Genomic DNA, 72089 nt, shown 5'->3' with positions numbered 1-72089 from the left:
TTTAAAATGAGCTAATTAGTTKTACTAAATACATTTGAGATCTGCTGTGAAATCCCAAGGCTTAGTCTGTTCACAGTATAATCACCTTAGCTGACATCTCTCGATGGAAAAGTCTAAGCTTTATGGGGCACTGGGAAAGACGATCTCATATATTATTGCAACATTTACAAATCCCTAAGGCAACTAGTTCCATTTTTAGCAAAAAAGCACACATATTKTATGACTTGTGGTTCATTATTTGCATTGAAGAAATTAATTGTATGTTTGCAAAAGAAGAAAGCAAGAAGCAAGAAAACCATTTGCCACAAAAATCACTTTTTTAAAAATAAGTTTTTTAAAAAGAAATATTTTGGGTAGACTGGCTCTAGATTTTTTTTTTCTATCAGCATTCAGAATTAAACAACAGAAAATATGTACAATTTCCTCTCAGTCATATCCTTGAACCAGATTCTGTTTTGATTTTAATTTTAAAAAAGACATCTTGGGAAATTGCTGGAATCAACACCTACTTTCAAATCAGAAACAGTAGTCAAGTGCTTTGATTCCAGACCAACAAAAGTGTAACAGTACATACAAAACCAGACAAACACTATGAGGCAGCAGACGATAGGGTATATTTCCTGCAGAATGAAGAAGGATCAGGTATTTTTCCAAGGACTAGTTGTTTTTTAAAATGCTCTGTGCTACAGTAACACCTTAGAATTCATTCCTAGACCTGTCTGATTTAAATTATATGCTAACCCTCCTCTAGAAAAATGAAACCTAAATTCAGAAAAAAACATTTAGCTTCATATACCCTGTTAAAATGTGCAGTTCTGACAAGCTTAAACATATTTTCAAACCTTAATTTTTCAATCAAATTTAAAACAACCGGCAATAGCTTGATATAGATAGACAAGACAGTATAGATACGAGGTATGGATAGTCAGTGACACCTCACATCTGTTTAGTTTTCCATAKGCAGCAGGTAAAATGAAGATGTGCACATGGCTGTGAGGAATGGGGATGTGGATGGATCACACTGTGCTGCTCACAGAAGGGGAGATCTTGGAGTGTYTGTCTGAAAGCCCAACACAGGGGGAACGGAAGGTGGAGCCGATCCTTTTTACTGAACAATGAAGGCAGGATGAAGACTATGTTYRGAAAGRTTTTATGAGAGAAAGGAGCYTATTTTTGAAATGAAAAAGAGGGAYCSGGCAAAGATTACAGAGAGAASTGTCACAGTCAAAGCAGMAAGGCTGAAGGATGACCCATGCAGCAGAGAGCTCGATGGCAGCAAAGAGCCAGGCTGTCCTCCCTTGACAGAGTGTGCAGAGATCAAGACAGGAGCTGGGGAAAGCTCCAGGGTGAGCTTCAGCAGTGCTGTTAGATACGAAGGGCCATGTCTTAGAGAGGCTAGGCTTCTTCAGCCCTTCTTTCTCTCAAAAACCTCAGTCCTCTTTGCAGGAGTGAAAACTTGGGAAGATGTGGGGAGGTGATGTGTAGGACGGGTGACAGCCGTGAGGTGCTGCTGTCTGCAGGAGCGGTGATGGAGGGGATTCTCTGAGCCTGGCAGACTGCTTCACGGTGTGAAGGGGACAAAACAGCTGCACAGAGTCTCAATGAACAGAATCACGTTACAACCAGAGGACAATATTTTATCCCAAATGCACATTCATCTGTTGCTATTTTATTGCATGCAGTGTGCCAGAGTGTTTTCTGACTTGGCACAGCACAGCTCATGCCAATGCAGCTGTACCCTGCCCCTCTCTCCTCCAAGAGAGYCCTCTCATCTCTTCTGGCTTTTGGARCAATTCCTCAGCTGCYCTGYTCCCCAGACTGTKKGGGATGCCCTTTCCATGGACATTCTTCCATGGAGAAATGATGTCTGTCACAGCCCAGGTCAGGCTAGAATGTGTGCTGCCAGTTTCACAGTGTGCCTGCACAGCAGTGCCGTGTCTTGTTTAGGTTGCCAGGAATTGCTCAGACTAATTAAATTTACCAGACTAGTGTTACTTTGCTAGAGCCAACCTGAAAGCAGCCCAGTTGCTGGGGAGAGTGGAGAGGGTGGAAGAAAACAAGTAGAGGGGGGACTCTGCAAAAGAAACCTCCTGAACAAATCMCAAGCTTAACTAACTCACACAATCTCAAGAAAAGCTTCCCCCATGGCATATCCACTCCTGGCTGSGAAAATTCTACCAGGGCCAAGTTTCTGCATTGAGCTGTGGGCCTGGCTCTMCACCCACTTCAGGCTGTGGGGTTGAGAAGATCCTTTTAGCCTGCCCTATAACACTTCACACACATTAATCGAACACCTTAGCACTAGGGAGAGATGTGCAAGCCCATCATCCATTTTACTGGACCAAGTGGGGCCAGTTTGTTGCACAAARCTGTGTTCTCATTGCACAGGTCCCACCTTCAAGCTCTCCTGGTGATTAGTGTTTATTATCTGCACCACAGTGCAGCCTTTGCACCCTGAGCCTCAGTGGATGAGGTGCTATATCCAAAATCACAACCCAAAGATGTTCCCATGCTCCAATGAGCTTATTCCGACCTGGCTGCTTAGCRATATTGAAATGTTTTGTTGAATATTAAGATTGAATAAGCAGACAAGGTATGTGGCATGTACTCAAATATTTTTTAATGAAAATTTCTGACCCAGATGACCTTTGAAAGGTAGAAGCTGTCATTCCAAGAAATACATAGGGGCAGGCGTCATCTTTTACAGTGCAGAATCTGACACGCTTTCAAAACCCTGGCACCAMAAGGGAGACTCGGGGACAACTTTTGGCATAAACATTAAGAAAAAGTGCCTAAACACTGGAAGAAACAGAAAAGCTTACACCTTTTTGAGAATTTACACTAATCTGTGGTGCTTCAGGGTATTTTCTTTTTAGAATAAGTATTTTGTCTTCTGTGGTGCTATAYAGTACGTACAGCAGGGAATTTTGCTTTTGAGAAGCAAAATAAGCCTCATGACACAAACCCTGCTCACTGCACTTAAGCAAACATTCTTCATATCGAATCCAACAGGACAACTTATGAAAAGTAGAGGAGAGAATTTGGTCCATTATGTGGCTATCAGATTTAAATTACACCAATAACTGAGACTCATGAGGTATCAGTGACAGGAATACTGGACCCAGAGTGTATGATTACTCAATTACTTCAATGTCTGTTGGATGCTTAAAGGCTAAAACAATTTTGGGTTCCTTCCAGTCAGTGCATATCACTGTCAGCTCTTCAGACAGTTTACCTTTCCCAAGAAGCTTTTGCTTACCTTATCACCTTCCCAGATCTGCTGCCTGCATTCTCCAATTACTGCACTTAACTGCAAGCCACGTTACATATACTTTACACTTCATCTTTATCTGTTCCATTTCGGTGATGTGATATTAGGCAAACATCTTAAACTTACAGCACTGGGCTTTAAGTCACTGACATCTTAGATTTATTTTTCCCAAAGCTTTCAGTTTTAGCAGGAGCTCAAATGGAGCACTGGGAAAGTGGAGCAGGGAGCTGTAGCYACAAATGTGAAGGCAGTTTGGGAAATTAATGTATTCTTAAAGTGCAAGACAAAAAGGGGCAAAAATCTTCAGTACTCTAGTTCTGACTCATGAAGGAGACCACAAAATTTAAAGCTGAAACATAAGATAACCTGAATCAAAAAGGAGAACCATGTGAAGTGAGGGGTCTAATTGATGTAGGTTATAAGAAATCTATAAAAGATAATATATTAGCTGGAAATGTTTCTTATTACTGCTGTTATTTCTGTTCAAAAATCTTAAAGGAAAGCAGGTATTTACAGAGTGAGACAGAAATATCTACTTCCTTTGTTAAACACTTTTATCTGATTTAGCTTTACCCTGCAGTACCGCTACTTGAAATGTAATGCCTCATTCAGGGAAATAACAGCCAAGACATAGATTCCTTATAGAAGGAATATGCTCAATACTTAATACCAAAATCATATGTGTTTTTTTCATTATAATTTGTCACATGGRTCTTGCTTGTGTGTGCTGATAAAATTAATTCATAACCAAGTGGCTGCTGTTTCCATSAATCACACATTTTGGGCATCAGTCATCACTTTTTTACAAATTCTCAGGAATATTTTCCTTGGTTTGTTGTTTCTCTCAACTCTTTTCTGATCCAAAACGAAAGGAACAGTTGTGTAAAGCAAATAAAAAAATTCAGCAAAAACAAATGAGATAAATTTATCACAGTCAATATATGCAGAAAATTCATACCAATAAAGGGAAATGCTAAGACAATCGGCAATTACTACAAAATAACTGAACTATTATTAAACTGCTTTTCTATTTTTATATTAGAATATGGCTGTAATATGAGCTAATAATCAATGCATTGAAAATGCTGTCTAAAGAACTGGGGGTCTCCACATAATTTCAGAATATTTCTAATGCTTCCAGGGCAAGGGCTGAGRCTTACAAAGCACCCAAATCCCACAAAGGAGGGGTAGAAACCTAAATACCTCTTCAGAGTCAGGCTACAGTCAGAGCCAGGGCTGTGAGAGAAAATTTAGTGGCACTGAAGGCCCTGATTTAAAACCATCCTTGGGTTACTGATATCTTCAGGGAAGCACTTCAGCATTCATTTGATTATAAGCAAATGCTTAAACAGGAATGACTCAAAAAACTTTTGAGAGGGTATCATCAGCACTGCCAGCTGCTTAGCAGCTCTGTATATTATATTTTTTTAAATATCAAGCCGAAGTCATACATACATGCCCCACCCTTCCATACATAAAAAAAATCCCATAAATTCACAGACTGCCTTTCTCAATAAGGCCATATAAACACACTCCATTATTCATAACTTAAGGGAAAAAGCCTCTCTAGGTAATTATAATAATCACTGATTTGAACTTTGCATAATTCAGAGCTTGTAACCCAAAACCTGTCMCAAATTAGGAAAAAAAAGGATATGGTAGTAGTTAATGTTAAGGTGGAATTCTCCTGATTGAACTGTATATCTGGTAGTGTTTCAGATAATTAAACTGAGCTCTAAGTAATRTGAAAGGGTACAGTTATGGTCAGTGTTTTATCTTCTAGCACTGCAGGGCTGTTAGGACTTGAAAAYTATATGCAGGCAGGTTTGGAGTGGGTCCAAGGTAGACCACACTGGACTAAGAAACATCTGGTGTGTACAGCTTAGGTTTTTCCAAAGTGTGTCTGGACAGCTGTAAAATAGAAATGACATCCGTCTCTGACTAAAGGCTGTGAGCAAAGCTGGCACAGGGTGAACTCTGTGATACTTGGAAAAGACTGCTCTCTTCTCAAAGCTGGGTACAACCACCCTGGAACACGTGCAAACACATTCCAGTTATGCTGTAAAGAATTTATTTTACATCAAGTGAATGAGAAATACCCGCAAAACCTTCATCTTTAGCTAACATTTCTCCTACCTCTCTTTCATGGTTGAAAGTAAAACAAAAACAAGACACTTTTAGGAGCCTGTTCCAGTCTCAGGACATCACCAACACAGACAATATAGAGATGACTTCAGAAACTGTTCCTGTGGTACAAAGAGCTCCTCAGAGCACCTGAGCCATCCACTGCCTCGGGTGTTACTGCAGTGAAAGAGCATCTGACCTGGCATAAGCCTGGAAATGCTTCTCCTTTTAAAAAGAGGTGGAGGGAACCAAAGAGATGCTTCTGAGAAATTAAAGAATTAACATGCTTGAGTACAAGTCAAGAGTTTTGGGTTTTTTTTAAAGAAACAGCTAAATGGCAGTTCATGATCTTAACAAAAACACCAAAAACATTTTTCTATCATTTGACATGCAAATTTTTGTTGGAAAAAAAAAAAAAAAGATTTTGGCAGAAAAAAATAGCAATTGATCTTTGGTGAAACAAGTAAAAGGCAGAAAAGCAATYATATAACTAAAACCATAGGCTGTCTTTAAAATAAGTTACATATTGGGTTCATTTTTACCATTCCCCAAGGAGAGTTGGTTGTTCCTGGGAGTGACTGCAAACATACAAGGCTGTAAGGGATAACCTAAACCTCAGCTTCCCAAGGTGACTTCCACCTCACAGCTCAATGTGCTGAAACCTCTGACCTCACGACCATGTCTAGGTTGTGTTTGTTAGATTTGCCTTGTCTGTGCCAGGATGGGGATCCTGGCTGCTTTGGAGTGACAGCAAGAGTGATGCTGAGGAGCTGGAGGAGCTGGAACAGCTCTCACCCTTCGATGGAGGAGCTCTCACTCCACCAAATTCATGTTTGAGCCGTTTTCTGCTGCAACTGAGGGTGTGAGCACAGCGTGGGATTGGGCCCTTGAGGAGGGGGTAGTTGGGCAGTGCAGTTCATTGTGGAGGGCTCTGCTTCTTCATTTGTAAGGAAAGGAGAAGACAGGAATTTCCCCCTAGGATCACCATGAAAAAATACGCTTTTTATTTATAATTAATCTCATAGCTMACCCAAATGCATGCGTCATACAGTAAGAATAATATATTGTTATATATAAATAAATAAAAAATGTGCGAGGTGGTGATGGCCATGGGGAACTCCTGCTGACAGCAAACCTCTCCCACTGCCCAGCTAAATTCCAGTTGTGGTAAATAAGTCCAGTCAATACTTCAGTTAAGAATGGGCCACATATGTGCAACATGCCAAGCCAGTATTAGTCCTTGAGATTATAAATCTGAATCCTTTTCTYTCTCTTTGTGTGCAATAAACACAATTTTTCCAAAGGGATGTCTGAGTGCTGTCCTCTGCTGCAGCCAACCCCCAGAATGGTGAAATGCTGGGCTGGATAGGTTGGTCACACTCCACCAGCAATCACAGCTSTCACTCCTGGTTGGCTGGAAGCCACTTTAGGAAGGTTTGTGACCTGTTGCTGTCACAAAGAGYCATACTGTAAGACTCCAAGAGACACCTCAGGACTAAGCACCTGCAAAATTCACTTACTCCAGAAATATTTTTCATTTAACAGCATCTGAAACCATTAAGTCAGAAAATAATAGTGTTCCTGAAAGCAAAAAAAAATTAAGCTAAGCCATTTTCCTTCCAAAGTCTGAAACATAATTCCTAGGCTATGAGTATTGCCAATTTTTGTGCCTCAATTACATTTTCGCTCGTTTTAAATCTAAATCTAATGCAAACTGCAACTGAGATTTTACAGCATATCACCTCCATATTTAAAATTCTGTTGCTAATTCCAAGATGTCAGATTTCATACAGCAGGAAAAATGGACCTTTAAAAGTAATGGTTTATACCAAAATTGGCTTAAAGGGCTAAGGAGCTTTTTATGATAGGAATAATCATTGCAAAGGTAAAGCGGAGAGAAGTTAAAGTGCAAGAGCTAGAAATAATATGATTTTGTCTTCAGAGCAGGAGGTTGCCTATGAAAATGCTACTGCCCAGCAAAACATCTCAAGGGACCAAGGYAAAGGATGAGCAAAATTTTACTATCAAAAATGAGACCTGGTTACAGGTCCTGTGGATGCTGAAATGACAGCTGGGAAGAGCCCCCTTAGAAGCACWGTTTGTCTGAGAGATGAAGAAATGTGAGAGGTGAAGGACTGAAAATGTGAAAGCCTGGGCACACCAAACTGTCAGTGAAACGGCATCACTTCAAGCTTTCTTCTCAAAACTCTGCCTTGCTTGAAGCAATGCCTCCACTTTATAAACTGCTTTGCAGCCCTTTCAGTGTGGGAGATGTTAACACCACAGCCACAGAGCAGTGTGTACTGACGASCTGAGCTGCAATTATTTGCTGTTATTTCTCTCCTGCTTCACCTTCTTGCACTGTGTACTTATGCTGTATACTCCAAATTCAGTCTCAAATYGAAGTCTTTAAGCAGAGATAAGAAYATCCACYRTGCCTCTGAGGTGCTCACCTGCCTGTTTCTGCAGTGCCAGTGCCATAAAATACATCTCTCCAAGCTTCCTTAGCAATAGGCACTAATCTGAGGGGGAAAATTAATCTCCTCTTCATGCTCTCCATATACACCATGTAAAAGAAGTCATGCTTTACAATTCTAACGGCTTGTTTTTCCTCTACTTTTTCACTTCTACATGGAAAATACTGTTACTTGCAAAGCTTTTCTTCTGCATCTGAAAATACTCTTTCTGATTTGAAATACAGGGAACACAGAAGATGTCCAAACTGAAATTCAGACAYGCTTCTCAGTAACATCATGGCCAGGGGTGGCTTCACACTGACCTGCAATTCAATAAGAGTTTAATAATTTTCATAAGGCCCAAATACCTATAAGGTGAAGAAAATGGCAWTTTTTTTTTTTTTATAATAAATTTTGGAAGTTTCCATACACCCACATTCCTGAGCGATCTGTAAGTGGATTCGTTCAGGAGCTCTGTGCTGCATCTGTGGACTACTAGASGGAAAACCAGCAGCATATGTCCAAAGCTGCCTGAACCCACTCATTGACCTGAGCTTGTCTCACATCTGTGCTGGGTGGACACAAGCTAGGAGACAACATATCATTTTGTGACTGAATGGCAGGAGCAAAACTCTGGGTACCATGGGTGAAAGTGCGCACCAGCACGTACCCACCACACAGGGAAACAGCAGCAGACAGGCACTGTCCCACCCTTCCAGGATCCCTTCATTTGCTGCCCATGGTAAGGCATGCTTTACATCATATCTCTAACCAGCTTGCATGGAGTAAATATTTCTGTATCTTGGTGTTTTTCTAGGGTCCCTCCTTGCAGTGACTGTTCCAGTGCCGCTGTTGTTCCTCCTGACCCCACCTTGGCTCCTCTCCTCATCCCACAAAAGAGAAGGCCAAACACGTTCCTCCTTTCTGCTCACCTGGCCAGAGCAGTACAGGGCAGAGTCCCCATCATTGCAAATTTACTCCCTCCCAAAATACGGGAATGGCTGTTGTTACTTTGTACAAGAAGGATTCACGTGTAGAAAGTTACACAAGTCACAGCTACTGCTCCAGCATGTACCACCAGCCACAGTGTGTGCTTAACCAAAACTCATTCCAAGTCAACATAAACTGAACTGAAATCCATGCWATAGTTTACTCAATGTAATTAGAGCAGATCAGGTTTAATTTCCCATTCAGCTTAGCATGGTGAGTGCTCAGCACCACCAATGCAGCCCCCTCCACTCGTGAACGAAGCACTTTGCTGGCGATTCTTTCCCCAGCGCAGCTCTCTGTGTGTGCAGCTGTGGCTGCTGATTTCCTTTCTGACCTGGCTGCTACGTGAACAATCTGACCAGATCATCAGGGTAGTTAATGTCCTTGTTTCATCTCTCTCAACATCTGTACTGACAGTGGTGAATAAAAACATTTAAATAGAAGCCTTGCATGTGAGTTTTCTAAAACCTTTTCCTCTCTGCAAACCTGAATATCATGTTTTCAAACTAGGCACAYGGAAAAATCGTGTGGCAGGTGTCAGAATGAGTACAATTTCTGACTGACTTTTGTAGAAATACTCTCCTTAGAATTGAAGCTTGCTTTTCAATTCCTGCTAAAGCAATATTCCCATTAAAAAAGCACAGGAAAGGAGGAAGGTAATACAACAYCAGAAATAATGCATTGTAGAAGCTTATGGTTGCAGCAATATCTACACAATATTCTTAAAGATTTGGTRAAGCTTAGCCCCATTTCAGCCTAGAAAGCATCAGGCCTGTGCTGCACTCCTGTTGAAGCCCCGTGACTCTGAGATAGCACAGAGAAACATCCCCAGCTCAGTGTGCCATGGACAGGCCAGCACAAGTTCCATGTGCTCTGATGGGACCCGTGGGGCTCATTCCCTTTGGGTTTGAATGGAACAGAAGGCTGACAGTCAAAAGCACCCTGGGTTTCTGCACTTCACATACATATGGGATTTGTCCCCCAGACAAAAATCTTCTGTACAGCCTGGCCCTGGGGAGGGCTCTCACAATGAACAAGCACAGCGAGTTTGGATATGCTTTACCTCATCAGGTAGAAGGTTTACCAGGACTTAAGCCTGACTCTACCTCGTAAACATGTCCTTTCAAAGAGYCACTCGTAAACTGGAAACAACACATCCTGCAGAGGAGAAAGTGCGGCTTACAGTTAACTTATTTATTCCTATCTAACATACTACAGACATCCTGATTTTTACAGCTTTACATGTTTTGAACCTTCTCAGCAAAGTGGAGGTTTCTCATTTCAGCCTAACTGCTGTTAATCTGTTCCAAATGTTAACATTGCAAATAAGGTCTGGTTACCATCTCTGCCCCAAGCCGATAATAGGAGCAGAGCTGATCAGCATCTGGTTTAGTTCAGAGTACAACTTGCTGCCTAATGCTGCAGAATTTGGGTTGGAACATTGTTGCATTTCATGAACACCACAAAAAAAATTAACTAACAACACTCACATACAGTCMTGTGTCATTATTTATTGCTCTATAGGCTTGCTAAAGATGGAATATCGCGTTACCAATTTTGGCAAATTTCAGCACACATAAACAGGCCAAAACCTCTTAAAATAAATTATACCAGAGCTGCCTAATGACAATTAAAGAAAAAATCAGTCACTTGSTTTCCAGATTTGTGATGGAAAAATAGTTTAAAAATAAAAGAAAATTTTTGATCAGTTTCTTATTTTATCATGTACTTTAAACACTTGCCTTGTCAGGTGTCCCATTCACTACAAGATATTTGGCAATGCAGCACCTTCAATTTAGAGAAAGCTATGATTATAAATTAAAATTGTCTRAAACTATTTACAAAATATAAATTAGTATTTTAATGAAATATAATATTTGACCTAAAACTCACAACATCAAGTTCATTTTCAGATCTAAATAAAATCTCCTGCTGAGTTAAATCAGAGCTGATCAAACTATTAGTATACAAAATAATTAATCTCAGGCTTTGCTGTGACCCCACTAACATTCAGAACCATTTCTTGTTTTTTTGTTTCAAGCCCTTTTCATGCTTTATTCCATATCTCTTTACTGTGATCTACYACTTTTCAGTTGACCATATAAAAATTCTGCATACAACATATTTCACATATATTTCTCTTGTTAAGCTAAACAGCAGATTATCTTTCATGTAGTCRATGAAGACTACAGGATGAAAAGCTCTTGACAAATATAGAAAATAAACCATGGATAAATAATAAAAATTTTAGGTTAGCAAGACCTAATTTATATCCATGAGCTATTCATATTGAAGTTCAGCTTGAGCAGAAAACCTAACAACCACTTCAACTATTAAAAGAACATTTTTTAAAATGAGTGCGYAGAATGCCTAAAACATCTGGAGCCGGTATAAAATGTACATGAATTCTGCCAAATTTACTCTACACTTTCCTGTCACTCAATGTACTGACTGGAATGACCCACATGATATAAATTTCTTGTTACCTGTGAAAAATTACTTCTTTCCCCAGACAGATTTAGTGCATTGATCAGCCAGCTAGTAATATTATATTTATGAAGTTAAGCAGGATAAAACTGATAAGCCCTGTATTAATTTCACAGCAACACTTATGAGCAGTGATTTTTGGGRGCACAACAGATTTCATTGATTGTATTTTACATTTGAGAAATCTGAGGGAGAAAAATCCCAAATTACTKGATTGAACCATGTTGCAGCACCAARTCAGTAACAAAACTCAGGAARTGGGAGGCTGCTTCATGCTGATTACARAACTATACCATTACCCACAAGATTTTTGTCATTAAAAAAGATTGAGTAACTCCCAGTGCACAAGGGAAATATAACTAATCAAAGATAATTTCCAACATAGTTACCTATTTTCCTGCATACAGATTTTATCAGAGATATTTTAAACTACTTAGGGTGGGGAAAAAGGAATAAGACTGAACAACTTGAGAGGTAAGACATTACTAATGAAACAGAAAACAGTAGTTACAGGCGTCTTTTATAGAAAGAGCAGCATAATAAGGAAATTTATCTACTTAACCCTGCTGAAATAATATAAAAAATGAAAACCCACCAACCTTCAGCAGGTACAAAAAAATGAATTTATGTTTTAAGATCTGTCTTTGCAATGGCATGCACTTTCCTTGGCAGGACCAGTTATGTCACTTGATGTCTGAGCCAAGCAATATGCTAAGTTAATCTTAAAGATTTGAAGATGCATCTGTATGTCTGAMAGACAATTCACTTTATTCAAGCTCAGTTAACAGTTCAATAGTTTGCTGACATAGGAAATTCACCATGAAAAAAAAGGCAAAGCTTCTAAGCAAGATTTCTTGTCTTCGAGCTTCCACAAGAAGCTCCCTTGTATTGAGTTTTCCCTTTTCTCCAATCATCTCTGGGCCAGAGATGTGACTTCACAATATGATGGATAGGTCTCTTGCTGGGAACACAAGAAACACAAGTTCAAAGTCTCTCTTGTAATCAGGTAGACAACATAAACCCTCACCTCCTACCACACAGGGAAATGACTCAGTCATTAGGTTMCTGGTAATCCAGTGTGGAGTAGTTTGTGGGTATGGCTTTTTCAGCAGTGTAAAGGTTTCTGTTGGCTTTTGCATTTTTTCTGTTATGGAACAAAAACAGGAGTCAAACCTCAATTTCATTGTAAAATGAAATTCTTGCATTCTAGCCAGTCCTCAGTACTATTGCTTCCCATCTAATTCGCCTTCTTCATTCAGGGTGCCTGTGCTCCCCTGTGTCCCACTCCCACGGTGGCACTGAAACACTGGTCCCACAGATTTCTTCCGATCACTGGGGCTGTAACAGCAGACAGACATCCTCCTGGCACTTTTGATTTCTCTGGCTTGTTTACCTGAAGTGACCACAGTAAGTGAATGCAGCCAATATTGGGCAGTCTTCTGATATTTCTTGTTCASTGCCAAAGAACACATTCTCAGGTCTCACCCACCACTGAAAAGGAAACRGGACAAAACAACAGAAAAACCACCAGGCAGACGTCATCCCTCCATCCTCAGTCTGTGTCACAGTTGGCCACAGTGCATGGACAGGAGCCTGTCCCATAGAGCCACCACAAAAGATAGAACTGGTGGGAAGCATCAGGCAGGAGACTGTGGGAATGGACATGGAGACACAAAGAAAAAAGACCACAGGGCTTCTCCAGAGCCCAGCAGTTCACAGGCTTTGTTACACCTTCCATATTTCAAGCAGACATCTAACCTCACTAACTCCTACTATTTCCAGTGTCTGTAGCCTTTTTTGCATTAATTTCACTGAAAATGTTGATCTTACTGCAGTAGTCAGCAACCGCTTTCATTGCTTTCCTTCTCTGCTTTAGGTGCAGATGGATGTCTGAAAAGCCACTCTTAATTGCTTAAAAACACAGAGCCAGGACGATTCAGAYAACTATCTGTTCTGCTTCCACTTAGGAGTCTGGCAAATGAAGGACACAAAATAAAATTTTTTAAAAAAATTGGTGCCTAAATTTAAGAATAAAATCCATGTCTAAGCACTTAAGCACTTAAATATGCGGTCTGATTTTCAAAAAAAATTGGAATCAAAAAARTGCCAGCAAGGCCAACTGGGAGCTGATGACTTGGAGAATTCCATCCCTAATTTTGTTGTCTAAAYAGGAATCCAGGAATAGGGCCCAGGTTCTCATTTTGAACAAAATATTTGTATRTATGCTGCCTAGAGCTGGAAGGAATAAATTGGACCATTGATCTCCTCTGAACTGGGAAATCACTGGAATTTTTTTAAAAGCCCTGTTCATGTTATACAGGCATTCAGAAGATTGAATACGACAGTTGGGCTCTGCAAATACACGAGAAAGGCTGTCCTCATCCCAAAGTTAGAGCAGGGTACCAGGTCCTATTGCCTTGGCACAGAAGGCCCAGATGTTATCAGCCTGGAACCTGTGTAAGACACTGCTTTGCACACTGACCCCACCTACCCACCAGCTTGTCATCCTCATACCCCCCAAAATTCACTTTCTGTTATGTAGTTAGAAAGCTGAAACACCAAACTTTCTTCACAGAGGGCTTTTTCTTCAACAAACTTCACATTTTAGAAAAGGGTCTAAAGAAAGACAGATCTAAGTCTCTTGCTACGCCTCTCCATCCAATTCCAATGATGATATCATGTATTGATTTGCTCTCAAAGATGTTCCCAAATGACCACATCTACACCTCTGCTTTACTGAGAAGATGGTTTATGTGTGGAAAGRCCTTGATGTTCTTTGAAACTACTCTAATAGTTGTAGCTGTTTCTTTCATATGGCTATGAGGCTCAGAATTACCTGCATATGGGAGCTTCCCAAGAGGAACAAATTATCTGTATTAGCAAAGGCTCCTTTCTAAGTCTGGGTGGTGCCTACACTTAACTAAATCAAATTTTACTTAAAAGCTTATTAGATCTTTTGGCTCCATAKAGACATCACATTTCTGGGAAGTTTTGATCAAAAAGCTTGGCATGACTACAATTACAATATTGTTACAAGTCACTAAACGTTACTGATATGTTTAAAACAGAAATTCTGTGTTCATTTTATATACAATTTATCTCAATTGCATAAATACTAGAATATTTATAGATTTCTCAGAGTTTTCATCCTCTTTGAATCTTTCAAGCACTTTTCCAGCTTACAATAAAGCCTGCTAATAATGGCCAAACAGCCCATAAAAAATAATTTAATTAAAAAAGGAATAACAGCACTGATTCCAGAATTAAACAGACACAGCAGCTATTGCCTTTTAATAGATCTATTAATAATTTTTTATGGTTTTCACTCTTGATTCTAACTTAAACAGAATAAACAGTAACAGCTGTTCAGGGAAAGAGATACAGTGCTGCTGGGTAGTTTTCTTACACTGCTGTCCACCTCATGATCTATCTACATTTACACGGTTTTCAAAGTCTAAACTGAAACAAATACTCTCAGATGGGCAATGACAGCTTTGAGTGTCGTATCTGTATTTAATGGAACAAAAAMCATAAACCAACTTGTCAGACACACYACTATGTCAAGCTCAATTACCTAAATAAACAGAGGCAATGGTTAATTTTACTTGCTGCTCACTTTTTTGAAACTGCTTCAGTGTTGATTTTTGCAGGCTCTTCCTGGGAGGATTATATCTGCCTGGTTTAAAGTTTCACTTCCAAACATTAYGTCCAAAACCTAAAAGCATGATACAGAAAAACTGTATAAATTTGGAAAAAGAGCCTTCATTCTCTGGGGAAAATTAGCCTTGATCCTAAGAGGAATCTTATTTAAGCAAGCCCCATCTAGGACACAAGCAGTGCTTCTATTGCCAGTGCAAACAGGTGGTGGCCTGCCATGATGGAAGCCCACCAGAAACTTCCCATGTGAGCAGTCACTGTAAATGTGTCTTTCTCCACGGCCCAGAGGTAGATGCCTACGTGCCACACAAATGTCACGAGGAACCCTGACTTCMACACTGAAAGCAGTTAAAATACACAAGGATGAAGGATGTCACCTTCTACTAATACTGCTGCCTTACTCAAGCAAAAAAGGTGTCTCATCCTCCCTCCAGCCATCCCTTTGACCTTGGATAAAGTGGCCTCCCATCTGGAACCGTTTTCCTGAAGTGATTCCCCCATGCTGTTTCACACACACATACAAAAAGGCCCAGTGACTGTGAGACCCAAACTGCAGTCACCACGTCACCGTAAAAGATMTTTACATACACTTATGGGACACTCAGCACGGATCACATCCAACCTCGGACATTCTTTGTCAAGCACCCACAAAGGATTTGAGCAGATTCAGTSCAAGGCAAAGCCTTACATGCTGACCTTTAGGTGTGCACTGGTCACTCGGTGCACTGAAGCCAATAATGTGCAAAACCTTCAGAGCCAGGATCACTCCAGCAAACTGATCCATCTGTACCCTCCCCTCTGTACCAGCAAGCAAAATCCTCACCTCCCAAAGCAAAATTGGATCTTCTGCAAGATTCCAGCTGTGGAGATGGCAAGGGGATAAAAGTAAAGCAGAGGGCAGGACAGTCCTTAGCAGCAGCCATGAGCGAGGAGACTCATGGCAATGAGCAGCCCTAGCTGAGCAGAGCTCAGGTGCTGTGCTGGGTCTCTGAGCGCATGGACCTGAGCACCAACTCCACCTGGCTGTCCAGGCCAGTCTTATTTAGCACTTTTCACCCTGACTGCTCACTTCTGGGATCCTGAGAGCAAATGGACAGGATGTTCCTTGCAGCTTGCCAGTGGAAACCCTACTACAGGATTGGGTTGAGCAGCTGTGTGCTCCTGTCCAGCATTCCTTCCTGACAGGCACTGAAAGGATTGYACTGCTTTGTACTTCATCACAGGGCAAAATAAATTAACCTATGAAGTGCACTGATTAAGGTTTTCCATTCCATATCCAGTAGCTGAAAAAAACTAACTTTCCCAGGTGATTTTGGTGGGGTTGATTTCTTTTTTTCATTTTGGTTTTTTTGGGGGGAGCTTTTTTGCTTGGGTTTTTTTGTTGTTGTTTTGGTGGGGTGGGTCTGCTTGTTTGTTTTTTTGTTTTTTTTTTCTATTGGGTTTTGTTGTTGTTGGGGGTCTCTTATTTAAGAGGGAGGTAGATTAATGACCCATTTATTCCTGATAACTAGTTTCTGGGGAGACTCAAGTAATCTASTGTTCTACTGTAGAGAGTAGTACAGTAGACTAGTTGCTGTAGTTGACCAATAGTCCTAAAATTCTATTCATACACTGAGCAGCACAGGTACTAAGCAATATTTGGAGAAACATTAAGCAATACTAACATTCTAGACAAAACCAGTCAAAAACTGTACTGATGTTCCTCTAATCTGACACCAACTTGAAGGAGGGTGGGAGTAGTCCTTTGCTGCATATGGGGGTATGTGCACACCACACAGCAGTGTTTCACTGGAATCTCTACAGTTTAAATTTTAATGGAGTTCTAAGTTTAGAGTTGAATATATAGAAGCTCTTAAATTACAAGAATTATTATTGCAAACCTGACTGAAGCTACAGTTGGTGTTCTTGGAAGATGAGAGTGCAAGTAACAAGAAGCTAACAAATTCATGCCAGTAAGTCAAGTTTAATTTGCTTTCCTTTTCCCCTCCCTTCTAAAGCTGGCTGAAATACAAGTTCCACTGTAAATGCAGTGACTAGCAAACATGGATGCCATTACAAATACAGCACTGCCAAGAGGAAGTCCTCCGTTGACTAATAACAGAGTTTCCAATAGCAACTGCAAGATATTCTGGGCGCTGAACTGAAGAGATTTAGGGATATATTCTAAACAAGATGTGCTTTTTGCCGCTACATAATATGAATTGTATAACATTTGGACAAAAAGTTTTAGAAGTCACCAGTAGCTTGTATCAGGCAGAACTGGAGGTTTTGGTGGCTCTTCCATGACCTTTACCTCCTCAGGTAAACCTGAGCTCTCCCTGTCAAGCCTGTTACCAAAGTCTGTTTAAGAAAATAAAGACAGTCATCGCTACACAATCTGGCATTGCAAAGGTCTCAAGATTTTGCTGTCAACTGAAACAATATGAAAATATAGCCTTTTATGTTGGAAAGAGGAGACTGAATGCTTGATAATATTTTTGTGTAGCATTTGTCACTGTCAGAGCACAATACAGAACATAATGAAGTTCATTTGTTAATTAAGTCACCCATTCTTTGAAAACCTATTCTTTAATGCAACACAGCATCCGTAACATTACAAAATCATTTACTAGAACTGGAAAATTACTTTTACAAAGATCATACTTTGTGACAGCTTCYCTTCTCAGCAAGCTCTTTGTTGCTTAGAGTGCAGGGCATTTCATGCAGTTACTTCTCCTGCAGGCAGAGGATTTTTAAACTTCATTTTAAAATTTGAATGTGGAAAATACTCTCGATTTCCACTGCTGCAATTCAATAGTTCTGTTGGAGTTTGCCCATGCATTTTCATAGGAGTAATTTATTTAACCTTGAAGGAATCACAAATTTGTCAGAAATATTTGCAAGGTTAACTTGCAAGCTCTAATATGTGGAAATTTTGCCAAAATGCAAGCACAAATCAGAGCRTTAAATACTAATTTCAAGGAGATGCTAAGTAGCACTAAAAAGAAGGTGCCAAGTAGCCAAATGACATGAAAATTGTCATCAAATAACTGAAAACAAGAAACGGAACAGATTTCCTTACAGAGAAACTGATATACTAAATACCCAAATCTGACATTTTTATATTAAAAGCTGCCTCTGAACAAAGCTTTATATACCACACATTTCAGCAGCAGATGCCTGCTGCACTGCTGGTTTTTAATACTTTGGAAGAAAAATGTTATGCAYTAAGTAATTTTAACTTTCAGTACTGCTTCCCATCATTTTTAATTTTAGAATGCGACCAAGTTATATGAGATGTAGGTACAACACAAAAAAAAATACTAATGAGGGCTTAAAACTCTAGATGGCACACTCATACTATCAAAGACTACAACAGAAATGCACAGGTTCAACTACTGTAATTTCTTGGTTTTCCACCCAAAGCATATATAATCTAGCCACAAGTACTGTTCTGAGKCCAGTTTGTGAATTATTATCATAAAAGGATGTGCGCTATTTCCCCAAGTTAGAATTGGATGATTTAATATAATGCTATGCAGTATTTGCAGTTTTGTATTTCAACAGCTATGAATTAAGCTATTTTATGATTTCACATACAATTAACTCTCGTGACATGGTACCATTCTGTCAAACTATTGAACTCCAACGTATTTCATGGATAACAGGAGGGAGACCTCACATGCTTTTTTAAAGTCCCAGTCTCATACAAAAAAACAGCTCAGTTGTATGAATTTTCAAGCTTTAAAGGAAGTTTTTATTGCTGCTTTGTTTATAAGAAGGAACTCAGCTGTGTTTTATTACATCAAGTCCAGGTTCATAGTAGGGACATTTTAATATGAAGCCTTTGACCTACTCATCTATATAGATTAGGCAGCATAAAATCTGAAAGTCTAATCATCTTGAATGGTGGCAACAGACACKAAAACAACATTGCAATGTTGTTATTACAATTTGCCAAGGGTATCTTGCTGCTGTTACACAATCTTACTGAAGCTGTAGCAAATGAAATTATAGCTGTGCAACTGAATTGCCACAGTACACATCTGAACAGCATCCAGAATGATCAGAAGTGCAAAATGCTTGAACTAGGCTGTTAGACTAATTATCTGTTTATTTAAAACAAGTGCCTAAAAAATAGAATACAGTTTTACAGTGTGCTAGACGCTTCATGCTGATGGTGTGACAAACGCTGTCCCCCAGTAAGTGCCAGGCAGCTGAACAAGCTGTCTCATGTCACCCCTGCTTGCTGTGGAGAAGCCAAAGCACCACAGCAAAGGGGTGCCCATATCAGGGGCACAGAACCAGTAGAGACCAGCATAGAGCTGAAATTCATCTTGTGAAACACATGTACAACAAAGGACGTGGAGGAGGGAAAAAAAAAAAAAGAGAATGTGCAGATACTGATTGGAGAATTATAGAGACATGGAAACATTTGCCCACAAAGCCACAGAGTGGAATGTCTTTGGCTTTAAGCCAGTACAACAGTACCTCTGAAGCAAAGCGAATGAGTTGTCTCCTTTTCTAAAGTACAAGATATCATCTCATTAAGAAAACCCTTAACAAACCTTCTTCTCTAATAAAATCCACTCATAATCACTTGAAAGAAGAGTGTACCTCTGCAGCATGCTTTTACTTTTAAATATGCAAATAAGAAAAATGTTTAATATACTTTATTGATCTACATATATAAATTTGTGATTTCCATTTGCAAGTTCAGTAAGTCACTGTATGCTTTTTTAATCATTTAACAAGTTTATTTCTACAAATTATGGCTTAGAAGCAGGTACTGTACATAGAAAAATCTGAGGAGATTGATATGCGGCATGTCATTTCTTTAGGATTTTATGTGGATAAGTTATTCATTTCAGTGGGTATTCATCACATTTCTTATAGCAGCAATAAATAGGCATTTTACTTTTCATAAAATGGTATTTTATATAGCACATTAATCAATACAAAATTAACAGCACTAGAGTAACATAACCCACAGGTCAGTACAGGTTCAGTGTGGTATAGGAAAATTTCATATTCAATCTCTGTGACAAACTAAGATTGAGTGATTTGCAGGGTCTCCAACATGTCTTCCACTGCCTTCAAAGAGTATTTAGTTTCTTTCTTACTGCGACCTGCAAACTAAACAGGAAAGAAAGGATTGTTATTTGTTATATATCAAAAATTCTACGTATGTCTAAATCCTGTGAAAATAAGTTCTAAGCACCAATAATTAACTCTATTTACTACAAACTTCAAAGCATCAAACTAAAACTCAGAATTGTTACCAGAATACAAGCTGTATCACTCTTCTTCTATGAAGCATGGTAAAATTATTTTTTGTTAAAGCAAGACAAGAAAGAGTTCTGTTTATCAAAATTTATGATGAAATAATCAAGACAACATATATTTTATGGTTCAAAGTAGTCATGAGTGATGACATTGTACTTGATTATAGACYACTATTAAAATAGCAATTTCAGAGAAGATTTGAAATACAGTCTGTCTTCATAAGAAAGAAAGATACAGCTTAATAAATACTACTAATGGCTTTAATAAGGAAGGGGCAGAAGGATAGGAAATGTTGACCACCCCATGTTGAACTCAGAAGGGTTTTTCTAATGATACTGACAATTCCCATCACATCAGCCATATCTAACACAGGGGATTCACTGACCAGATKGTCTTTAGTCAAATAAAACTCCTAACCATTTTTAATACACCTGCACTAACAAGTTTTTAATTTCAGGTTAGGAGGGTGGTAAAGAAATTACAGAAACAGTAACTAAAACTTGCTTCTAGTAAAACAGCCTATTCTCTACTTAAATGTTAACATCTAAACACTCAGTAAATTTTCAATTTGAAGTTTTTTATTTCAAATACCACTGGTGTCTCGCATAGTTAGTCCTTGATTTATAATGTGTCCCTTCTCTCTTGTAATTAACTTAATTTAGCAAACTCTTCATGACCTGTTAAGAAAGATTTAGTCATCAAACTCAGGTAATATCACACCAGCAACAAGCTGCAGGACCTGTTAACCTGCCTTTGACCCCCAGGCTACAATCTAGTGTTCCGATTCCCAATCAGCACTGAGTTTTTTAAAAAATAGTTTTGGCACAGTAAATAGTAAGATATTTTAAATTAAACAGTTAGGAGAAATTTTGTTACTGTGACAATGCTTTACAGCTTAGAGGTGTACTGAAAACACCATATTTTCATGTTTTATATTTCCAGGTGACTAACTGATGTGCCAKCTTTTGATTCTGGCAGTATGTATAAACCCATTCTTCATGTTGTGCAGGTTCCATAGTGACATGCAATAGTCAACTTCAGAGGAAAATCCAAGATTTCTTAACACACTCCAAGGTGAAAGCAGCAACTTTTGCCTATTTCTGACTGAATAAAATATCCTATCTTTGTTCACATTAAACAAACACTTGGTAATTCCAAATCCTTTCACAAAAAGAATCAAGTTAAAAAACAGAAGTCAAAAGTTTCAAGTGGAAAAACTCTTTCAAACTCTAAGTATTAAGAAATTTTAATAAAAAGCACAGAAGCCTAAAAATACTGAAATATTTTTATACAGAAAGAAATACAGAAAGCATGCAGAGAAAAATTTCAAAAAAAGAAAGCTTTTACTTATTCTCATCATGGACACTGGAAGCAAAATTGACATATGACATTAGTTTAAAAAAATGCTACTTGCTAATTTCAAGAACAGTTGCCTTCAYGATACTGACATGTAGTTTAAGCTGAACAAATAAAACCAAACTCTGCGTCATAASAACCAGAAGTACACTTGGAAATGCAATCACTTCAAATTTGCCCTGACGAACAATTATTTTGTCTATTCAGCCATTACACAGCAATTTGACTGATTGAGCTGGAATCCATTTCTTAAATCATGATTTAATTTTCTGTTTCCCAAATGGTTAGTAACAAAATCACCTTTCTCCAGCCATAAATAACACGTAGATTGCTAACACAGAATAGTTTAGCAATGTATCCAAGAAGCATGTATCTGGAAAATTACTATGAGTAGGATCACATTAAAGATTTTTGTGAGCATTAATCAAACTKGCCTGCTTCTGCTGAAATGTTTCTACCAGAGGACATGCTAAACCAATTATCTAATTGAAGAGCACCAGGTAGCCTTATTCTGTTTCGGTGTTAAAGGAACTGTGACTCATGTCCTCAGAACAGACAGAAGTTCTTTTCTGGGTCTGCACAGATGGAATGAACCAGTTTCCCAGTCATAAGGCAAAACTGAGCTTATAATAATAATAAACTTACAACTAATTCTTTGAATAATGACTACTTCACTAGCTTCTGAAATAAAATATTAAAATTAAATTTTATTTGGGTTTTTTTTCCACCCAGTCAATTAAATTTAAGAAGCCTGGAGAATAATTAACTTTTTTTTTTTTTTTTTTTTTTTTTCAAAGGATGTGTTAGCAGCCAGGAATTTCAGCTCCCTACAGCAGCCCTAGCTACAAAACCTTTCTCTCTTCCTGAAGAAGTTTACGTGTCTCCTAGATTAGACAAAGATGAGAAGTACTAATCAGCACAGGTTATATATTTAACATCAAAATAAGTGTATTAACTAGAAAAGGGTCAAGTATCTGTGCTTTTCAGAAAATTCTTTTAACTATTCTTTATCACCATGTTTTTCTGTAAAGATAGTGCTGCATAGTCTAACCAACACTGTTGAAATAAGGTTTTCTTTCTATTCTCACACACTGCTTTCTTTAAATGACAATAAACCAAGAAGTTTCTCTGATTTCATAAAGGATGCATAGGAAAGGCAAAAAACAAGTGCCCAAACGCACTGCCGGAACGACAGAATAAATTCAAAGTGAACCAGCAAAAATATTTCAAGTAAATTGCACATAAAAGAAATAAAAAATAATTAAACAATTTTAAAAGCAACTATAGCCAGTCATTTGAAAAAAATTAAGGCAGTTTTCCAAAACTATTGAGGAAACTGCTGGTAATTCAAGTTCAARTCCAAACTGGAAATGAGGAAAGATCTCACTGCAAGACAATTGCTCCAAAGTAACTTTTTGCATTATTAACTTGGAATTTAAAGTCACAAATTCATAACATTTATCTAGACATCCAAAAAGGATTCCAAATGCATCTTGCTCTCTTGAACATGACCACCAGAAAAATTTCATTCAGCAGTATGAAAAGGTCCAACCAATAAAACTAATCAATGTCAAACCCAACAAGCTTTTAAAGCTCTTACCACACTTTACAGGTGGATAATGCATGGAAAGTGGGGAGGATTTATGGAGATCATATAAATATCCAGCTTAAAAACTGTCTAGACAGACCCTTCACTAAGGCAGGAGCACTGTAAGGGCTTCCTCTGCCACAGGTGACCACRGTTTCATCCTCAGGTCCACATGATGACAATTTCCAACTGCTCACCTCACCGAGGAAGGAACAAATCAACCCTGACTTGTAGGGGRAACTGCAACTTACTGCATCACCCAACACCACTGTCTGTAGCTGCTGGATGTTCTGAGTCTCTGACAGAAACTGGAGTAGTCAAACACTTTTGCAGCCGTGTAACAAGGTCAGGGGGGTTGGGTTGGGGCCATCCTGCCCAGCTGTACTCACTAGAACTTCTTGTGGTTCTTCTAGGAAGAGGAAGGCGGAATTGCCCTACTGACCCCTTTTTACCCCATTTACTTGCCAGATYCTGGCTTGAGCTTGAGAACTTTTATTTTCTCAAGAGCTGAATTTCCCCTAAGATTCTAATCACACACAATGTTCTTCATTTTATATCCCAAACACCTAACAAGAGCTGCTAAAGCATGCAATGTATCACAAAAGTATGAAGTCACAAAGAAGTTATGACACGTGGTTTTATACAGATGTTAGTTGTGTTAACATGGCCTGTTCTGGCAAGCATCAACAAAAAATGCTTAATGTAGGATCCAAAAGAACTCCACAGAAACCATAATTAAAAAAAAATTCAAACTAAAAGAAAAAAAAAMCACCAAAACRAAGCCCTTAAAAACTTCAATACCCCACACACCCCAAAATGCACCTAGCAACATACCACTTCCAATAAAATTTTTGTTTTATTAGAGACATTATGATGCTAACAGAGCCCCATGTGGAAAGAAAAAAAAGGAAAAAAAAMCCCAGGTATACTTATCTGGATGTGAATCAAGTAACTAGAAACTTTCATAATTAAACATCCATTATATTTAGAACCAGGACATGCCTATTTCCAGGTCTTCTAGGCAATTCCACAGCCAACACTGGTTTTAAATTTCCACCCTGATGCTGTGAAATGGGCCGTTTCCCAGAAGTGCTACCAAGTCTTTACTGGTACTTGGAACTGCAGTCAAAATATTTACTTAAAACATGTGCAAATCCACTCCAATCTAAGCAGTTCATTTCACTAATATATGAAATATGGAACACTAAAAATTTGCACATCTTTTAAAACATTTTTTTTTGTCAATGATTAATCCACAGTGTATTCCATTCTTAGAGGTTTTTTTGTGAGTGTTTGGTTGTTTTGGTAGGGCTTGTTTGTGTTGGGGTTTTTTAGGAYTTTTTTTTTKGTTTTTGGCTTTTTTGGGGTTTTGTGTGTTTATTTGTTTTTGTTTTTAATTCTGCAATACTTGAGTTTTCCATCAGTATTTAGAGGAATGTCAGGCAACCTCAAGTCAAAAGAAGCCCTGGTTATTTATGAAACTTCAGACMAAGTAGTTAATTCATACACACTTTACCATCATGAATAGGAAAATGGTTTATTAATGAAAATCAGAGACACTTAAAGAGAAGAAGAGAAATAATAAGTATAAAATGCTTCATTATGTCCCCAGGGATACAATATTCTTCACCGTGCTACAGAAGCTACATGGCCCATCAGGAGAAAAGGAAAATATCTCTGAGTTGGAATATATCAAAAACACGTCAGYCACAAGAAGCTGCACTCTTGGCCAGGAACTGGCATGCAGTATGTATTAAGAAAATTGCATTGGCTGTAAAAGGAAAATCTAATTTAATTCCGTAATAGATGGTGCTTGTAAAAAGGCCATTTGGTAGTATTAACTGTGAAACAGTAGCAACAAGAAAAAAGTTAAATACTGCATTCCTATACTGAAATATTGCAGAAGGAAAGAAGTGTTACAAAGTCTTTGCATTTAATATCAATACTTTTGCTCAAAAAAAGAAGTTGTGGGGAGAACTGGACACTATGAAGTCGATGTTCAGGATTACTTATATATAACTTTGACTGCAGATCATTAAGAATAGGTGTAAGGGAACCAAATAAGCATACTATATTTGGGATGCACAGACAGCAGAGCCYAGGAGMTAAAACATGCTTTCATYCAYAGTTASAGAAAGAAACAGARGCTTATAATACTATAGAAAATATARAAGTTTRCACATAATTTTTCAAAAAGTTGAAGACTCCTACTGACTTCAGCAAGCTTTGACTGTGGCCTACAAAGTCTACATTTTCACAACTCAATGAGCATTTTTTCTACAAAACTACGTAAAACCAACTTCAGTCACAAATACTAAGGCATTTAAATATGACTTTGGAAGGTCAGTGTAAACTCAAGAAAAATAAAAATTCTAGAATTTTCATTTGTTTTCTAATAAAATAGAAGTGGATAATAAAGTCACTCTAAGAATTAAAACATACCGAGTTTTACTAAAATAGCTGTTGAACCAAGTCTTGCAGGTCAGTATTACACTAAYGTAACATAATTACATAATTATGTAATTATGCAGTTAATGTTATTAGGAAAAAAAACTGTTTAAAACTATTAAATAAATAATACTAATTAATACATGCAAAATATTAACCTTATATTAATTAAGACTTCCAGAAAATCAAACAGAAGCAGAACACAAAAAATCCAAGCAGATTATGCTGCTTTACATGTCACATTTAACCTCTTGAATAGCAGCTGATAAAGGTGCAGAAAAGCATATCAAGARTATCATAAAGAAATGAAGTACTAACCTGGTATGCTCTGTTTATTTGGTTTGCTGCCCAGCTGGCATATTTCATATTATCTTTTTTCATTTTTGCACTTGCTTTTGGATTGGAAGCAATATGGCTGGCAGACTAGGAATACAATAAAATAAAAACAAAAACCAGTGTAACYATAAAATTTATGTGCATGAAATAAGCTGAGAACATTCAGCATCTTTGCAGTCCAAGCCCCATGCACAGTGAAAATGATAAAGAAAAAATAATTTAAAGTTACTGGCAAACAGCATCCAGATAAGCATTAGTGAGACTTTTTAAACAATTGTTYGTTCTACTTAAAGCTACAGTAGACTTCAGTTCAATTGTGTATTGAGTAAAGAACTAAACCTGGATATGATCAGCTAATTCAATTTGTTTTTCCTAAAGTGAGAATTATGAATTAGTTTTCCACATCCGGTTTGTTAACCAGAGACAACATGAAATACATCACTTGTATGTCCAAACTGCCATTAAAAATATTAATTTCCCTTGAATATTAGAAAAAGACATTTTGAAAGCAGGAAGGGCTCTACATAAACTATGCCCACCTTCACCTGAAAGAATAAAATATATTACTTAAGAACCAAAGAGAGTTTTTTACTTATATAAATAAATCCACTATRCAAGGAATCACTGCTCCTGTGCTGCTATTCTTCAGCAGTTTATCATCCTCTAGAGATGAGCACATCTTTAAATCCTTTTTCAAGAACTTACCTTAATGTGCCAATAATTACAATTCTTTTGAAAATAGGGGAAGACGTAAWGGTTAAGAGCACTTCAAGTAAGGAGTACTGACTAGCACAAAATTGTCCATCCTCCAAATATATATAAAATCCATATTTTAAATAACTGTTAATAATCTGACCTATTAAGCTAAAACAACAGGAGGAAAAAAACAAAACAGCAAATGGGAAAGGACAATATACATGCATTAAAATATTCAAAATTATAAAATGGAAAATATATAATCATGCTTACCATGTAAAGTCCAAATAGAGCTCTCATATTTCTGTTGTTAAGCTTCAATGCTTGTGCAAAATACTTTCTTGATAGCTCAAGGTTTTCAAGCCCCCCCTGAGTGTATTTAACCTGTAAAAACGATAAGCCCCTGAAACTTGCATGTCATTCATACCTCAGGCATTCACTCTGAAGCAATGATATTACAAAAATTCACTCCAAGTTTGTTTCACATGGTATTTCAAATCAGGCAAGTCCTATTAGAAGCCAAATACCGGCCTGGGAGAAATCCAAGTTCTTCCCAATTATATGTTTTGAAATATTTAAATATGGAAGAAAAAGCCCTACCACCAATTTAATTAATGTATCGCTACAACAGTAAAAAGTGGGTTTTTTTCACCTATAAATACTTAAAACCTTGGGATAACCTCCTATGAAAAGTAGCACAAACTTTAAATTCTCACTAGAAATTCATGACACTATGTTCCCTCAGCATGCATGAAACCAAGTACACAAAACARCACAATGACTTTCATTACGTATTCAACTGCAAAATAGCACACAAAGTTTAGAGGATTACTCCATTGTTTTTCTATATATTTTTTCCAGATATTACATCAAGAAAAAGAGGGATAAATACTAGATTATGTGCTTCGAAGTCTTTCTATGAGAAAGCTACTTAGGCTTTCAAGATTTAATCTCAACGCAATTTTATCCACATTAACTAAACAATTTTAACCCATTCTAAGCAGTTAACAGTACAGTTTAGGAACAAATAATATAATCTGAAAAAAAAAAGAAAAAGAAGAATTCAGATGGCTAAAACCTTGAGCTAAAACTTCTAAATTTACCTCTAATTTTTACCTCTCTTTTGCCAGTGCTCCTTCAGGCAGAATTTGGTATGTGGATTCCAAGATCTGAGTCCATAGTAACAGGCAATATATCATAACCTCCTAGGCAGCATTGTTATAGAAAAGTTTAACTTCTCATGCACTTAATTTGGAAAGTGCATAAACACTTCAACAAGAAGAGTTAATTTAAAATAAGTTTTAATCTTCAATAATTCCTGCCCTAACTCTTCTATTTAGCTTAGTCACACTGAGTAAGAAAAGGGTTTTCAGAACATATTCAGTTCTGTGAGATGCTAATATACTCTGTATACTCTTTTAAATCTCCTAGGGAAAAAATTAAAGAAACCATTTTCACCACTTCTGTAACATAAAAACAGAAAATGTAATCAAACATAATTGACTTTTCTGAAATACTTACTTCAGCATATTGCTGACAATATAAGTGGTTGTGTGGATTAGTCATCATAAGCTCTTCTAAGCAGAAGGCTGCCTTTGCATAGCTGAGGAATACAAAAAACAGTGACAAAATGAAACAATAGTGTATAGTCCTTTGCATCAGTTTTTTTACAGCACAATACAAGTTTTACTTTTCCCCCCATAAAATCATATAATTCACAAATACTAAAGAAKTTTCCTTTTAAAATGATGTTTCGAATGAAATTACTATTTTTATATTATGGWCAGGGAAAAAATACACAAAATCTAACGGTCTAGGTATATATAGAAYAGTTCATGAAAAGTATTTAACTAGGAAGTGTCATTTCCTATCAGCAAGAGTGATGAGTAGAAACAGGTATTAAGTATTACAAAACACTGAACTGAGACTACAAAATAATCCATTTTTTTCCAAAGAAAATTCAGCTACCTGAAGATTCATAAACTCAGCTCCAGACCACAGCATTTACACTGTCAATTAACTTTACCTGCCAACAGTCAACCACAGAACTGAGATAAAAAAGCCGTACTAAGAACAGCTCTAAAATTCAAACAGTTCAAAATCTATGTATGAAAATAGCATCAGAACTGTCCAAATGGGCAAATCTTTATCATTTGGAAAGGCGAGCCCTTGAGTTTTTTTTAAGTGAAACCTTTCAGAAAGAATTAAGAAGTCAAGCTCAAGATGCAGGTTTATTAGAAGAATCTCAGCTTCATAATCTTTCAAATGATAGAATTTTCTGCAGAAGTTGCATCATCTAGAGATACATGATAGCTCTATTGCACAGTTTATGTGATAGGATTCCAAAATTCAGAGACACAAGGTTTATAATGGCAGTATGGATAGATATTCAATCTCAGCAAAAGCAATTTAGCAATTATGAGACCATATTAAACCATATAATCTGCAAAATCTTGTACCCAAAAATAAACATATTGTGGTTTTCTCCTCATGCATGTTATTATAGTCGTGTATCTATATCAATTATTAATTTGGAGATAAAAGGGCAGCTACCTCATTGTCCAAAAGCAGAAGCCAGAGTCATCACTGCAGAACAGGGCAGAACTCTGTAAACCTTGTACAACTACGTGTGTTTATGAACAACAGTAAGAGCATGGCGATTTCACCAGCCCTGTGACTTGTAAACCTGATAAAACAAATAATCTGATGAACTGTGTTCTTTTATAAAACTTAACTTTTAGCTGCTTTTAGCCAAGAGCCCAATTTCTTCCTTATTATCAAAAGAATAATAATAATAATGATGCTCATAGAAGTACAGTGATAGTAATGATGTTCAAGAAGTACAGTGAGCACAATGAATTCTCTCCATAAACTGAAGTTCTMCATATTGCTTTTTATTGGAATTACAGACCGAGACAAATAGAAGCAAAGGCAATTTCTTTCTCCAGTTTTATTGCACACTTTCATAATAAAGATTATAGCAAAAAAAACCCCAAACCAATAATGGAATACGTATGTTTGCACCACTCTATCCTTCATTTTCATACTGACAGATCTGACAAGCTCAAATATCTTTTTAGCTAATTTTTTTTAGTATCTATTTTCTTGGAAAAGTGGCTGGTAGATTTCCCCAAACAAATGGAAAGCTGGGTATCAAATGGAAATCTGGGTATCTATATTATTCTCSAAGTCATTATTTAAAGAAGTTTAATAACTATTTTCTTTTGAGAATGGGGCGCAAGGASAGGTGACTGGGGAACAATTTTTTCATCACAGTGAGAATGGCTATTTCTTCCTTGACAATTTGATTCTTTTAGTACCCTCTGAAAAGGAAAGGAAACAATGTGATATAATTCAGGCTGGGCTGAAGAACTAAAGAAAGAGGGGGAAAAAAAAGATACGCCTTTGGGTGGAGGTTTGAATTAATGCTGTGATATTAGAAAACTTGCACTAAGGCTTTGAGCTAATCCTCTCACACTGGGATTTCCTCCTGTCACTACAGCAATAAAAAAAGCTAACAAAAACATTAAATATCCAATAAGCAAGTTACTACAACATTCAACATTCTTGATCGCATTGGGTTTTGCACCCAGGCGACCAGATGCCTCTAACTCTGGATCCATGTTTTGCTTTGTGGGGTTTTTAAAAAAGGTTACTAAATGTTCTGGGAGAGGTAGGCTASAAGAAAATTGGAATATTGGTTGCTGTGATCAACTGATTTTAGAAGTAAAGAATTTAACACCTCTAACAAGTAAAATACATCACTTGAATGAAAAATGGTGGGAAATAAGTGCTGTTCCCTGCTGTATTCAAACCGCTTCTTTTAAACTTCAGATTTTAAAAAAGTACTGAAACATACACATAACTAAGTAAACTCTTTCTCTTTTAAAATCAAATGCCTTCTTAAAGTATTTGGTAGCCAAATAGCCTCAGTAATTATTTCCAGTTGAGGCCTGGTATATTGGAAATGAGACAGCATACTTTGCAACACTAGTCCCTAAAAAAAATCACTGAGGTTTTTGATTTGCACAGAGTGGGTTTCAAATTAACAGTTTTTATGYGGACTCAGCAAATAACTTACTCATGTTCATTGATGTAAAGTTCTGCAAGTTCATGCCAAGCTTCTTGGTCACCAACAAACCTGTATAGAGAAGACGAGAGGAAAAAAGGAAAAAAAGAAAGAACGTACAAGGGATTCTGCAAATGACTAGTACTAAAGCAAAAGCGTAAATTAAATGCAAATTCCATTTTAATTAAAAAGATTTATCAGAATAGCAAAACACAATCCGTATTCTTGTAAGACACTCACTGTTCCAGATATTCATTCAGCTCTCGGATGGCCTCGAGATTTTTCCCCTGGGCTTTTCGAATGGCAATCTTACGCTTTCTTGCTGCCTATGGGTTGACATTAATAAAGGATTAGGCCTCATAATTCCCTGGGTTTTTGTAAAGAAAGCAATTTGACTGTGCAAATTATTATCTCAATACCAGTGGAATTCCACTGCAGAGACACTGCCAGGTTGAAGTTTATAAACATACCCTATGACATCCCACTGAGAGATTGAAAACCTCTTCTTACAATCGCATTATGTATGCTTTTCTTTGGAGGCACAAACTGTATGCATTATTTCATTCAAATAAATGACTGTCCAGATTCTGATAATTACAAAACAGCAGGGGATGCTAATCTTCAGCCATTCCAACGACCCCCATCTTGTCATTCACAAGATCCATAACTRTAGAGGAGAAATGGAGACTGAGTCCTAGAGAATCCCACAGATGCATTTTTGTTGTCTCTGTGTAAGTATGGCTTTCAGACATATAAAAATATCCTTGTTGGAATGCTGAATGACATCTTTAACTAATGCTAAATACACACCAATTTCCTAAATAAGTCTCTCATCATTATTGGACCACAAAGTAGGCTCTGCAATGTAAACGGAATAGAAGATACCCATTTCAATSGTAAAAACTGAGCAGTACTTTGATATGTAGGTAGAAAATGTATTTCAACTTAAACAATACAAAAAGGAGTTATAAGAATCATAATGTACTTAAATTTTGAAATCCATAGAAATTGTTAGAGACCAGAAGGAGAACAGATACATAGGATTTTAATAGTTGCTTATTCTGTAATTCAATCCAATATTTTACCTTCTGAATGATGCTGGTTACCGTTTTCAGGCCTGTAAGTTTTGTGAATTCYACAGATCATTCTAAGCTGGAAGGGACTCACAAGGATCTTATTGAGTCCAACTCTTAAAGAACAGTCCATATAGAGATCAAACCAGTGCTCAGACCAACTGAATATCAACATACACTTGAGGTGCAATTCAAAACAAARGAATCTTCCCAGCTGGGAGCAAACAGCACACCTCAGCCAGCCTGAAGATCATCAGATCATAAATCTGATKAAAGGAATGAAAGAGAAAAGAATGAAAGGAAAATACAATTCCAGCATAACACAACTCAAAGAAGGAATGCCATCAGCCTCCTTCCTCACCTTTAATCCCTGTGCTCTTGGGTGACCACAACCACAGTGGCCAGACATCAGACAACAGACGGTCTGGTGTGCGTGGTGTCTACATGTATACAAACTCTCTTGTATATCATTTCTCCATGAGGTAATATTAATGACAAAAAATATAAAGCACACTTTTCTGGAAATTAAGTCCCCCTCCTTATTCCCTTCATAGTTCTCATCCTATTTCATATCATAGAAAGAGTTTATACAGTTGGGTATCACCTTTCAGGAGCCTTGACAGCATGGGAACAGACAACGCTTCAACAAAATCTTAAACAATTTTAATCTGTGAATTTCAGATAGCTCTGAAATAAATTTCTTTATGATGTACCCTAAGCTCACAGCCACATACACCCTGCAAGAGTTCTTGTACATTTATAGCATTTTAAACATAGCTACTCTCCATAATAATTTTTTATCCTTTGATCATCATTTAAACAAAACAATTGCTTCCAAAAGAAGAGAGTCGTAAATGAGTTCAAGCACCAAAATCACAGAGCTTGAAATGCTTCTGACACTACATTAATTCTTTCCTTTTAGTTCATCCCCTTTATCTTCCTCACGAACATGTATTCAATGAAAATTCAGTGAAAACAACTGAAGTGAGGAAAAAAATATTTCAGTCTTCTAATTAAGACACAGGCAGAGAAGACTCATCAGGGGCCAAWTTAGAACACAGGCAGTGTGGTTTCCACTGCTTCTTTGTCAAACTGCAACCTGTGAAGTTACATACATCATTCTACTTTTACTGGGAGACATTTGGCTAAAAGATGTAACTAGAAATTTTAACTGCTGACACATTTATCACTGTAACCATAACGCCCTCTCTATTTATATTTTGCTTTTTAAAAAATAAAAGATAACAGCATAATTAAACTTACTTTCTTTAAATGCAAAAAGATTAATCCCACATGCTTATCATGCTGCTATTATAAACAAACCCACAAAATACCAACTGAAAAAAACCCAACCAAACCATTGTTCTCTGTCACATTTTATGGAGCTCTCAAAGCATTTGTAAAGCAGGTCACCCCCTTGCTATGGTGGGAACACCAGGGCAGTGTTAACCCACTAGCCAAAGCTGGCATTATACACAGCCCAGTGACCTGCCCACTGAGCCTGAAAMATGAGAAAAGGGAAAGTGGGGAGAACAGCGTGCACAGCCAAAGGAATGCATCAAGCAATTACAGCCTACGAATAGAAGACTTTTTGCAGGTATTGACCTTATATATGTAGCTTGCTCTAAATGTAGCTCGTGGATTAACAACTCAGTTATTTTCAAAATTTAAAGAAATCAAGAGCCTGATCAAAAGTAAACCCTTGAGAACTGAAATTTTATATTAAATACAGAAAATCAATCAATACATATGACAACTTAATTTGCAATGGCAAACAGGAACAGTCTACGTTAAGTCACTCTCCTCCTTGTTTCTAATGCAACTCCTTCAATTGCATCCAAATCAGCCCTCCAAAAGARTCTGGAAACAGATTTTTCTCCATGGCTGCTTTATTTCTTAACCACAGCACTCTCAAGCAACATAAATCACAGAAGCCTCAAGACATTAATTTATGAAAAGCTACAGCTATTTCTAGTCACAAATCTAAGCTGATGTTTACCTACAGSAAGCAYGTAACTTAATGCAATCAAATAACAYGGACAAAAGTATTAGACATAATTAATGTGTTCCGGTGGTAGCTCTTAGGAATTAAATTAATTACATACACATTTGACAGAATATCCCTGCTGCAGCAAATTCCATGAAACTTCTCCAAARTTACACTTTTACATAGGAAAAATAGTATTTAAACTTCTTTTTTTTTATCCACCTTCCTCATCACCAGAAATAAAGCAGCATTTGGGCTTGAAATACGCACTCTTTTCAGCCTCAAAAACTCTGGGAGATAAGTTTATTTACAGAGAACTCTGAATTTACAAAAGAGAGGCTCAGCCACTCAAAACAATGCTGACATCCTGAGGATGAACAAAACACTGTCTAGCAGTACAGAATTTCTGAAAGYCTTCTTAAAACCACTGGAAAGAATTCAGTGAGAGTGTAGAGCGTTTTTTTAAGCAATTTCTAACATTTTTCCATCACATGAATAAAATCAAAAAGCCAAGAGATATGTACAGAGGTGTTMAGTAGATGTGAAGTATTCAGATCTGTTTCACAGGAGTGATATGACAGTTGAAAAAATAAAGACATGGAAACAAATTACTATTGCTTTTATTGGTATTCACAGACTACTCTCCTATCTGACTTCCTAGTTTTTTTGAATCACAAATTCTATCAGGATTTTTTAAGATACAAATAAAACTCAGTAATTACAGCAGTCAGTACTTTAAGCAAAATATATACAAAAGGGCCTACATTACAACCAAAACATGAGCCAGTTTGTGTGCTGTAAACTCCTAATTCTTGTTCTCATTTATGTTGTCCCTGAGCTCACTGTATGACTCAGCCTCAGTGCTGCCCTGTGAGTTGGGGCTCCCACAGCTTCCTGAGTAGCCTGAGGACAGCAGCAAAACTAACAAAAACTTAGACGCACAGCATCAAATTTTCTTTATTTCCATACAAATTAAACAAAATGCCTTACTGCACAGAACCACGGCCAACACTAATAACCACTCTAGCATACAAAAATAGCTATTTGTTAAGTAAAGCCAGACCCACACCAATTTTACAGAAGCTTTACCTAGCATTAATATCGTATTTCAAATTTATTACTTATCTTATAATCAGCTGATAAAGAAAACCAGGTATTTCATGTTTTATTATGTTAAAGGTCTTTTTTACCAAAAACCTCACATAGCAAAATACAAACTAACTTTTAGGGAATCTATTGCAAGATACTAAAAAGCCACAAAATGCAGAGTACAAATCTGTTCAATTCTTAATTTCAAGTCCACCAACAATAGTCYTGAGAAATTTATTTTTAACGACAGGGACTTGAGATTATTTTGAAGTCTAAGAAGCCTGCTAAAATAGYCACAACAATAACACTGATAAGGATTTTAAAAGTAACATTCAAGGGGTACATTTCAGTTCTTCACATCACAACAGTAAAACTTTCTAGAACAAGCCTCATAAAAAAATGAACTCAATCTTCCTCCTCCTTCCAGCTTGAGTTAAAAGGAAAAGGCAAAACCTTCAGTGCTGTAACAATATATGCAACATTTGACCAAGCAGACATCATGACATGGATTTCTTCCATCAGTTATCCACAGTTTAAAGCAAAACACTGGAATGGTTAYTGGTTAATTCTGCAAAGCCACAGTTCTGAATTGAAAGATACGTGCATCTTACAGAAATACTGCAATCAGTATCATATTGACTAAGGTACTTTAGTATATACAAATTTATTAAGGAGTAAACCTTTCTAAGGTATTTTTAAAGACTAATAATCCCCAGTCTGGCATAAGAACTAATCCTCCATTTGTCATGATTCTTTCTAATCAGCATTTAGTAGAMTTGAAATGAGGACTTGAGTATTTAYCAATTTCTGCCTTTCATCAGTAAAACATACCAAGAGAGGGTTCATGGCTGCTAAGAAAATATTAGTAGGAGAATTTTTAGGGACACCTCCAGGAAAGGAACAATTTCTTATCTGTGTAACAACTACAGCATTAAACAAATTATAATTTTCATCTTTGAAATAAATTTGCCTTTTTTAAACCATTTTAGAAAATGTGTATTTGATCTAAGAGTTTGATACCTTGAAACATTTTCCTTCAAACTGCAATATGCAAAACAAAACAGAAGTGYAAACAGCTGCAACAAATATTCAGGGGAAAAAACTACACGGATGTCAAAAATAGCACACGGTCTGAATACAATCACAATAATGAAAGGGTTCTCACCAGAATTCAGATTTTTTTTTTTTTTAGTCACGAAAGACAGTTAAATCTTGCAAACTTACACAGGCGGAGCTACTGGGTTGAAGCTGCTCCTTTAGGGATAATGTCAAAGCAAAACATATCTTATTACAGAATTCTGGGGAAATCTAATAAACAACCTATAAAGTCTAACACCACCACAATGGTAGAAGTTAGAAGAACTAGTTATGCTGTTAAGGGCTGAAAAGCTAAATCCTGGAATCAGCAAACATGAAACATGTTCTATACCAACAGAAAGCAATGACAGTTTACACAGAGGGAAGTAAGGCTTCCCCAATCTACTGAACTTCTCAAGGCGTTACTAAATGTAAAGATCTACATAAAAGTCAACTTTCACTTAAAAAATAACTTCAACAAGGTATCTCACCCAAAAGCYGAAAGCTCTGAAGGAAACCAAGCTACCTGAAGGAAACTAAAACTTAGCTACAGTCTAAGAGGGGAAGATTTCCACATGGATAATTAAATAAGAAGAYATAAAATAGAGGGGAAAAGAGTTCTCTGTGCTGAGAATCCCAGAATCACCTGTACTAAAAACTGCTTCTCAGTATCCTTGATAAGTGATCTAACAAGGGATTGATAGTGATGTAAAGTTAAATGCTAATAAGGASTTATTCAAGTATAAAGAACAAAAGACAATGACAAAGAATAGAATTCCAAAAAATGAATCATAATGAATACTTTAATCAGCACGATAAAACAACCCCTGAAATTTATTCTACACAAATGATTGTATACAGGGTCAAATTATACTAATTTAACACACACAAAAAAGCTGTCTGAATTGATCCAGTTAAGAGAGAGCTACYGGACTTGCAATAAGCAGTTCTGTAAAACATTGGTTCAGTGTTCAGAAGCCATCTTAAAAAAAATCTGAAAAACCTGCCCCAAAATCCCAAACTGAAAATACTGAGATACTGGAATTATCAGAAAAGAATACAGAAGAGACGCATCTATGGCATCATTTTGTGATTTTTAAGTCCATAATGCTCTTTMATTTTTAATACTGACTGCAGCTCTGCTCTCTCATTTCTCACCCAAATACATGAAAAAAATAGAAAAATGACACTCAGAACAGCAGTTTTAGGGCACAGAATGGCAACAAGAATTGCTGCACATCAAGACTTCTTAGTTTAGAGGGAAGAAAAGTGTAAAAGATCCCTGAAGTCATGAGTATTAATAAGGTGAAAACAACTGCTGACAGTAATGTACAAATTCAGAGGCATTAAATAAAATTGTTAGATTGAAGGTGTAGGAAGGGAAAAAGGAACCAAAGGAGATTTGCCCAGTCTATTAATAAATGATGAAATTTAATTTCTCAATTATGTTGTAGATGTAGGCATGGCAAACTTAAACAAGATTAAAAATAAATCKATGTAGAAATGTCATGTAGAGCCATTAAAACAGTTATAGCTTTTGGCACAGGAAAACTGCAACATGGAGATGAATAGAAACTGGCAGAACAGACAAGCGCATACTACCATTGCCCTGCTCTTACACACTTCTGGTATCAGCAAATTAAAGTCAAACTTTGACAGACACAGGACAAATAAAATCGACTTTTGCCACAACTTCAGTACACCCATTCTTATGTTCTCAAATCTTTAACCTCAAGAGACAAAACATCCATCAACATTTAAAAGTGCTACACTCACAAAACATGGGGAAAATGGTGGTATGCACTCTGCTCTCTCACTTTATCGATCATGACTAAAAAAGAAGGGAAAAAACTCCACAATGGTAAATGATGCTGTGTCAAAAGCAAAAAAAAAAAAACTTTAGGGACCACATAGTGCATTCTCAGCCTACCATCCATTCTCATCAGGAACTAACCAAAGTAGCAGCTGCAGTTCTTCACACCTCTCCACCAACTCCATCCTGTGCCAGACAGTGCCAAGCTCTCTTTCTCTATTTCCTTTAAAACTACCACTGTACACACTTAAGTTTAGGTCTCGTTCTGTCTTTCCTGGCAGTGCTGCCAACATATTTAATGAAACATACMTGTCACCTTAGAAAATTCTCCCCATTAGCAGATGTTTCATTTGGTGAACAGTTTTCCCTTTTGCAACTCAGAGCATCCTGCAGATAAATGTACAAAGCTGCAAGATCTTCACAGGGGGCCTCTGTTAAAAATGAATTCACAGCTACTGCAGCAAATTTAAGAAATTATCATAGTTCAGATAATAAGCAGATATCCACTGCTCAAATTCAGTGCTTTATTGTTCTCATCTTATTTAGTGGAGACCAGGAGGTGGGGAAAAAAAGTTACCTACACAGTCAAGGTAGTATCAATGAACAATCACAGAAAGAGATGAACTGCAATATTCATGATACATAATTGCTGCCTATTTACATTACACGAAGTACTAAAATTTTGCTCTGAATCTTCCTAGTATTCTGGGTTCCCAGAGGTCTTCAGCTACCTCCTGGGCCTCTCCAGCTCATCTGCAAAAAGGATCTCAAAATAGTATCAGAAAGGGTAACTTCATGTGACCATATGCATACAGTTGTTCTGGCCCACTCCCATAAACAATAGAGTTGATCAGAACACTGACTTACTATGAAAATTTTAATTCTTCATTCATACAATTACATTACTAAACCCATGAATAAGTCCTGCAATAGAAAATACTATGCAGCTTTAGTAAGAGATCTGTCAGCTTGASCCCTCATTTCAACCAAAATGGACAAGAATGGAAAAGGTTCCAATTCTTACCCTACTGAAATGTACACAAGTTATGCATTTCACAGGAGCCACATATCATGCATTAAAGTCTCCTTAGAAATATTACTCAACATCTACACACTTTGAAAAATGAAACAAAATCTCTAAAGTGACATTAACATTGTTCCATTGCCAAATGAGTCATCTTTTTCAGCAAGTAAGCACAGAGTGAGATAAAACTTAAAGATGATCATATTTCAATAATAAAAATTACTTTGAATTCTAAGAAATTAAAATAACTACTGCTATCCTAATTTCACTGTTTTGCATGATATAAAACCTCATACAAAAGTGTAAACGTTCATTACATAACTTGAGTTCAAACTTCATTTTTCATAATGGAAAATTCTTCTATGCATCTAAAAGAAGTAATTTTATGAAAAATCTTTTTCCATGCTTCTTCTTGATCAGTCAATGCAAGGTATGATTTTTACATGATTCTTGTGAACAAATGTCTATGTTTCACTTAAAGCACTTGCCAAAACATTTAATGTATATAAGCAATTCCATGTGTCAGCAGACCAGAAGAAATTTCTATAAAGTAAAGTGAATGCCAAGACAAACTCAGTGTGACTTGCTTTTCTAAAATCTTGAAATATTTCTTTTCCTACAGGAGTCACATGCGTGCATGGAAATAATTAACAGGTGAAATGACACAAAGAAATCTACATATGCAAGCCTTACACAACCTATTCTACAGTTAYATAACAAGGAACTTTTCTTTTGCATTTAATAGTCTCTAATTCTATTATCAGATCTTACAAAATCCAGACACCCAACTGTTCTAATATTTACAATTTATGTTTCTAAATATTACAACTTTATGGATCTTTATGACTGTTGTGGAGGAAACACAAATAAAGAGACAGTCGTGAACTTCACTTATTTAAATAAATCRTTTTGTTTTATAAAGCCATCCAACAAACCACTCAGACGATGTTAGCTATGTTGAGATAGCTGAAGAGTAWAACAGCCAAAAATGCACACTTCAAAGATCTGTGATCTATAAAAGTCATTGTAATACGGTGCTCCATTTTCCACTGGTGTCAGCAAAAGCTCATAAAACATGCACCAAGGTGACCCATTCTGTGACTTCACTGCAATTGTGCTCCCTATTGGTTCAACAGGATTCTTCAGACTTAAGTGTCACTGATATTCCTTGAGCCATGCACTGATAAAATCCACCATTTACTGTGGACACCTATGCACCTTGTGTTCAAAATTTCCTGAACTCAAGCTTCTACTACTTCAGGGAGAGAGAAAAAGAAGTGTGCATAACTGAAATAGTTATTTTTACCCTTGCACAAAATCTGTGAGTTCTATCACTGCTAACAGACAGACTTTAACCTACTACTGTTGTCYGAGTACTTACTTGGTATTATTTCCAGATGTGCTGCCTTGAAAATAACTTTCTGGTAGTTTGGGGTGTTTTTGATTATTGCTGCTTGCTTTTTAATTTGTTTTGTTTTTTTAACAGTTTACTTGGTTTAAGTGAGGGCACTATATCCACCTCTGGCATACCCTAGATAATCCCAATGATCTGTTTTTCTGTGGGTTTTGCCCTCCTGAATAGCAGACTGCATCAAGTAAGTTGACCAAAGAAAGGCAGAGGTTTAACACACACCTAGWTTTACCTGAGATTGCCAAAACACCTGTAATAGCCCTAATATTACATTTACACAGAAGTTTACCCAATAGTTCCTCAAAACCAAGTAACACTTATACCCTCAATGACTAATAATAATTTAACTTTTCAACATGTCATAYAAAAATTTGAAAGTCCATAGTTTCYTCATATTTCTAATTTTATCCTTGTGACAAAAAAATCCATGAAAATATATTGCTACAARTTTCTCCAGACTTTTATTTTGGCAGCTAATAGCTCAGAGTGGCTTTCACAAACAGTATTCAAAAATGCTTAGAAGAACAGTACAGTCTGTCTCAGATTTTTTTTTTGTTTTATACAATTGGCATGCTTTATGCATTTTGATTCAAGAGCCAGTAAAGTGTCCCACACATGAATCAAAATAACTGCTATTCAAGCACTACCTGAGTGTATTAATAGTGAATCCTTAAGTAAGATTAGGCATAAGGAATGTAGAAGACACATGGCAGACTACATTACTCTTTTAAACGCTGAATATTCTGGGAAATGAAAGAGTTGAAAGGCCCAACTCTAAGCACTACTAAGACTTCTGTAAAGATCCCTAGTTATAATCTGTCCCCTAAAATCAGTGTTTAAGCAGGTATTACACCACATCTTCCCATCATGAAATGATGGTAACAGTTTACARTAACAGAAAACTACAGAAAATCAATACAGTAATACAGACACACATTTTTCCACACATAAAAATCTAGCCATAATTTCAAACAACATCACTGCAGTGAAATAATTATCTTTTAAACTTACTGTATTGGTTGAATCTTCTTGTAAAATTCTATCATACAGCTGGATAGCATCATCATACCTGTTCAAAGAAATCATTCACAGTCATTTCTGCAAAGACAGATCTTCTGACTTTTTGACTCTCCTTGCAATAGTTAATAACCTTCCTGCATTTTTTATACTGAAACATAATATAAATATACTAAGCAAATCAGATTTATACAAAACGCTTCTGAGTGAGTGCTAAGTAGCACTATGTCAGCAATTTAAAAAAAAAACACACGGGATTTGCTTCATGGAATTCTACTTCAGCAGTAACTTAAGATATTTTACAACCGGTATCTTACTCTTCTGTCTGTTCTCTCTTTATCTATATCCAATAGGTCTAATCAGCACATCCCTACTCCCCCTTTCACATCTCCCAAGAAAAAGAAACTCCAGATTTTAAAAATGCATCCAAAATYATGACATTTCACTTCACTGCTGCAATTTAAAACTTAAAGTTTCCTCTGTTGTGACTTTAAAAAATACAAGCAGCTGCATTCAGCAAACTGGAAAGATTCACACTGGAGACTACCCCAGATTATAACATAAATCTTGAAAAAAATGGTTTCTATCACTTCTCACTTTTTATTATTTATCAATTAATTCTGCTATCTGAAGTATGCTTGAAACARGTTACTTCAGGTACCACGAGCACTTCAAACCTTCTGGGAAACAGACCTCTGTRTTCAGTGAGCTGTGTACACGACCCAAACAGATTTCACTACACAGCTGTTTTGCGCTATCGCCACAGAATTAGGGCATACATCGCRTCTTCATGTGTAGTTTGACAAGTATCAGAGATACTGCTGATTGATTTTTGATGCTCCACATTCCTTAGACATCACCTTAGACACTCATTTACATACTCTCACTGTTCCCTAGGCATTGCTGATGTCAGCACAGCCCAGCAGTCCAGTCCAGCTACCATAAAGTATAGGAACTAATGTGAAAGGAAACACAACAGCAAAAACGAGTAGAAGGAGGCTGCTGCAGACTTGAGCAGATGTGCTGCACAATGCTGTATTTGTGTTCTCTGTTAGCTGCTGCTTTGTCAAATGCATTTTAGAAGACTGAATCTGATGGCTATAACCTCAGCTTTACATGGTGAAGTTCCAGWACATTAACCTTTTTATTAGCAAGTGTCTACAGGGATGTCTCAGTCTATTGAGATGGTCTTCATTGTTTCCCATTCCTGTTGGGGAAAGCAGGGTGCTCCCTAGATCCTAYAAGCCACTTATAATTTAATAAGAAGTTCACTTCTTCAACTAAAACATGATGCCTCCAGCCTAAATCTTTCTAGACTTCTTTTATAGCCAATGGAGACAGACAGGCTCCTCCAGAGCATGGCTTAGAGCACCTGCAGATGGGGTTCCTGTCCAAAACAACCCCAAGTTTAAGCCTTCTTTCTTCYCTGACTTCTAGAGAAAAGCCATAGRCATAAAACATCAGCTTTTAATTTCTCTGCTCCCTGATACTCTAATCTCAAGGATCTGACCTAACAGAGACATATTGTCACAAATTTTGATGAGTGCTTGCAGAAAACTATACAGCTCATTAGTGCTTCATTGCTGAAAACATAATGTCAGTGCAGCAGCCATATACCACAAAGATGAGTTCCCATGCAATAACATCTCCAGTGTAGTCACACAAGCCTGAACTGAATTATCATCTATTGTACTTCTGAATAGGTTCCAGGAAGGGGGAAAAACTGCTGCCATTCTCTCACTGTCTTCCTACCCTACATAAAATGAATACAAGAGAGCTAAGTTTAATGGTAGTTCTTCAAGAATGGGTACTTTATATAAAGTGAGTGTGAAAAACAGAGCATCTGGTTGCCTTGAGACAGCTCCTGTGAACAGAGTCCATTTATTCATTATTGTTGATCCAAGCAGTGGACATTTATCAGTGTTTCATATCAAATACCATTTTCAAAGCTAATTTTGCAAGAATGCAGTGGATGAAGAACACACGCTAAGTAAGTATCTTCTATAAAAGCATTTGGGGTGTGCTTCCAATTCCTTTTTATCAAGATGGCCCAAAGGCTCCAAACTCACTAACTCTATATGCTAAATGTGGCATGGAACAGATTTTCTGTCATTCAAAGGCACTGGAGACCTTGTCCTGGCACACCCAAGACAAATGCTATAGAACAGAATGTTGATAACAAAGATGTATCCAGGAGAAATGTTTACAACAAAGTTCATCCTCAAGCCCTGAGACCATTCATTTGGAATGTTGCAAAGTTTTAATCTGTTCATTATTTTAGTAACTGCTGTTAAACTTAGTATTTTATAACCTTCTAAAGGATACTTCAAAAAGGTCAGTCTGATTTTCATGTTCTGCCATTCTATTCCACATTTTTTTTAGTTTTTTCTATAACAAACTATAGATGTAATCCTTTTTAAGTTCATTTACCCACACTCAGAAAACAAGAGTAAAGAGCTGCACCCTGCAGTAATCARGAGTATAGAACAATTAAGGCAAAAAAATGCTGGCACTGATTTTCATATGCTGCCCTAGATCTGTGAGATGAAACTTACACCTCACAGAATCTGCCAAAAAACTCTGCAGTGTTCTACTGTATAAYGACTTATGCTGTTGAGTAAGAGATCCCTCTCATCTATGATCTCTAATGGGAAGATTGCAAAAATGAAACACTGCATRGTACCTGCAAAAATGCAATACAGATGTCTAAAAATYATWATATGATCATGCACACTGTTATTTCCGATAAAGAAACTGCCCAGCATTATTTTGATATTTTGTAATGGCTGAATGTTTTTTTAAGAAAGAGCAAACAGAACAGAAAGAATGGTTTTTAAAATTCAGGTGTTACCTTTCCATAGCTTCAAATCGCATTCCAGTTAATCGTTTAACTCTATGGCTCCCAGGAAACTGCCGCCTTAACTCCTGAAGACAAAACTATACAAAGAACCAAAAATGATATTGTGAATATAATAATCTACACAGAAGCTAAAAGAAGAAAAAATAGAAGAAAAAAAGGTCTTGGCCCATAATTCAATAACTTGGCATACCATTTCTGATTAAAAGTAAATACCAATTTTTAAAATWAGCAATAAAATATACTGATAAAGTCAGAAACTGAAATTCTGTCTGTTAGAAGACTAATTTTAAGAAGTATTTTCCATACAGGGCAAAATATTGAAAGACCCCCTTGGAAATAGTTATTTGCCCAGAAAATTACACTCACCTACTGAAACAGTTCCTATACTATTAAAACTTGAATTCTATTTAGTTGCCGCATAGTAACACAAGACAGCAAAAAAACAAAATAAAGACAGTAAGAGCTTAAGTGATACKACTTTAATAAAGGGATATTTCACAATGGAACAAACTATGCTAATACAACGCTCTGTGTTTATTTTTAAAACAAAACTCGGAAATCCAAAGAAAATGTTTGCCACTGGCCTGGGTACAGCCTGCTGGCAGAAGAGGTATTGTTTTTAACTCCTGAAATCCATGAGATACCTGGGCTGGATAAAAAGAATTAATCACAGGCAGATTTCTCTGGATTAGCAGAGGATGTTTGGTGGAGGGACTGAGTCACAAYTTCCCCAGAGCAAACCAACCATATCAAGAATGTGGCTTAATAGCATCGCAAAGTTTGTAGCCRGCTCCTGACAATGGGAGGCAGGACAGTCCAGGGGTCTCAAATGGACCAGGGGTGCGCATCATGTTAAAGGCTTCACACTGAATCTTCCTCTTCTAAGCACTTATTCATACAACTCAACTTAGAAACTTTTCTTCAGACCTAAGGTTCTAGCAGAGGCCTATCTACATAATCTGGTCCATCTCATCACATCCACTGGTCAWGGTACAAATCCCTAATAATTAGTAGGATCCCTCTTTGTTTCTGCAAACAAAAGGGTTGCTAAAGCACATCCMAGAAGAATACTTGTGTCTCTCCCAGATGCTAAAAAATAGGAAGAGAGAAAAGCAACAGTAACCAAAGCCATAATGCTTAGCCTCAAATGAGAACAGACCATTTTCACCATGATCGACTTAATTTGCAATGAACCAAGATTTTTACATTGCAATTTCACCTAGAAAGACATAGGTTTACTACAGAAAATAGTTTACTGGCACTTTGAATGATGCCTAGATGAACTGCTGTTGYTCTAGTTACAAAAAACTATGTGTACTTAGCAGTATGTTATACGATGTCTGAACTAATCTCTGAACATTCTTAAGAAACAGGAAAATGTACATAAAACTCCAGAAAAGTAGATTCACTCCAGCTTTTAAAACCCAGACAACCCTGTAGGCTTTAGAAAGAATTTTTGTATACAATAAATCCACCCTGTGGTCCACTGATCAGTGAATCCCAAAGCATAGTGATTTTTATAAATACATGTACTATTTTTTCCAATAAAATGTACACCTAACAAAAATATATTTACAATACTAAATTCTGCAATCTGCAGATGTGGAATTTTTACATCTAAAAAACCCTCACTGACAATATGAAAGCATTGCTCAAGTGCAGGAGTAATACAAAACCTGAACTGTTCACATTAGATCTCACTACACAATCATTACTCAACCAAACACAGCAGACRAAAGGCCAAAATAAACCCCTTTAGATTAAGCTATCAGTCACAATAAAGTGAGAGGAAAAGTTGTCACAAACCTTGTTGACGGTCACAAATAAATCACTAACATTGATAAAATCAAAAGCACATGAATGAATTACACTCGCTTCAAAATGTTCTAGGCTCAGCAGCACTGAATGTCCTCTTCTTAAATGGAACTTGTAATCCCCAGAATAATTTCTTTTGTTGAGGACTGACTTTGYACCATGTCAATAATCTACTAGCAAGATTCTCTCAGAATTCTCTCAGTTACAATAACAAATCTAACTTGCACTTAGTTGGCTTTCTGACTTYTTAAATTTTAAACATCAGACAAAGGTAGAAAAACATAAACCTGGACTTCAACAAGTAAAACACTGGTAATGCAACTGCTGCCAGCAATAGGTGATTGCACCAATCACCTAAATMAGTGATTCAGCTGGTGAACCAACTGGCTGGTTGCAGCAGGGGCACACATTATACATGGGCTTTTTGTGCAGGACAGCAAGGACAAAGTAACAAATAGAGGAAAAAAAAAAAATTCAGATAAATGACTCTGAAAACTACCTCAGCTTCTCATTTGGAGCAGATGAGACTTAGCCCCCTGAGCAAAATGCACCAGAGCTGTCAAAAGCTCACTGCCAAAAAAACAGAAGTTCCAAAGCTGTTTGACTACTTTGGCACTACAGATGTAATAAAATGCCCCAAATTATGTTAACTTGTTTGAATTAACTATTCTTTATTGTAAATCAAATTAAAAAATAAAAAATAACTCTAAATTTCCTTCTATGCTTTTAATCTTGTTTCTGAGCTGCACATAAAATGTTGCATTCCCTTATCTCAAGCAATATTCCTTAAAGAGCACAGAAACTGAAATTCAAACTCTCTACCAGTGTTAGTAAAAACAAAGAGTGTTTCACAAYGAATCTTTCAACACTGGCTCCGTCAACAATTTCGTGAAAGTCTTCTTTGAAAGACCCTGAAAATAAAGACTAAATCTGTTTTACATATAAATCAGGACACAGAAATGTATTTATTTAAACAGAAAGTCTATTTGTTTTTGTTTAAACAAACAGCTATACTACTACAATATTTTCTTCTGATGGACAAAAGAGAGGGAAGTTCAGTGGGTTCACAAGTCCAAAGTCTTGTATTATATTTTCCAGCATATTCCATTTTACCACATATATACATATGGGATGCCAGATCAACCTGTCTAGCTCTGCCTTCTTTCAAATCACCCTTCTCCCAACTACATCCTCTAGTCTCACCCCTTGCCTTAAATTTTACCCGAATGACATCACATGATGCTCAAAGATTTTATGACGCATTTTGTCATCCAAGAGAAAACAAGGCACTGGAGGAGTAATTGCTTGAAAGACCTGGAGCCTGAAAATGGCTTTTTACTTAGAATAAGCTCTTTTTACTTAGAATAAGCTCTTTCAGGGCACAAGACAAACCTCTGCTTCCTTCTGTTTTGCGAAGGAAGGGTGAAAAGATTACTAAAATTTTCCTTTTAGACACACTTTTGCCTTTTGCCGTTGTTGCCTTTAATGAATTAGCTAAGTTGATTGGGTTGTTTTGTTTGTTTCAGTGGCTTTTTTTGTTTTTAACCTAACGAACGGGTTTTACAGTTCAAAATAAGCTAATTCTATCTAAATTGTTATTTGTATCATTCAAACAAATTTGCATCCAAATTGACAAAACTCAAATATCCATAAACAATATTTTTATCACCAATCATCAAATAATTTGGATTGCAAAGGACCTTTGCAGTTCAGCTGCTCCAAATCTCCACTCCAAACAGACCCAGTTTCCAAGGGAGTGCAGGGCCATATCCCAATCTATTTTTAAGCACTTCCAAAGGAGATTCATCAGCTTCAATGTGCCATTTGTCATAAAGTGTTCGCTAAGATTTTCCTAACATCTGATTGGAATTTCCTTTGTTGCAGCCTATGTTCCACACTTGTCCTTTGTTGAACATCTATGAAAATACGTGCCCATCTTCTTCCTAACTTCCTTCCCATCAGTACACATTCAAAAATCCCTTCTTAGCTTTCCAAAGACTTAACATAGATGTCTCAAGCCTTTCCTTATACATTATGCAGTCCAGCTCCTTATTCATCCTGAAGACCTGCTCCAATATGTCAATGACTTTCTTTGATGGYAGCCAACATGACATATAATATGATATGTAAGATGGCTCATTTTACCTCAAAACATTCAGAAAAATAACATAATTTGAGAGTTCTTCAATAAACAAACATTCTCTGTACAATATGGTAACTTCAATATTATTCTTGACATTTAGCCCATACCAGTGTAGCTGTAAATATTTTCATAGYTATTGGAAGAGATGTGATCTGTCCAAACAAAAGTTATGCCTTAGAGGAGGTAGGTGGTGGCAGTTTCTTCTCAGCTCTGTATTTTTTGAGATATTCTTTCTACCAGTCCAAGCTATGGAATTCAGAATATCCCGTAACTGTCAAAAAAACTATCTGGAAGAGATACCCAGGATGAAAACATTCAGTGTGAAAGAAAAGTCAACTTAGAAACTTACCAATGCCAAATCATCTCGACTGCAGTCCAGGGCAGCAATCATCACCTGTTCATAAATTATCCAAACTGGACACAAAGAGACAATAAATGCAGATAATTGGTTTGGGGTTTGTTTAACATAATAGGAAGCATCTTTCATATAAACAGGATTAACGAGATTTTTCCCCTTCTGCTGCCATGAATCATGGCTGAAACAGGGACAAATTAAGAAACTGCTGGAATTAATCACAAATGTATTTAAGGAACTTAGCACTTTTAGTGCTGAAGTACCTTCTGACATCTTGACAGGCAAAAAGGCTCTAATTCTCTATTTTTCCCAACATAACTGCCATGTTCTAGACAGTATCTCTGAGGGCTTGCTTCCATTTCTGTCACAATGTTGAACAACATTAAATCAGGCAAAAACACCTAAGTAATAGTTTTGCATGAACTTTTCATGTTGCAGTCTTAAATACTAAATACTAAAATAGCAAGCTARCAGTTCTACCAGGTAGTTTTTACTGCAGCCCACATTTGGGAAAGAAATAAATTCTTGCAATGCTGGAAACCTGTTAGACTAAGAAAGTAATACACATTTCATCAACATCTGCACATACTGAAAGATGACACAAAGGCTGTTAAATAAAATAGAGACTAAATAAAGAAAACTAAATCAGACAATTAAACTTTTAAAAATTATGACTGTTTACTTACTATCATCTCCAAGTTTAGACGCATATTCATTAATTAACTCTTCTCCAACATCCACTATCTGCTCACTGTTTCGGTAGTTTTCTTCCCTCCATTTCCTCATTTTATCACGCATATCTGTGGGCAAAGGAGAGAAAAAAATGCAATTTCCTGATGGTAATGGAATTTGAATGTGCATAAGATAGATAAGATACARATATGAAGAATGGGTTTAAAGAGCAACAGAGCTAAAAAAATGAATTCTACTAATACTAAAAAACTRCTAGAGAACAAATCTCTGAAAACCTATTACACAAACAGCACTCATGCTCTAACATAATCAATTCGACTTCTAAGTTTGCAGAGTCTCCTGGGCCAATAACATATGCAGTAAAAAAGGATATCTAGCTACCCATAAATAATAAAATTTATCCATTGTTAGGTAAAATAGGCTACAAAAGACTTCTTTTGTTTCACACACTTACAAACAACACTAAAATTGCATTTCTGTTACAGGTGGATAAATTTACACTTGAAATTTTAGAAAAAACATTAGAATTTCCACTCTGAAAGGAATCTACACACTCCTAGAAAAAGGAGCTTGAAGAAAGGCAGACATGGATGCAAAGGCTTTCTACACCAGAGCAGTGTCCAAAGGTGTAAAAAATATCAGTTACCTAAGTAAAATAGAAAAGACAGCTCATTTTATCATTAGCATTTTTGTTTCAAGGGTAGATTGAAGATCTCCAAGAGAGCAGGCATATTCATCAAGTCAGTTAGAGAGAACTACCTTGCCTGAGCTTTATTTATCCTCTAGACTAAATTACTAAAATTGTGATTTTAGTAATTACTAAAAATGTGATTTTATATACACATACATTTATATATATATAGATGTTCTATACATAAGAACAAATTTTGAGAAAATGTAAAGAAAATACTTTTCATTACTAGATAAAGCTTTACTAATAAGAAGGCACCAGGATAACTGTTGCTAATATTTTTTAGAACTTTTACAACAGCTGGAAAAACAAATACAGCAATAGATCTAAACAGTCAGTTTTTCTTGCACTTCAAAACACAGAGTTAATGTAAATGACAGTTAAAAATTAAGCACTGAAAGTTGTTCCATCTACCTGAAGTGATCTCAGATCGCTCATAAGACTGTTATTGTGCTACATTTTGTGTTTTGAAATTCAACCAAAACCACCACAGGGTTACATTTCATATGCATGGGCAAAGTTAAATGGTTCTAGACACATGATGGTCCCTGGAAATTCAACGTTAGACGGCAAGAATGTGAGCGAACACAAACATTCACAAAAGCTGACAAGCTAAACGCCTAAAAATAAATAAGCTGTCTGATTTCCACCCACTCATTTACTTGGAAATTATCAATGCCTTCATTCCAGTGCGATTCCAAATGGAATAGTGTCTGAATTATGTATTAACAGAAGGTACATCTACCGTTCATCACACAAGTACAACATTTACAGCAATGGAAAAAAACCTGTAGGCCAAAGAATAGAACATCAGCTGATGAATGATTTATTAATTTTAGAAGTACTGAATTTTATGTAAAAGGTAGAAGAAAGAAAACACTAAGAACCGCAGTAAAATTACACAAGGCTTTTTACAATGTTGTCGAGTGATGAGTGGTTTACTAAGAAATTGATCAAAAGAGTCAGACAATAATAACTTAAGTCTTGGAGACATAATACAAGGCTGGGCAGGAGCAATTAGGATTTTAGGAGAAAAAAATAAGTGTGCTAAAGAAACATCTAATTTTAAGTACAATTTCTGCTGTCATATATAGGCTGGGGCTGAACAATTGATACATTTGTTTTAGACTTGGCTTTTTCTAAATTGGCAACCTTGGCATGTGTAAATCAGAATGTTACAAGTTCAAAGGAGTACGGAACTTGGGACAATGTTTCTTCCATGCAAGAAGTGCACTGCAAGTTTTATTTTTGTCTCCCTTAAGGTGTCAGTTCATGCAGACTGAGCAACCAGATATGAAGTAATCCTCCTACAATTACTTACTGATGAATTGGATCATAGTTTTCAAATCCCTGATATCTAAAAACACCTGATGATATGAAGGAAATTATCCACTTCTGGGCAGACCAAAATTGCAAACCCCAAAATGTCACCTTGGTATATAGCTGCTACCACAGCAGCCATTCAGGGACCCTGCAGCCATTATAWTTCCAGAGCTCTTCTGTGTATTGATTCTCTGTTACAGACACCAAATCTTTGCCCTCTCATCCAGCAAGTGCAGGCAGAGGCACAGGTGTCATAGCTGAGTGTTGCAGATGCAACCCTGGCAACTCTGCTATCAAAAGGGCTTCAATTAAAAAACAAAAACCAGCATCTCACCCTTGCTTGCTGTAATCCCATAAATCCATACATAAAATCCAGAGTAAATTGATCTGACCCTTTGATTACAACTGAAAATTARGAATAGCTAAAAGCATGCAAAGACAGCACAGAACACAACAAAACCACATCAAAAACAGTTAACTGCACATAGATTATCAACGGACATAAAATGTTAGACTCTTTCCTATTTCCTGAGCCTTTCCACACAAACTAAGTATTAATTCTGTTTCTAAGTCACAGAAAAGGAGTTAGTCACCTAAAGTGAACTTTAATGACTAGAGACATTACAGAAAGATGTACTCTGTTTTCACATTCACTAGGAATTTTCCCTTTTTTGTATATAACATGTTCCCAGATACACACATTTGCAAGAAAATGGCCTTACACATACATTCTGTTAAACTTCATCTTATAAAGCATTTTATGGTATTTTCAAATATGACAAAGGGTTCCTTGAAAAGTCTCACACAAACATAGTAATGAAAACTTTTGAAGTGCCACTACTAAAGCAGTGCAATTTATAATATATAAAATAACAATACTAATTTAATGATACAGAGAACTTAAGCAAGAGGCATTCAGCACTAATAAAAATCATAAATACTTTTTTCTCTTTTCCAGTTTATATAAAAAGGTAGTTTAGAGAATATGCCATCCCTTTCTCTTTTTCATTTTGATATCCACTGAAGAGAATTATTGACTGAAACAAGACAACACTCAAAGATTCCCAGAAAGCTCGGCTGTGACAAGAGAAAGTTACTGCTTTACTTTAGCAGGATTTGAGGTGTTAATGGCTGCAAGGTTATAAATGTTGTTATTAAGCTGCTCTGCAAGGTTATAAAAAGAAAACCTGGTTTATTCTGTCCAATTCTGATGTGTCAGATGCACTTTCTATGAAAGTCAATTTTTATTTTAATAGTTCTTGAACTGTTGCCTATTTGTTACCTGTGCTAATTTTGCATACAGGTCAACTTGTTGTCTTGGGTTGACTTTATGATAACACTCTATTCTGATATTCCATCTACTTGTAGGCCCAAAATGTGCTTGTGCCTTTCAATCTGCCCCGGAAGAAGGGGCAGGGGCRGCTGGAAAGGCAGTGGGCAGTTCAAAGCCGGGGCTGCCAYACAYGCAGGGGCTGGGGGAGCTCAGCTGGGCACTGCAAGAATTCACCTCGCTGGGTGCAGCAGAGTTATATTGTTGCCGCTTAGCTAGCTCAGGTTTGTTAGCTTGGGCAAACAGCTCTCCCTGGASTGCCATCTTTCAGCAGCTCCTGTGATTTTTTTCTTCTTGAGCGGATCATTGGGGCTTTGGTCCAAGAACCGGGAGGCAAGCGCCAATCAACCGGTGGCTGCTGGGACAAGCCGCAGGTGCAGCTCTGKTTCATCCCGGACTCCGGAGAAGCCAAGCTGGCGAGAGAAAATCACACCGAGCCCTCTGTTTCACCACTGAGGAGAGGACTACCACCAGGTTCCCACTGTTGCCCGAGCAGCCATGTGGACTTTTCTTTTGTTTCTTTTTTCCCTAGGACAAGAGCAACACCATCTTTCCCCACACCATGTGCCAAGCGACTATGGGGAGAGGGGGCAGCTTGTGTTCCTAGACTTTTACATATCTAACAGTTACTCTTTTTTTTTTTTTTTTTTTTTTTTTTTAATCTGTGTCCTGTGGGCACCTTGGTTTGTTAATAAACTATTTTTCTCTTCATATTTGTCCAAACATCTATTTCATATTGGTGAGAAAAAAACATCAAATTTTTTACTTCAGAGGAAACATTTATCCCATAACACTTAACCTCTGAAAACATTGTCTCCAACCGAGACACTTGTGTGCTCCAAAACCTGCTCCTAAAATGAAGTTACAAAGATGTTAGCTTTTNAATCTGTGTCCTGTGGGCACCTTGGTTTGTTAATAAACTATTTTTCTCTTCATATTTGCCCAAACATCTATTTCATATTGGTGAGAAAAAAACATCAAATTTTTTACTTCAGAGGAAACATTTATCCCATAACACTTATCTCTGAAAACATTGTCTCAAACCGAGACACTTGTGTGCTCCAAAACCTGCTCCTAAAATGAAGTTACAAAGGTGTTAGCTTTTTTTTTTTTTTTTTTTTTTTTTTTTTTTTTTTTTTTTTTTTTTTTTTTTTTTTTTTTTTTTTTTTTTTTTTTTAGTATTTCTATGCATGGGACAAATTCAGCTTTAATGTATCACTGAAAATATTGTATTTTTTAATTAAGTTCTACATAGCTTAAGAAATTCCTTTTTTTTTAGTATTTCTATGCATGGGACAAATTCAGCTTTAATGTATCACTGAAAATATTGTATTTTTTAATTAAGTTCTACATAGCTTAAGAAATTCCTGGTAAGAGGCTGCACGTCATTAGGTAGCAAGTGATGTGCAAACCTACTACATCATGCTCCTTTGCCACACCTGCAGTTCTTGGCTTCCTGTCACTCCAGAGTTTCTAATTCTTYTATGTATGAAGGAAGCAGGAAATATGCCATTTTCTATAGGATAATTAGTAACAGTATCAAAAAAAAAGGCAACATTTCACCTTTGTGTCAAGTAAATAAGCTGTAAAATATATGCTACACAACCACATACAAGCTTCTTTTTCAATATCATAGCACCTTGAATCTGTGTTGGGATCATCTAAGWCGATTGATCAAGATCATGAAGTTAAATGAGAGGTTCTCCTGCTCCATGGATTTCCAAATATACTTAAAGCTTGAGACACAGAAACAAAGTAAAGAAAGAAAAAGTAAAAACAACCACTCCAACAYTGGCTAACAGTTATTTTCAGTTATCTCTTCTAACCACCTGTATCATGCATGTACCCAACAAACTTTAACCATAGTTTAAGTCCTACCTCTGTCTCAAAGGCCCTGAGTGAAAAGCAAAGCACAGTACAATTTCATTTGTCTTCTTTCCTAATCCTGAATCACAGATTAATCTTTGAGCAATATGTATATATAAAATGTCTTGTTCAGGAAGGTCTGATTATATAAAGGATGTATCAACCATACATCTGGTTTCACAGAAATCAGGCATTTTAGAAAGATTCAAAATGAGCTATGCAAAATTCCTAGAACTGTGTTCAAGCTCYTTGCTAGGAACTAGGTCACAACACTGCTAGGATCATCTCACCCATGCMAAGTTTTATTGCACCAGGACCTTCTAAAGCTCTTGAAGATAAAGTCTTCAAGAAGAGTCCTTGCATGGTCTGCTGCAGGACTCCTTTTTCACTTTACTTTTCATCTCTTAAAATAGAGAAAAAAAATACAGAATTTTTCAAACGCGTGCTCTAAAGTGGAGACAGTTCCTTACACCAACACCCACCAGCTTTTCATTTGGATTTACACTTGAAGATACCACCTGAGAAGTTGATATGATAAATTCACCAGCTGGTCCTCCTCCAAAATTTCTCATTCAAGCCCACCTACAYACAAAACTCTACACCTAGCACAATGCCACAAATGTCAATCAGAACTCTTGGAAACAGAATGTGTGGAGCTTATTTCTAAGAGTAGGAAGCCCACCTCAGCATGAATTACCCAAGTAAGCTGAATCAGCAGTAAGCTTGAGTATCCTACACCAGGTCTCTACAAACACACTCTGCAATACCCTGGGCCAAAACAGTCTTGGGCAAAATGTACAGAGTCATGTCCACAGTGTGYATCCTGTGAAAAAGCTCAATTCTCTTGCAAATCTCCGATACCMAAAAMMRGGAAAAAAAAMCCCAAACCCTAAATTCCTGCATTTTTAGCAATGTCTGCTCAAGAAAAATAAAAACTGGAATTTTTCWATGCCAGATGGTATAGAGCAACTTCTGGGAAAATTTAACAACACCACCAGTAATGATCCATACAATCTCCCTTCCTGTACAGAGGCCTGCCTGCTCTCCATCCAAGCTGAGCTTCACAAATACTATACCTTCACTCAAGAGATATAAAAGAATGGGCAATCAAAAGGTTTTCCCAATTACTCTAGCAACATATTGTGGATACAACCAAATCCCAAATTAAAATTGTCTATAAATTGATCTCCAGACTGCCAAGCAAGCCCACTACTTCATCCTTATTAATTCAGTTAGAGCACTATTTTCTTCAATACTAGCTAAAACTTTTCCTGAGATTAATGCCAATTTGAGTCAAAACCTGAATGTTTCAAACTCCATTTTCTTTTGCTTCAGTCCTACAGAAAAAGGTGCAGGAAAGACAGCATGGGCACTATTTCAACAGGCAAGTTACTGGCATCTGCTAAAATACATCCCATGCAATGTTCCTCCCATTAGCTACAAAGCCAAACTAAGCAACAATTCATGACAGGAAAATTATTCTATTGCTCAATTATTTCTTCACAGATTGACAGTAAATAAATGAAAACCAAAGATCASACAACTTCTGTCTGCATAATCTTCTCTACAGTATGTTTGTATCAATCATATGTAGATAAAGGTTTGCCCTTTATGGCCAAAATTATTAATAAACATCATTTATTCTTGATAGGAGACTGCAAAGTTTGAGTGCTTTCTTCAGCTCACATGTGAATATTTGCTATGAATGAAGAAACACTGAGAATGTCGAGTAAAACTCAAAAAGCGTTGCTCCATGAAAAATAAATCACCATTATGATCGATGATGATCATAATAAAAGCTATAAAGACCCGGGGGGCGGGATTTTCAAAAACTTTTGTTACTTCAGACCTTCTTAAAGTTTTCCCACAAACGCTTATGATGGAGTTTTACGGAAATACCCGGTCATTTTCCATTCACCCGAAGATGAACTATGACACAAACCGCTGAGCCAGCCAAGCGCTGTACSCTGCGGGGGAAGGCCGGGAAGCGGGGACGCGGAGCCGCCGTGTCCGGGGGAGGCGGGGAACATCCCCGCGGAGCGGAGCGGAGGGGAGGGGACGCCGGGGGACGCCAGGGGAGGCCGGGGGAGGCTGGCTCGCCGCACACCGGAGCAGCGCAGGCGGGGCGCTCCGGCCAGGTGCGCGTCTCGGGCCGGGGACCTGCGGCACCGAGTACGAGTCGCCGCTCTTGCGGCCCGATCGCCCAGAGCCCCAGAACCGCCGCCCCACGCCCCAGTTCCTCGGGCCTGGGCACGGCCGCCCGGCGCCGGGAGGGGATSGCCGCGCTGCGGGGCTCCGGGAGCGCCGCCCCTCCCCGCGGCCGAGGGCCGGTCGGGCCGGGCACRGCCCCTACCCCGGGCGGGGGCCGCCGGCTGCGCGGCGTTACCTTCCCAAGTCACGTCGTACATCTCCGACACCTTCGCCATCTTGGCGGCCGCCCCGTGACGCAGCGCGGTGACGGCCCCGGCCGTCATTGGCGGGAGGGCGGCAATGGGGCCGGCCCGGCGGGGCAGCTCCGGGCATGGCAGCTCCGGGCATGGCAGCTCCGGGGATGGCAGCTCCGGGGATGGCAGCTCCGGGCATGGCAGCTCCGGGGATGGCAGCTCCGGGGATGGCAGCTCCGGGCATGGCAGCTCCGGGGATGGCAGCTCCGGGGATGGCAGCTCCGGGCATGGCAGCTCCGGGCATGGCAGCTGTCGGCATGGCGCGGGGCTCCCTCAGCGCCCTCCGCCACCATCACCCGGCCAGAGACAGCCTTTGCCTGCTGGGGGCCCCCCGAAAGGATGGCTCGTCAGGCAGCCGGCGCCTGTTCCGCCGGGCCTTWGGCTCTGTCAGTCCTTGCTCGCGTCGGGAGCGCAGTTTGGGGACACTCGGGTCCCCAGTCCGCGGCGCTCCTTTCCTGTCCTGCCCCGGGTACCGCGTTCAAACCTCAGAACCCGAACTGCAGGTGACACTAAGGGCTGCGGGGTAATTCCCTGTTTTATCATCCGCATGAACTGCCCTGGACTAGTTCGCGTGGCATGAGGYTGTACACCTTGAACGCAGGCCGGGCGAAGAGGTTCCCGCTGTGGTTTGGGTTTATCTGGAAACTGCCAGCTTTTCCTGCCCCTGGAATCCCCTGGAATCCCCCTGGAATCCTGGAGAGGGCATGAACCGACCATCGGTTCCTCTGCGTGTGCCCCAGACCCCACGGCCGTGAACCACCACAGTGACAAATTTCTGACCATGGGTCAGAGCGGCCCTGAGGGGCTCTACAGACAGGAGAGGGGTCAGCCGTGCCCACCTCTGTGTCCTCTCCGCTATTTACCTTCTGACATAACAATTTCTGCTGTGGAGATGAAGTGGTTCCYAGTAAATAAGGCTCCTGATTTCAACTCTGTATAGTTGTTAAATAGATGAAACTCTGCTAAACATATTGGGAAGAAAAAAAAAAAACAGGTGATGGATTTTTAACTTCATGTAAAGTTAAAAGTTAAAAAAAAGTTAAAGAAACTAAAGGAACTGGGTTTTAAAAATTTAGTTGTCTGGCATTTAACTCTGACAAGGTCTTTCATGGGAAATGCTTCAGACTCCATACTGAGTCTAAAATTAATCCACTAGCTCCATCCAAAAATGAACCTTAGTATCAAAAAAGCTTTTTGTATTTATTATGTTTGTCCTCTGACTAGAATAAATGCTAATTCTTAATAATATCTAGAGTGTAATTACATATCACACCTTTGACAGCTAAAAGGCCTCAACTGGAATTCAAATGGTGGTCTAGAAAGAGAGGTTGTGCCTCATTTTTCTTCTCTCTAAAGTGATTTCTGATCTTCGAAGTGACTATACTGTTTAGACCTTGTATAGCATATCTGTACTTCCATCTAATTTTAAAATGCCAGTGTCTGTATTACCTGAACACTTCCAAAAACATTTATATATTTATTCTCTTTAGTATATGAGTAGGGAACTCACATACTAAAGTAACTGTTCTATGAGTAAAGGAATGAATACAGAATAATTATGATGCAAGTCCATAAAGAATTTAGCATACACCTGCTCTACTCATTACAGGTTGCARTGAAACAGCTGAGGTAAAAACTAAAATTAACTTGCAGAGTTCAATGCTGCTGGAATGCCTAATGTGGGACAGACAGAACTTTCAAGCATATAAATCCAAAATTTTGATCCTTTTAAAAGCCCTGTCAGCTGTCATCTAATGCCAAAGGAGCTGAAATTTCAGAAATGTGTGTTTGAAGTGTTTGGGAGGAATTTGGACTTTCTGTTCCCTGCACATGTAGCTCTGTGCTTGTGCACCTGCCCACAACTTTCTCTTGGCAAGAGGCAGGAGATGAGTCCCCACAGGCACTCAGTCCAGTTACTGTTCTCAGTGATAACTCTGATCTGTCCTAGCTAGATTTAGACAATCCCCCAGTTGTGCTTGATTCCTTCCTGAGACCTGCAGTGTTTCACCTGAACTGTGAGAGGAGACCAGGCCGTGAAGTTATGCACTGGAAGTGTTGCCTGCTGCCTTTCTTGGACGAGGTCTCAAACGACTTGCCTAAAATCACATATGCTTCGTTCTGCCAAACGAAGGCTCAAAGCTGACCCTTCCACTGCATACCTCTGCTCTTACTGTGGAGCAGAAATCACCCAGACACAGGAATTACTGTTACAATATCCCATTATGCCAGATACTGTTATAGTTGGAAACAGAAATGTTTTTGGTATTAAGCTGTTTCTTCTTGGAAACTAAAACAGTGGTTYTGAAAGCTGTTTTCTAATGCCAAGGAGCTTCATCATTTAATTCAAAATTTAAAGTGTTTTGTTAATAAAGCTTAAAATGCTCTAGAAAGGGAATAGTCATGTGAAATCTCTTTTTTGGATCTGTCATTTTCTGCACTTTGGTTATTTTCTGCAGGAACCAAATGAGAAGGTCGTGACCCCAGTCTCACATACAAAAATACACAGGCTGTTTGAGTGTATTATTTAAAAGTGCAGAAAACTCACCACCTACTTTTTGTAGGTACCACAGCTAGTTCTACATTTAACCAAATGAAATTTTTAAAAAAGTAGTTTGGGGTTTTTTTTTGGTTTTTTTTTTTGCTCAGTGTGCTATTAAAAATCCTTTCTCTTTTACTATGGAACTAATCAGTCAGTTCAATAACAATACAGTCAGAGTTGCTGTTCAGACAAGTGATAACTGCTAAGGAAGAAAAACATAATTTAATTTGCAGCTTATTGACATAGCAAAATATGGAAGTCTATGTCCTGTGCGTGAGATACGGGGCATATAGAGACATTTGGGCTCATCACCTAATTAATAAGATCTAGGGCCTATTTTAGTTCAGTAATGTTGGGGTGTTAGTTTAGTAATGTAACAATGGTGGCATCCTTCAAGTAAGTAGGACATAGAGGAAAATAACTCCAGGACAGCCATGACACAAGGAGAAATGTACACACARGTAGGATCCGTGCATGTTGTGAGTGAATAAAGTGAAAATTTATCCTCTGTGTGAATCAATGATTCCTTTGTTTGCTAAGATGCACTTTTCCATTGTGCAAGATATGGACAAACTTCATTTTCTGTAAGGAGCATATAAACATATTACTGTATTGTTTAGTGATGCTAAAGATCAGTCCCAGAAGTTAAAATAGTGGATGAAAAACATAGGGAATTAAAAGAATTTGAATCATGCAATTTAAGGACTTTGTGATTTAAGTAGGTGCCTTTGAGTCTGATCCTACTCGGCATTCATTTATTAATGTTAGAGCTTCAGATATTTTCTCACATCAAATTTAAAACCTACAAAAAAGGAAAAAAAAAGCAGGTGAAAAAATAAAGTGATACATTTGCTTCAAGAGAATTACTATGATGGGCAATATATATAGGAGAACATTTTAACATATGTTATGCTAGGTTTTATCCTAGCATCAGCACAGTAAGAAATGGAAAGTAAAAATTTTTTCAGTCATCATGAAAAACTTGAGGCTTTTTCATATCATTTTGACCAGCACAAAATATATTTTGGAACATACACAGGAAAGTGCTACCATTTTGAATTTTTAATGCAGCATTAGTATTTACAATCAATTTAAAATTCATTCCCTGTTTCTGACTCGTAAGCTAAAGAGCAAGAGACCATAGCCAGAGGAATTTTTTTATCCTTAGGCTATAAATCTTCCTGGCTATTGACAATCACAAATGGAGAACATGCCAGAATCACATCATTTAGCATGACATGAARACAGGCAGAGACGAGACACTTTTGGAAAGCTGGGGAAAAGAAATATAAATCAACTTGACGAATTGACAGTGTTAGCAATCCTTAAGCAAGTCAAACAACACTTCCTCTATGGCTTGATACYCTAAACCGTACCCTGACAGCCTTCTGAGACTGATTCTAAAATAGCAGTGAGGTGAACAAACTCTACAAACACTATACAAATCCAATTTTCTGATTCYGCAGAGTAAGGTAGTATGTGTTTCAAAGTTTGTGTTTACTCGCTGAGTGTACACCAGCTTGAAACTGCTCTCCTAAAAACACCTCTCTGTTTACTTAATTAAGAATTTTTGCAGTCATAACTGTGTCTGTGGGCGTTAAACAACCATAAGAATTCATTAATTGTAATATGTTGCAGGAGCTTGAATTTGGTGCTGGAAGCTGGTTTTTCCTAACGCTGAAGTGAGCCAATTTGCAGTCAGGAGGAGCTTTTGCCGGGGTCAGGCGGGAGCTAGRAAGGGACATGAGGCCAGGCAGTCTCCTCTCGCTGTCTGTGGCTGCCAGGAACGGGCCAGCCCCGCCGGGAGGTGGCCGGAGCGTGTCTCCGTGCCGGGGTGACCGGGAGCGCTCTGGGCACCCCACGGCCGTGCTGCCCAGCCGAGATCTGCCCCAGTGCCCGGGCCGTGCCCCGCTCCCTTAGCAGGGTCGGCAGCTGTGCTTGCAGCAGCGATGCCCCTCTGAGGGTACAGCAGGAGAAAGAAACGTCTTGCCAGTGTGGCGGCGGGRAGGAGTGCTTCCCTCTCGCACGAGAAAAGAGGACGAGCAGCGGTGGGACCTGAGGAAGCTCCTGTCCCATCACCTGGAAAGAGACAGAGGGAGGGCTCGGGACTGGGGGTCTGCAGCTGAGCACATCCCATGGATTTCCTTCAGGGATGGCAGGGACACTGCAGGCGGCTCTCAAGGAGGGTCAGATGTTCCACCCTGCGCTCACCTCTCCAGCTCGCAGCCCAGTTACTCCTCATAGCTGCAGTAGTGTGTCATATACATTTGGGGTCTTTTTTGACTGACTTGAAATAAATTGTACTGAAGTTAAGGGAATTACAGTACTCTCCCTCGGCTGAAGTCTGCTCTTGGAATGTTTCTTTAACGCCCTCCTGACATCCTGACCATTTAAAAATCTTCTCATTTCTGAACCACATGTCTGTCTCACAAAGAATTCTCCTGTGCTTTCCCCCATCCTTATTTATTAACTTTGTTCCTTTTCTCAAGTTCTGTCCTTGTGTTCAGCTACATCTCATTATTTTTGTGGTGTTTCTGAGAAGATTTTTTCTGGGCAACCACTGGATTTGGAGAGGAAATGATCTCTTTGCGGGGCAGCATGTTTTATTCATGGATAAAATGATTTGCGTTTTAAAAAATCCTTTAAAAGAAAGAGAGAGGAACCAGTTATTCTACTTGCCAATGCAAACTAATAGTGACAGTTTGTCGCTGGTAGATAATCCATTCTTGCTTCAGCAGAGGCAGAAATTACTTCCGTGCTGTTCCTTGAGCAAGGCAACACCTCATACTGAGGAAAATAACCAGACTCTGTATACATGTTTCTCATCTCAGTATTAGAGATGAGAAAATCAAAATCCAGGGAGCTCGTGTAACTTATCTAAACTCCTAAAGCAAAAGAAAATACTTACTCCCCATTCATGCATAATCTAACTGTCCAAATTGAAAGTCCTTATTCCTGGTTTCTACCACACTGCTGTTTAGTATTCACACATATTTTTTTTACACGCTTCTCACAATGTGCACTGCCTGGTCCTGCTGTAGTTTGGGTAGCTTTGTGAGGTGTCAAATTTCCACATTGATTTTTTTTTTTTTTCCCCTAGGTATTCCAGCCCTTCTCTTGCTTTGACTTCTTAGAAACTCAGTGGCAATATATACCTCATTATTTGTTGTTTGATCACTCATTTTCCTTACAAACTGTTTGAGGCTTCTTGGCCAGCCTTTATGAGCTTCCACACTGCCAGCTAGCTGCTGCTTTACCAGTCCAGCCAATTGCATTTAAACACTTGCTGTTTTTCTCAGTGCTAATCTAGTCTTTGCTTCATTCAGTTCTTCGGCTTGGGACTCCTTTGTGTAGGCAGAAACAGACTGGAAGAGCAGTAGTAGAACATGTGCACTGCAGTAGCAGTCATTCCTCAACAAGTGCAAACTGCTGTGTTCTGCCCCTGCTCCATGAAATGGCCTGGGCAGTTTCTCCGCAGGTGCTTTCGGTAATGCAGCCTCAGTTGAGGCTACTGGGAAGTCTCAATTTAACGTCTTTGCTTGATCTTAGAAGAAAAATTTCAGAGGGGAGGAATTTTTCTTAGGGATTGATAATGAAAACAGAGGATTCCTTCCTGAGGTGTYACTAGCTTTGATTTGGGATAGAAACTTTAGTAAATCGTTTACACATCTCTYCCACCTTGCTACATTCTTGGCAGTGTGGCTGGCAAATGACATAAATTACATTTTAGAAGAACAAGMCAAGCAGAAAATGCCTCATAGTAGTCAAAGCTGTGATTCTAATTACCATGACATTGTTACACACTAGAGCTCTTATATAAGATTAAAAAAGAATATACAATACGTCATTACAATCTGCACGAGTGAGTGTTAATGGACTGCAGCTCCAGAAAAAAAGTTAATTAAAACAAGGCTGTGATTTTGCCTGCAAATAATATGACTTCATGCATGGAAACTGTTTCTGTTAAAAGTAAGCAGCAGAAGGKCTCCTCCTACTTTGCTTTAAATGCAGACAGTATAAATGTCTATTTACAAGCTATTTATCTCAAGTTCAGTTTATACTCAGTGGAGCAAATTAGACATTTGTGCAGAACATCTCWTCCTATAGAAGTTGTCCAAGGCATAAGCTGAATCACAACCAAATGCAACTCTTCCTTTCCATTAATTGTGAAAGGAATTGAGAAGACTAACTCAGCTGCAGATCTCTTTATTTGCAATATCTGTGTTTACTTAGATGAACTCTCCCAAGAGGGGTATATCCCATCTTTGCTTCAGCCTTGCWACAGCCACTGAAAATGAGGCAGAAGAAACTGCTTTTAGAAAATATGTCTCTTAGGGAATAGATCATTAAAGTTCTCAACACAAAGCACCTGAACATCTTCTTTCTTTGCCCTGGTGATGTTCTTCCTTTCTCTCACTATTATAAAGAAGTGACATTTGCAAGTTTTTATATATTTATTAATTGGTGAGTTAAAGAAATGGTCATGCCCCTTAGTTTATGTGTATTTTCTCCASTCACCAGTCCTGTAAAAGTGTCTTTGAAGAAAGTTTTTCATTGGCTTGAAAAGCCACCATGCTTTTCCCATCAGGAACCTCTGAAAAAGATATGTCCTGAACAAGATGATCAGCTTAAAAAAAAAAATGGAGCCCTGACTAGTGAAAGATCTTTTGTATCAAACATAACGATGTTCCATTTGCAGAAAAATTGCAACCCACCAAGTTAAAAGAAGACAGCGAAGGAAGGTAACTAAGTGTTGTAAGAGACTGCTTGGAGTCTTTATCAGTGAAGGGTATTAAGAACAGAAAGAATAGGAGTAATTGCTTAAGAGTGTGGATTTCATGTTTCTGTGACTGCCTATATTATTTGATTGAAAAAGAAGACAATAACTTATCTTCTAATATGACAACAGTTGGTTTGCCTTTCACTGTTCACCTCTGCATTACCCATCTTGGATATGTGTAGTCATGATAAAACCATAAAATGCAAACTGCAGCTTTATGATACTCAAGGCAGTATACAGGAGAAATGAGGAGAAACTCTATGTAGTCAATTGAAAACAAAACACTGAATGAACTATTTTTATTTCACACTGACAGCACGTGGGGGCTTGTGGGGTGAGTTGCCTGCTGCTTAGTATGAATATGGCAGTGCTGCTGCAGATGGCTGGAGGATGAACCCTGATGGTCATCCCATGGGTGCTGAGGATGTTCAGCATCTGCAAGGCCATGGCTGTCTCTTCTTWCACACTTATTCATGGGAGAAAAGATGGAAAAGGAAAGTAGAAAGCAAAGGGAAAACATTGTAGAGGGCATAATTTCTAGGGGGACCACACTTGTGCCACATGTAAGATTAGGCAGGAAGGCTGATGTAAAGGTTGCCCATCTTGTCCATCTGTCATCCTGACAGTGTATCCTCAGTTGTGCTGGTACAACTGTTCTCTGGTTCTCAACCTGTGAAAAAAGACACGTGAAGATTAACCCTGAAAAGGCTTCTAAAAAGGAGGATAATTTGCTCCAGCTTAGGGATGGCACTCCAGTCTCTCAGTTAAGTTGGAAGAGCAATACACTGTGGCCATGGATAGGAGAAAATGGCTAAGGATTTCCTTACACATGGAATGATGAATACCTGCTGTAGTGRAACTGCAGCTGGATAGTGTGATTATTCCTCTCTTGAACTTTAATTTTATACACACTTCAGTTTTGGAATTATTCTGCATTTTGGTTTTGTTGAGCCTCGTTTGTATATTATTTTAGTATTTAAAAGAAAGCATTTGTTTATTTTTGGCACAGCTGACTGTGGGCTTGTTTAGCTTTCTTTATCGCATATTTTGCCAGTTTAATAAAATTCAGTATTTGTTGAACAGTTTATTGCTGTAAATGCAATTGCAATGAAACAGAAAGCCTCAAGGCATTACTGAAATATTGCAAACCACCAAGCAATATGTACAAGCCTTAGAAATAGTGTTCCATGATCTCAAAATTGGAGGCAGAAGAAACTCCAATTATATCAATTCTTAATTTGGCAGAAAAATCAATGTTTTATACACTACCAGACTTCGAATTTTTTCAGGCATAACATCTGTCCCACAGATCAGCATCTTCCTCAGTGCAGTATTGCAGCAGTAGGAGCACTTCCAGTTTGCAGAATAACACAAGTTAGCAGGTGACTTYTTGAAAGGATAACTATGTGTGGCATGAATGTGAGCACATACATACTCAGAGTGCCATATGGGCTATATTTATTTGGTGTATATATGCAGAGGAGAAAGAAGTGTATGTGTTACATTTCATACAATAAAACAGGTGGTGTTGCTTTTTGTAAAACACTTTTTGCCCTTCTCATGCTTTTCTATGAAAGCAGAAAAAGTAAGCAAGAAAAAAAATGTGAAGAATTTCAATAACAAAAGGTGCTATAAAAATGCTATTGACCATAAAGTGGTCCAAAAAAAAAATTGTAATTACTTTACACTAAAGTTCCAGTGTGACTTTCCTAATTTCCCTAGTCCCTTGAACTGGGACCTYCACTGCCTTTGGGAGTCCTTTCCAGATTTTCTGATCAGCTAATGAGTTCATCAGTATTCTGATATTTTTCTGATAATGAGCAAAATTACCTCTAGTTCCCCATGTGTTGTGAACAGGTAAAACAGATTGTCATCATATGTATRGTATTTATAATATTGGTATTTGAGTGACTCTGGAAACCATGCCTTGCCTCCAGCTTTCCTAGRGAATTATCCACCACCATTCTGCAACTGTTACAAGATGTAATAGTGTGCACTGGGTGGATGTTGGGATATTTGGCTTGTTAAGTCCTGGCAGTAGAAGCTAGATGGAATTCCTCAAAATAACAGGAGGCACCTGCACCCYATTGAGAATGTTATTAGTGGGAGAGAATAAAGATCTCAGCTTGTCCAAGGGTCTGTGTGTCTTATCTGCTCCAAACACAGATGTTGCATATCTTGCCAATGCCTCCCAGGCTGATGATCATAAGCTTTTCCCATGGTCCCCAGGCCTCTTAAGGAACCTCTTATGGTTCACTCACACACCACCTTCTTTGGTAGAGAACAAATAATGGTATATTCGTGCCCTCTATTGCTTTACTGCAGTTTGTAAACCCCATTTTCTGAAAGCCACACTCCAGTACTTGTCACTCAGAAGTTGACAACTTATAAACAAGCATCACAAGTCTGTACTTAAACAAGCAAGGTGTTTTCAAGAACACATGATAGTCTTGATTTGCTTTCAGATCATGATCTTTTGTTGGCATAAGCTCTCTAATTTGTGTGCTTCAATAATAGAGTGATGGGTGGACTTTTCAGGTTGACTAAGGGATAGGACAATGCGTTTTCCAAATGTCTCCCAATTTGTCACTGTGCTGTAGGTCTTCTGGCCTGAACATCTTGGAAAAGTCACCAGAGTCATCCAGCTCTCCAATCATCTGTCTGCCTAGCAAACATTTGGTCCAYATTCTAAGAAATTTATTGTGATAGATCTGTGGTGGTTGCTTCATGGCACATGACTAGTTTTTGTCCTTTTATTCACAGCACTTCTGTGAAAATTTTCTGTATGTTTGTACAATCATTTCACATTATTATAACAAGAACATTGTCATGGCGCTCCCAAAGTGATGAATGGGTTTGAGATCTTTTGTTGTACCACGGGGTCCTTTTGCCTGCTGGCGTACTCTTCTGAGGATTGAAACTCACACTGTATTCATCTTTTAGTTCCATCCCTCTGCCATCAGCCACTGCACATCTCTTAATGTTTAATAAGAGCTCCTCTGAAGGGCAGACCTGTATTCTCTTAGCCTGGATCTTAAGTTCCACTTTTTCCTCTTCTCCCAGCTTTCTGAGTGTCACTATGCCTTTTGTTCTTTCTGATGATATCCTAAATGTCCTGATGATTTCTTAGGATGTGACCACTGACTGACCCACCCTGTTTCTTCTCTGCTTCTTGAAACAGAATCTCCTTTTCTTTCCACCCTTTGTTTCATTTGTTCAAATGAYGGCTTTCTGTTACCAGTACTGATCAGTCTTTTGTGTCCTCTCATCAACTCATCTGCAAACTTTATTTTTTCTCTCCTCTTCCATTTCATGCCTCTCAACTTCATTATGGACTCCAGACACAATTCTGGATATTGTCTTCCCTGGGGCCGAYCAGATGACTGGATATGGCACAAACTTCTGTTGAATGCTCAGTGGTTACATTCAACCCACAACTGTTGTGTGCAGATAATCGCTTTTTTTCCTGCATTTTTCCAGATCTCTTCTACTTCTCTAGCAGCTACTGTCTTCTGTTCTGTGTCTTACCAGTTAAAAACCCACCACAGCAACCACAAAAAACAGACCCACYGCAACCTTTCCCCTCTTTCTACTGTCTGCTTGCTGCTGTCCTTAATTAAAAGACTCTGGTACTGACATTTTTTTAAGTTTCTTTGCATGTTTCACTATGTAAATAAAACTTTTGACAATTGCAAATCTGAAAGTCGCAGAGCTTTGCTTCCACAAAAACACTAACAATGATAGCCACACTGGTTGAGGATGAAATTGGACCACCAGTAACCCGAGTTTCCTTCCTGCTCCATGATGAGACCCTGTTTTTAAAAGGAAAGAGCTTCCATCAATCTAGGTCCACCAAAGTGTCCCAACACAGTTTTCCTGCATTAAATCCTGAGGGCAGTTAATGAATCTCCTCTGCCCCTATGGAAGTGATCCTATAGGCATCCCAATGTGGCCTGATGAGCTTCTTCATTGCTTACATGTGTGCACAGCCAGAAAWCAAATCTGCCTTCTCTATGCTTCACACTACACTTTAAGTAGACTCCCTTTATAACAGCGAAGTTGCAATAATAGTAAATTGCATGAGGTGCTGATATAATGCATCTAATATATCCTTCTTTGCAAGCTACTTTTAAAAGCATATATATTATTCCATTTTCTGTCAAGGCTGATAAGAATGCAAAAGTTTTTTTCTAAATTGTGTAGCAAGCTACTTTCTCTCCTGAAATATATCTGCAAGCACTTCTTTGGTCTTTTTGCACATTTCACTAGTTTTTGTAAGGGCCACTAGCACACTGTCAAAGTGAATATAATGCATTTTCAAAACCGTGTAAGCATAATCCAGCTTCCTTGGAAATTCAAGGGTATAGTCTGGCCAGATATTTTCATGCATCCACTACTTTTGTTTTGTGCCTTGAGTAATAAAAAAATAATTTTATTAATATCATTGTGAGAAGATCAAGGAAATATATAACCAAGACCTAACTAGGTTTGAATGAAATTGTGCTGCAAGTATAAGTCATAAATGCATCACTTTTCCTTTAAATCCAAGGATTAATTCTATTGTTTATTTTAAACTGAGTCATTCCTCTGCATTTCTTTTTTTATTACTCATTTGCCATTCTGTGGAAGCCCCATTCTTGGAAAAGGCAACAGTGAATATAAAAATGCAGAATGTGTCCCTAAAGGTCAGTAAGCAGAACACTGGTGTAGGTTCTGTAAAAATTAAAATCTTTGAAGGCCACAAAAAGAAATGTATATGGTCATTTTTTAAATTTCTGCTTCAGTCATTTCTAGGTCTTAAATTTTAATATCTTCAGGAAACTGTGAGTGGCTATACATCCAGACTTACCAGGGAACCCAAAAACTTTTCTAAAATAATCAACTGCCTTTTGTCTAACAGCAACTTTTCTAAAAAGGACCAAAGAATAAGGGAAGTTGCAATCTCAAGTTGCACTCCAGACCTGCCTTGAACACAGCTTGATGTCAGCAGCCCTTCCTTGCATGAACTGCTTGCCTTACAGCTTCTGAAAGCAAGCCACAGATGGAAGCTTTGACTAGGAAGGATGACAGCTTACATGCTGAAATTGTTTTCCAAATGCTGTGGAAACCCAAAGAAACTATGCATATGTCTTTAGCCTAGTTCTGCAGAGAAGAGGGGAAAAAAGGTGAATATATGCACTTTAACAACGTTCCCCCTAGTGTAAAGAATCGTGCTGTGTCATTTACACTCATAACATCTCTTGGAGAACTAGCATCACAGACACAGAAGTGAGAGCTAATGGCACTATAATAACAACCATCTGGATGTTATGAGATAAGCCTCCATGATACTCCTACAGTGGAATTGCCTCTAGTGAATGAATCTCAGCACCTGAACTCAAACCCAGATGTCAGTGTGAGAGCTTTCTGGTGAAAGACCCCTTGCAGTGAGAATTAAGAGGGTTACTGAAACTTGATGAACTTCTCTAGTAATACCAAAAAAGCCCGTGGCTCTGGGTGATGCTGTTTGCACTGTCCTATGCTGTACCCTGAAATTCTTGGTGGAAGAACTGCGTTTACCCTGGTGGGGTCTGATGGGGTCAGACACAGTAGCCACATCCAAAGAGCAATRGTCTCTGGCCTATGCCTCTTCCTGAATTACTTCCAGGAATCACTCAGGAGATTGCCAGCTAGCCTTAGCACAACCATCATGAGGACTCACCTGGCAATTTCACAGCAGAGGCTTAATTTCATGGGAAATGTTTAATTTCCCCTTAATTTCATGGGAAATGTTTAATTTATGAACCTAGCTATAGTCACTGAATATCCTTTAGAAGAATGAATGGGACCAGCAAATGTGAGTTGAGGGATATGGCAGAGATCAAAGGAACAGAATTCAGATACTGACCTGTGAATGGCAGAGGATTTATGGCATCCTTTCTTTTAGATTAATGTAGATTTTCACTGCGTTGTTTTTTGACTATTCATTTTAAACTTTTTTTTTTTTCTGCCTGAAAATACCTGTTATAAATCTAAAGGAAAAATTTGTGCTTTCATTAAATGTTTTTTTTCACTATGTGACTGATCCTACAAGTGTTATATCCAGGGTATGCTCTTGTTCAATGGGAAGCAAAGTAGAAAAATGTGTCCTCCAGTGTGTCACTTCAGGGAATGAAGTGGCTGTGCTTGCACTCTCAGTTCTCCTAGATGTATCAGGGAGAGCTTTGATTGCAAAAGACAAGCAGAATCTGGACCAGTGCATGTGTAACAAATTATTTAGTCATCACCACTTTTCTTGGMAAATAGATGGTTGCTAAAAATAATAGTTGTTACTGTCTTCCCCTCAACTGCACAGTAGTTCTACAGTGAGTGCTAGAGATGCATTAGTACAGCAATCAAAAGTTTCAGCCACAGTATTCTTCTCAAAGGTATCACTGCTTGAAACCCCAGTGACATGAAGTGGAAAGGAACAAGAACTTATCCCATTACATGAACTAGAAACCATTTCTGAACTAAAAATGTACAAATATTGACAGAAAAATAGCTGCTGTGAATCTCACCATATATTAAGTGTTGTCACTGGATCATTACTTCACAAGAAGTTCAGTCTATTGCTTAAAAAAAATACCTTGCTTCTGAAAATCAGAGTGAGGGAGATAGAAAGTCATAATTAAGGGAATTTATTACTCTATGCAGTATGATCTTTCATTTTACTSAGTATACTGACAGTTTAGGTTAAATGTTTTGTGATCTCATGACAAGCTAGTAAGTAAGATCTCACAAAGTAGCTGAGGTTTTGAAGAGATCCACAGGTAATGTATGGSATTTATTTTGTCCTGAATTTACTGGACTTGATCCTATTCAACACAAATTTAATTTGTATTTCTRTAAGCTGCAAGAGTTTGCAAAACACTGGAGTATATTTTTCCTGTAAATCAGAAGCAAGAGTCAATATGCTAATACTGCCCAAGTGTTATATTAAGTCATCTGGACCTATGCAGTGTGCACTTTTTGTGTCTCAAACAATTTGAATTCCATAAATTTTTTGTGAAGAGAGAACATGGTCTATTACCAACAMAAATAGTTTCCTGGGTGATCCTATGGGTCACTGTGTTCTGCTGTTATTTTCATGCAAAAAGCACCGTTTATGTACTAATAGAGTGATGGAATGTAGTATTTAGACATTTGCAGGAAGTTCAAATGAAATGGCCCACCCTATATTAAAGTGGACAATGTTTTGGTAGAATGTGTGTTTTAATCTCTCGATTCTTCCTGCTAAACAAGACAATTAACATTTTCATAATTGTCTGAACTCCTTAGAAATTACAGCTTAGGGTACTAGAGGTGGTTTGTAACTCTTGGTTTGTAATTTGTGTAGATTTACTGCTTTTAATTTTACACATAGTTAATAATATGAGTTCTTAGCAAACATAACTGAAATTTATAATCTAGGTCAAACCTAATATGCATGGATATTCTACAAGTGCCTTCTTACCATTCTCATTTTCCATCTTTATTCAATATCACAAATGCCTTTTGCTCCTGCAGAAAAGGATCTGCCCCAAATCCTGATGTCCTATGGATGCCGAAAGAAGTTGTATCTAAATGTCTGTAATAATTCTAAGCAAAGTCCTTAGGATCTGTGCCATACATACTTTACTTTTATATTCCTCTCTTCAGGCTATCTAAATGTCCTCTTTTTTTTTTCCTTCCCTGGTTGAGAGGCATCAACTTTTACGTTCCTGAAGGTGAAAAAATATTGTGTTGAAGTGATTTTGAGCAGAGAAAAAGAGCTCTTTTGTTCTGTTAGGAAGTTTCAACTGATCCTCTTTAGTCACAGCTATAAGAAAACTTGGCTGAAGTTTGAAAACTGAGATGGCACTGCTAAATTGACTAGACGGCTATAATGGTTACATTTGACTGAAAAAACACTTCTGAAAATGCTCACTGGACATATGTCAAGAAGCAGCTCCTCACTTACGGTCTCACATAGAAAATGGGAAGGACATATATTRTTTATCTGCTGAGTTTGATAAA

The 72089-nt window shown here is 37.9% G+C and overlaps 1 protein-coding gene across 1 annotated transcript; it reads right to left on the bottom strand.

Moving 5' to 3' along the window:
• Nucleotides 1–19570: 19570 nt before the first annotated feature.
• EMC2 (ER membrane protein complex subunit 2) lies at nucleotides 19571–56781 on the bottom strand. The gene is made up of 11 exons (XM_057375775.1): nucleotides 56697–56781; nucleotides 49094–49207; nucleotides 48402–48466; nucleotides 44086–44171; nucleotides 41229–41286; nucleotides 30984–31069; nucleotides 30756–30815; nucleotides 28196–28277; nucleotides 26948–27058; nucleotides 25961–26065; nucleotides 19571–20100 (listed from the first exon to the last, which is right to left on the bottom strand). Exons 1-11 carry the CDS (start codon nucleotides 56734–56736, stop codon nucleotides 20014–20016), a joined length of 894 nt encoding a protein of 297 aa, XP_057231758.1. The 5' UTR covers nucleotides 56737–56781; the 3' UTR covers nucleotides 19571–20013.
• Between the last annotated feature and the right edge of the window lie 15308 nt (nucleotides 56782–72089).

This window comes from Malurus melanocephalus, unplaced genomic scaffold, assembly GCF_030028575.1.
Source record: "Malurus melanocephalus ecotype Western Australia unplaced genomic scaffold, MMel_1.1 scaffold_258, whole genome shotgun sequence".
NCBI lineage: Eukaryota > Metazoa > Chordata > Aves > Passeriformes > Maluridae > Malurus > Malurus melanocephalus.
The sequence above is the reverse complement of the archived record's forward strand: the minus strand, read 5'-3'. Positions and strand labels throughout refer to the sequence as shown.

What these genes read in the sequence shown, in the direction of transcription:
- EMC2 (XM_057375775.1), bottom strand. Translation starts at nt 56,736, where the DNA reads ATGGCGAAGGTGTCGGAGATGTACGACGTGACTTGGGAAG. An exon ending in GTACGACGTGACTTGGGAAG is followed by an intron (nt 49,208 to 56,696) that starts GTAACGCCGCGC and finishes CTTTGCCCACAG; the next exon opens with ATATGCGTGATAAAATGAGG. An exon ending in GTCTAAACTTGGAGATGATA is followed by an intron (nt 48,467 to 49,093) that starts GTAAGTAAACAG and finishes CTTTGTGTCCAG; the next exon opens with TTTGGATAATTTATGAACAG.